The 72,089-nt window shown below is 40.0% G+C and overlaps 4 protein-coding genes across 4 annotated transcripts; 3 read left to right on the top strand and 1 right to left on the bottom strand.

Moving 5' to 3' along the window:
* Positions 1-30,965: 30,965 nt before the first annotated feature.
* Positions 30,966-31,644, top strand: mRpS18C (mitochondrial ribosomal protein S18C). The gene is made up of 2 exons (XM_067776929.1): positions 30,966-31,100; positions 31,163-31,644. Exons 1-2 carry the CDS (start codon positions 31,067-31,069, stop codon positions 31,552-31,554), a joined length of 426 nt encoding a protein of 141 aa, XP_067633030.1. The 5' UTR covers positions 30,966-31,066; the 3' UTR covers positions 31,555-31,644.
* Positions 31,645-40,078: 8,434 nt separating this feature from the next.
* On the top strand, positions 40,079-43,292 carry LOC137245755 (RING finger protein 37). Its single transcript, XM_067776916.1, has 2 exons — positions 40,079-41,109; positions 41,173-43,292. The coding sequence occupies exons 1-2, from the start codon at positions 40,405-40,407 to the stop codon at positions 41,944-41,946; spliced, it is 1,479 nt and encodes a 492-aa protein (XP_067633017.1). The 5' UTR covers positions 40,079-40,404; the 3' UTR covers positions 41,947-43,292.
* agt (O-6-alkylguanine-DNA alkyltransferase) lies at positions 42,029-49,492 on the bottom strand. Its single transcript, XM_067769042.1, is given in 3 exon segments — positions 42,029-42,162; positions 48,385-48,762; positions 49,222-49,492. Coding segments are annotated over 3 exon segments (783 nt in total).
* Positions 49,493-53,440: 3,948 nt separating this feature from the next.
* Positions 53,441-63,609, top strand: LOC137245750 (sphingomyelin phosphodiesterase-like). Its single transcript, XM_067776902.1, has 6 exons — positions 53,441-53,578; positions 61,130-61,952; positions 62,033-62,570; positions 62,696-62,878; positions 62,939-63,088; positions 63,148-63,609. Exons 1-6 carry the CDS (start codon positions 53,476-53,478, stop codon positions 63,307-63,309), a joined length of 1,959 nt encoding a protein of 652 aa, XP_067633003.1. The 5' UTR covers positions 53,441-53,475; the 3' UTR covers positions 63,310-63,609.
* The last annotated feature ends 8,480 nt before the right edge of the window (positions 63,610-72,089 follow it).

Here is a 72,089-nt window from a genome sequence, read left to right as displayed (position 1 = left end):
GCTCAACAAATGCCCAAGAAATCCATCCTTGTTAAAATCTTATTTTCAATTGATGCGTCCAGACCGCATCTTCAACGAGTTTTTGTAAAGAATTTGAATAATAAATAATAGAAATTTTCAAATAAAACAACTTCAACTGTGGCTTACAAGGGAAAAATAAAAAAAAAACAATTACTTAGCATTTTCTTGTGATAACAAAGGAAAACAAATTAGTTAAAAATTAGTATGATAGATTTTATGAAAGTTTTCTGCAATCTTCTAAAAGCTAAAATTTCCGCCTCCATGATTTTGTGCCAAAAACATAAACAAGTTCCTATGCAAGAAAAAATATCGAAAAAGATATAAAATTTGTATATACAAGTGGAGATAATGTAGTAAGCGGGGTAGGGAGGTTCCATGAAAAAGTGAACCTTGGTGCGGACAGTGTGGACACAAATATTTTAAAAATCTTAAATCAACCTAATATTAAATTTATCCTTTAAATGAAATTTCAATACCTCATTTTTACTCTTAAAGTAAGGCCCAGCGCCTTAACAATTTCAATTAAGTTGAAATAGTTTATTTTTGAAAAAGCTGTCAAACCATTTGTGATTTACCACTTAAGTGAGTAATGAAAAAATACCTACCGTAATTCATCTTTATTAAACGAATGTCAATTTATATAACCCTATATTCTTATTATTAGATGTATCGAACAGTCCCATCCGTTACAAAACAAAAGTAGGAATTTGTTATCCCAGTCGTTCTTTTATTTCATACTTGTTGTACAATGTTAGAAACTCGTTTTAAATATATCCACCAATTCAGTTCATTGTAGTTGTTAAGGAATTGTTAAACCATGTAGTATGTCCCACCCGTGACAAGCACGTAGAAACATTTGTTAGAAAAAAGTAAGCATCGCTCATACGCCTAATAATCCTCATAGAGATAGGAACAATTTAGTTCCAGAAGAAATTTTAATCAAAATACGGCATCTATGAAGTAGATTTTTTCATGGCCCTTGAATCTAAGTGATACCATAGGAAGTAATATGTTTAGAATTTCCGAAACTCAAATTTATTCAGGCCATGAAGTGATGCCATAACGTGAACAATATTTTAAACATTTGAAATGCTGTATTTACTATTAAGAAGTTCAATAAATGCTTTTAATTCGAACACGTCCCACCCGCGACATTTATATTTTAGATTATAGCTATAAATTCATTTAAAAAAATTTATTATTTCTACGAAATTTGATTTCCCAAATGTTCGTTTATCTGAAAGTATTTAAACAAAACAAGCTACTTACATATATTCGCAGAGTTTTTATAATATATAAATTCACCAATGGATTGCGTCTATTTTTTGTCTCACCTCACCCGTGACAGTTATAAAACTTATTATAATTTGCATGTGTGCTATGATATCGTGACTTTTTTAATTTAACATAAATCATTCTTGGTTAAGTGTCTCAACCTATCTATTGGAATCTGAAATCCCCAGCTGATTTTATCAAAATGCTTCAACAAAAATTAAATACTGTGTACAATTTGCCCACCCGTGACGGTGGAATATCCCTCTGCAGCTAAAATGCGTATCAGTTTTAATTTAAGATTATGGAGTTATTATCTAATTAAACAAGTAAAGACAAGACTGTATTCGGCTGTACCGAAGACTTCATACCTTTCATGAATGGAGCTGAACAATAATCTTATCCCATTCGTATTATCCAAATAATCGGCTGTATAAGATATGTGTTTACGCGGTGTAGGCTGTCACCCGTCCCATCCCCCTCCTTTTCTATATGTATATCTATGAATTTATATACATACATCCCGTATCTTGTATTGTATTCGACTATATTGAATTATATTATATTGAATTACCCCCAAAATCAATACATGGCATTTACCCTCAAATTCCCTATTGGGAATGCTCATGGCCGTGTGGCAGCCTCCACCGCGCAAAATCCACCAAGTCGAATTCGACGCACGTACAGGATGGCGATCTGGCATGATCGACATCTGTCAGAAAACCACCACCTTTTTGCCATTGCAAAATTTTCATTGGAAAAAATCAACAGCTTTTTTTCGGCAACCCAATTGTAAATTAAATTTAGTAATTGCCATTTTTCTTGCTGAATAATTTGTGTAGAAAGTTTTCTCCGAAAAAAGTTTATTTAAAATATATAGCTCATGCTACATAAAAGTGGTCAAAACAAATAACTGCCACAGAAAATAGATAATTGTTGTTTCTTTTAACTAACATATTTTGTGGCAGCAGACAAAGTGCTTCATTGGATTCATACACCAAAGGGTACTTGCAAAATCTTCAACGAGGACTGATACAAGGTTCAGACGTTGAGACTAACTAAACTCCCGGTAATTGTTGAATCCGCATCTGAACCCGCCAGAGGAACAGCGGTGAGCCACCACAACGAATTGCTAACCACGAAGTATCGAAGCACCAGCACGACTTGCGACTCGCCTCAGCATATTGGCATTCCCCATAGCGATCATCATACCAGGCCGCAACGCTCAACCTGCCCATCGGCAACAACTCCTTTGGACGCTTCGCCCAGAAACAGCAGGAACCATAATCGGCTATCCAACCCCAGCACCATAAAATCGGTGAGTACCAACCTCTAAGTTATCTAATGGTCCTTCGAGCCGGATGACGAACTCAGCCCCTTGTACAATAATATACATATATAGATTAAAATATATCCCTCCCGTAAATTTTGGTGGGTCCCGACCACATAAAATTTTCCCGCCAAAAATATATTTCTCCCGCCATAAAATATATATGTATATTCCCACCAACATATACGTAAAAGCGGTGCATTAAAACCTTCGAAGCAAATCCCACACACACTTGCACAAAGTTAGCTCATTGCCCTTTAATACTTGAGTCCCTTGCGGTATAATTTAAATACATATCCCCAGTTTTACATTGTTGGCGATACCCAGCAAAAAATTCAGCCACAGTCACATAGTTTGAAATACCCAGCAGCAAATTCTGCAGGTCATCCCAACTGATCCCAGACTACTCCCAACTGAGTCTAACTGGTCCTAGCCTACTACACTCTCGACCAATAGGAAAACTTATCCCTTTGGTTTTCCCGCATAAATAAACCCTCGGCAATCTCCAAAAGTAACCAAAATAGCCAAAATAAAATTAAGCAAGTCCCTCTTCAGAATGGCTAGCGTAGTCGAAAGTAAATTTATATCCGAAACGGATCTCTTTTCGGATTACTGCGCTCGGTTCGGTACAACCGACATCCAAGATAACACCGAGGCATCCCTAAAGATAAAAGACAAAAATATCGAGGTGTTCTGGGAAAGGGTACAAAGCGCATATGACGCCGTCGTAGAGTCGGATGACAACGACCTTCCCGACGACTTTAAGGCCTCAGCCTTCAATAAATACCGCGCCTGCCTTATAGCATACGAAGACACATAGGCGATCAGCTCCAGCTAAGGGTACTAAGCAATCCCGTCCAAGAAAATTCCGGGATGCACCTCAAAGTACCCGCCTGTGACACCGAAGTCTTTTACGGGAGTTATGATCAATGGCCGTCCTTCCGTGACATGTTCACGGCGGTCTATATCAACCACCCCAAACTCTCGAGCGCCCAAAAATTGTACCACCTCAGGTACAAAACCCAAGGAAAAGCCGGCCAGATAGTAAAGCAATTCCCACTTAGCGATGACAACTTTGCTCTGGCTTGGGAAGCTCTTAAATCCCGTTATGAAAATAAAAGAGTCCTGGTTGACAATCAAATAAAAGTCCTCATGAACCTCAAGCCCATTCCGACTGAAAACAGCGAAGACATTCAGCGACTGCAATCTTCCGTTAATAACTGTCTCCAGATATTGGCAACCCAACAAGTCTCGACAGACAGTTGGGACCCCATATTAATATATCTGGTAACCTCAAAACTGCCGGAAAATACGGTTGCGCTTTGGGAGCAATCCTTAAGCTCTAGAAGAGACCTACCGAACTGGTCCCAAATGGATCAGTTTCTGACTACTCGCTACGAGATAGTGGAAAGGGTGGATCAATGGCGACCAGCCAAATCCCGATATAATCCACCCTCCACCAATTTCTCAAAGCCTCCCTCAAGTCAAAACAATCCCCAGTTCAGGCAGGCTCAACCCCCTAACCAAAGCCGCAACCCCCCGCAGAACAACAACTATCAAACTCGTACAAATGCTCATGTGGCCGAGCATCAAAAAGTATACGCCTGCAGAAAGTGTAAGCAGAACTCCCACACGCTACAAAGCTGCTTGCATTACAAAAAGCTGGCAATCCCTGAACGGAAAAAATTCGTGAGAGAAAGCAATCTCTGCGAAAACTGCCTGTCCCAAACCCACCTCGTAAAAGATTGCACAAGCACAAGAACGTGTCTCTACTGCCAAGGTCGCCACAACTCCACCCTCCACGATACAGGAATATCACACCAAACCAATGGCCCTCGAAGAGCGGCAGCCCAAGTAGCAACTACTCAGGACAATACCAACCCAGATCCCAACGAGGAACTTCCAACCACCTCAAACGCTACCCGCATCCAATCTTTGCATGCGGAAAATGATAGCAAGATCATTCTCCCCACAGCGATAGTGTCCATAGAACACCGAGGGGACTGCTTCAGGCTCAGAGCCTTAGTGGATCAAGGGTCAGAGCGTAGCTTCATCTCGTCGAAAGCTCAAATCAAGCTAGGCCTCCCATATACCCACTCCCTATTTGAAATATCGGGAATGGGAGGCGGAGTAGTACAAACCTCCAACAAGTTATGCTCACTGACCCTATTCTCAAATGACCACAAGGTAAAAATAAAGGCCCAGGCAATCGTGCTACCGCGGCTCACTAGGCAACTCCCAACACTCACGCTAAATAACGACCAAATGCGTAAATGGTCCCATCTCAAGCTAGCAGACCAGAACACTCAGAACCCCTCCCAAATTGATCTGGTATTATGCAGTGATCTTATCCCACAAATAATGCTAAATGGCATAGAAAAGATCTCGCCCACACTGCTAGCACAAAACACGATATTTGGCTGGATAATAAGTGGCCAAACCCCCGAAAAGGTCGGAGCACACTCCTCTCAAGCGTGGGGAGTGACGAATGTCCAGCTGAATGAACAGCTAAGGCAATTCTGGGAAATCGAAGAAATACCCAGAACGCGAGTGGAAACCCCAGAAGATAAAATGTGCGAAGACTTTTATCAAAGCACAACCACTCGCATGGATGACGGTCGATATATGGTTCGGCTCCCCTTTAAACCAACATTCCCGAACGATATCGACCTAGGTCAGTCCCGTACTGCAGCCCTACGACAATTCCATGGCATGGAACGTACTATCGCAAAAAAGGGCGATCTCAAGCAGCAATACGACCAGGTACTCGAGGAATATCTGTCCCTAGGCCACATGGAAGAATGCAGTCCCAATGAAATAGAATCCCTGGGTAAATACAGCTCATTCTATCTCCCTCACCATGCAGTCGTAAGGCCAGACAAAAAGACAACAAAAGTCAGAATTGTGTTCAACGCCTCTAAAAAGTCGGGTTCCGGTCACTCCCTCAACGATGTTTTATGTACCGGACCAACCCTCCAACCCGATCTCCGACTTATGTTGCTGAAATGGCGAACATATAAATATGTGTTTAATGGCGACGTCGAGAAAATGTACCGCCAAATTCTCTTGCACCCCGATGACCGAGACTACCAACGGATAATATTCCGAACCCCCGAACATAGTCCAATAAAGGACTACAAGTTAAAAACGGTCACCTTCGGGGTTAACTGCGCGCCCTTCCTGGCTATTCGCACTCTACACGAGCTGGCGAAAGACATAGCCGACTCCCATCCACGCGCAGCCCCAATACTAAAATCCGAGTCGTATGTTGACGATATTTTATCTGGCAGTCATGATCTTCAATCAGCCGAGCAATCCCTAACAGAGACTATAGACGCTCTCAATTCAGCCGGCTTTCCCCAAAAAAAGATCACGGCAAACCATCCCAACATCCTCCAAAAAATAGCGAAAACTGATCTGCTGGAAACAAACTTTCTCGAGTTCGAAAAGACTAGCACCGCCAAGACCCTGGGCATCCAGTGGAACGCCCTAACGGATACATTCTCGTATACCGTCGACTCAAATCCGGCATCCACGGCAGCCACGAAGCGGCAAATCCTCTCCTCCATTGCGAAACTTTTCGATCCCGCAGGGTGGCTAACGCCAATTATGATCCAAGCAAAAGTCTTGATGCAAGAGCTATGGCTAGACGGGACTGACTGGGATGAGCCAGTGAAACCCCTCCGTCTCATCAAGTGGGCGCAGTTCGCCGACAATCTCCCAACGATCTCGGATATTCAAATACCACGCTGGATAAACTACCACCCCGATAAACCAGTTGAGCTCCATGGCTTCTGCGACGCCTCGGAAAAGGCTTATTGCGCGACACTTTACGTAAGAACCACCGTAGGAACTCAAGTATTCTCTCACCTTTTAGTCTCTAAAGGGAAAGTGGCCCCCTAAAAACCGTAAGTTTGCCACGACTAGAGTTATGCGGCGCGGTCTTATTAGCCAAGTTAGTCGCAGTTGTCCAATCCCATCTCGGCCTCAATCAGCGAAAGTTAACCCTGTGGTCTGACTCCGAAATCATTTTAGCCTGGCTGGAGAAACCACCTCATTCCTGGAAAACCTATGTCTCCAATCGAACTGCGCAGATCATCGACCTCATCGGCAATGCCACTTGGCGACATGTACGCAGCAAGGATAATCCCGCAGATATGGGCACCAGAGGATGCACCCCACTCGAGCTAGCTAGCTCATCGCTATGGTGGAATGGCCCAGAGTGGCTTTCCCGACCCCCCGAGGACTGGCCAACACCAACGGCCAGGAATATTGTACCCCCCGAACTTCGCCGAGTCGAATCACTACATGCAGCGGAAAAGTTAGAAGATTTCTTGGAACGGTTCTCCTCCTATCCCCGCGCCCTACGCGTAACAGCGTACATGTTGAAATTTGTAACTCGGCTGAGAAATGCTGTAGGACGCAATCGTACCCCTAACGATCCCGCCCTCTCTTACGCCGACGTCATGCGCGCGAAAAACCGTCTGCTGAACTTGACTCAGTCGAGATTCTTCGCTTCCGAAAGAGCCTCCCTCGAAAATTCAAAACCAATCGGAAAGCGAAGTCCCCTACTGGCACTTGACCCCTTCCTGGATACAAACGGGATTCTCCGTGCCAACGGAAGATTAGTAAACGCCGACATGACCTACAATGAGTGTCATCCTATCATTCTCCTCGAAAAGGCTAGATTTACTACCCTTTATATAAGGTTTCTACACGAGAGCTTCCTCCATGCGGACCTCCGCCTCCTGCAGCAAGCTATGAGGCAGGAATTCTATACCCCCCGACTCAAACCTCAGCTGAAAATATGTATATTCCAATGTAAAGTCTGCACCATTCATAAGCGACAAACGCAATCCCAAATAATGGCAGCTTTACCCCCCCAACGATGCACTTTCGCGCCCCCCTTCACTACTACTGGCGTAGACTTCGCCGGCCCGTTTCACATCAAAGCTTCGATGCTCCGATCTCCAACCCTCGTAAAAGGTTATGTGGCCGTCTTCGCTTGCTTCACTACCAAGGCGATCCACCTGGAATTGTGTTCGGATCTCACTAGTAAGGCTTTTCTCGCTGCCTTCGCCCGGTTTGTAGGGCGTCGAGGGTACCCGAAGCAAATGATGAGCGACAACGGCACAACATTCATTGGTGCTAAGCGAGCTACCGAAGTAGAGTTCGTCACCTTCCTCAACGAAGTCTCGACAGATATTGTCCAAAAGTATGCGCCACAAGGCATCGATTGGAAATTTATACCCCCCGGCGCACCCCACATGGGCGGATTATGGGAATCTGCCGTCAAAAGCTTTAAAACCCATTTTAAAAAGGTTGCCGGAACACACAGCTTCACCTTTGAAGAATTCTCGACTCTATTAATTCGTATCGAGGCCGTTCTCAATTCTCGCCCTATCTCCCCGCTTTCCCAGGACCCAGCGGATTTCACCGCCCTCACACCTGGCCATTTTCTCCGAGGCGCACCCCTCCTCGCCATCCCCGAACCGAACTATGAGCACCTCTCTATGATCAACCGTTGGGACCGGTTGAAAGTTTTACATCACCAATTCAGCAAGCGCTGGAAGAATGACTATCTCATGGAGTTACACAAGCGTTATCGATGGCAAACCGCTCAGCCTCCCCCTAAAATCGGCGATCTAGTCGTCATCAAGGAAGACAACCTACCCCCTACCGAATGGCGCCTAGGACGCGTAGAAGACACCCATCTAGGAAGAGACGGCCATATCCGAGTAGTCGACGTACGCACGCAAAACGGTGTGCTCACCAGGCCTATCACAAAATTGTGTTTCCTGCCACCAGCGGAACCTGATTCAGCCCCGCATGGTTCCCTATCATCTCCCGAACCAACTACAGTCCACTAAGCTTACCTATCGACAATATTTCAGAACCCAACTGAATCATCCCGTGTCTCTCACAGGCAGTCCCTAACTCGACGCGTCGTCTCAGGCGTAAAACTAACATACACCTATATGCTTTCTTCCGACAGATGGATCGTCAACGCCCTCTGGTTCCAACACCCCGACGCTCGCTGTCATCGCAAGTGGTGGTGCCCGCGGCCCGCTCGCAACGTAACGAGGCAGTGCCGGATTACCGAAAGTGCCGATTGTGCATGCGGCATCACGCACTCCTGAGGTGCCCTGTCTTCGCAACTATGCAGCCGCAACAACGTACGTTAATCGCTAGGGCACACCAGTACTGCCTCAATTGTTTGGCGCTGTCCCATTGCACCAACGAGTGCACCTCCACCGAACGCTGTCGGGTCTGCGGGCATCCTCACCATACACTGCTACACCGGGAAACCGGAGGTCGCCAGCCGCCGTACATCGTACCATCACAACAGGCAACTCGTTCGCAACCACGTCATCCGGAGCAGCGCCGTCCCGATCCCGCTGTTCAACATCGCACTGCTCGTCGTCGTCAACAATCTAATGGGCGCGCACCACCCACGCACCCAACCTCGCGACCTAGCGTCGGAGACGGTACCATCCGGTGCACTGCCACCGGCCTAAGCACATCCATGTATAAAAGAAAGGTTGGAAAAATCCTGATCCAGGAAGCAGTACGCGCCTTGCAGGAGCTGAAACAGACATTAGGCGCTTAGTGCGCCTAGGCGGCCCAGGATGTTTACGCGGTGTAGGCTGTCACCCGTCCCATCCCCCTCCTTTTCTATATGTATATCTATGAATTTATATACATCCCGTATCTTGTATTGTATTCGACTATATTGAATTATATTATATTGAATTACCCCCAAAATCAATACATGGCATTTACCCTCAAATTCCCTATTGGGAATGCTCATGGCCGTGTGGCAGCCTCCACCGCGCAAAATCCACCAAGTCGAATTCGCCGCACGTACAGGATGGCGATCTGGCATGATCGACATCTGTCAGAAAACCACCACCTTTTTGCCATTGCAAAATTTTCATTGGAAAAAATCAACAGCTTTTTTCGGCAACCCAATCGTTTAAATTAAATTTAGTAATTGCCATTTTTCTTGCTGAATAATTTGTGTAGAAAGTTTTCTCCGAAAAAAGTTTATTTAAAATATATAGCTCATGCTACATAAAAGTGGTCAAAACAAATAACTGCCACAGAAAATAGATAATTGTTGTTTCTTTTAACTAACATATTTTGTGGCAACAGACAAAGTGCTTCATTGGATTCATACACCAAAGGGTACTTGCAAAATCTTCAACGAGGACTGATACAAGGTTCAGACGTTGAGACTAACTAAACTCCCGGTAATTGTTGCATCCGCATCTGAACCCGCCAGAGGAAGAGCGGTGAGCCACCACAACGAATTGCTAACCACGAAGTATCGAAGCACCAGCACGACTTGCGACTCGCCTCAGCATATTGGCATTCCCCATAGCGATCATCATACCAGACCGCAACGCTCAACCTGCCCATCGGCAACAACTCCTTTGGACGCTTCGCCCAGAAGCAGCAGGAACCATAATCGGCTATCCAACCCCAGCACCATAAAATCGGCGAGTACCAACCTCTAAGTTATCTAATATGTAATACATACTGAACAGATGAACATACTTTGAGCGACACTTTGTGGGATGATGCAGATTTTCAGAAAATAATAAATGCTATACACGTAAGAACTTGGTGAAATTTGAAGCTTTTGGCTGTTAAAATGGGGAAGTAATGACGAGAAGCTCATTACCTGAACAATCGGTTTGTATGGGACCTATGCTATATATACCACCGATCTATAAATTTTTTTCAGACAACAATTTGTGCCATATACGATAGCATTTGGTGAAATTTGAAGCTTCTATCTGATAAATTGAGGAAGATATTACAAAGAAACCTCTTTTCTAAATATCTGTTGTATGTGGAATTTATGCTATAGCAGTCGGATCCGGTCGATTCAGATAAATGTTTAATCCGACACCGAAATGTACCCGTTGACAAAATTTCATCAAGATATCTCAATAATTGAGGGACTAGTTTCCGTTCAAACAGAAAGACGGGCATAGCTAAATCAACTGAAATCGTCATCCTTATTAACTCGGTGTGCTTATTGGTGGGTCTATCTCTTCTCCTTTAAGAACTTACAATTTTAATATTCGTGACAAACTTAATATACCATTTCATTTTTATGAAAGGTATAAAAAGTTAAAAATTGTATGATCACCTTTCGCCGTATCAGACCAATTAAAAGTGCGCACCTATTTTTGCGGCCGACGTGGTATGGTGATAGCGTGCTCCACCTACCACACCGAGGGTCCTTGGTTCAACTCCCGGGCAAAGTAACACCATAATTTAGAAACAAGTTTTTTGAATTAGAAAAAAGTTTTTCTAAACTCATCTGCCTTGCAGGTTCCGTTCGAAGTCGGCATAAAAGATGTAGGTCCCGTCTTGCCAATTTGTAGGGAAAAGTAAAAAAAACAGGAGCTCGACGCAAATTGGAAGAGAAGCTCGGCCTAAATCTCCTCGCAGGTAAATCGCGCCAAAGTATATTTTAGCAGCTTACATATGAGAGATCTTAACAGATATGAATTTTTTTCAAATAAGCCATCTCATATTAAAAATTGAAAACTGATTGTTGAAATTTCAGATAAATTCAAGTTTTAAGTTTTGTGCTATCTAACAATCATTTAAATTGAAAATTGTTTGCTTATTCGGAACAATAAAAAAGTTTAATACGAATTCAAGGATTTGAGTAAATCTGTAGCTAGTAGAAGGAGTATTCATTCTGATGTATATTGGAACGATTTTCGTCATCCCTTGTCAAATTTGATTTTGAGGCAAACCGGTTTCGGCGTTGTGCCATCGTCAGTGTCGATTTTCGTTCTGATCTGTTGTTGTCGTTTGCCTGTATTTATAGTTCGTAGGTACATGAACAGGTATTGTCAAAATTGATGCTTGTATATATTTAGTTATGTGTATGTGCTGTGTGTTCATTCAGAACCGAGGGTGGTTTACTAATCGATTTCGTGGCTGACTGGGGTAGGTAAAAATCCGTGGTTTTAGTCGTTTGACCTTCTTTGTGGGTTTGTTGTTTTGGTGTGTTAATTGTTTTGTGTTTATTTGTTGTTGTGTGTTTGTCTGTTGTACGTGTGTGATTACTTTGTTTCTTGTAAACAAGTTTTAAAGGCTCGAATATTGTGTCAGAAATTGTGTTTATCTGTTCGTTTATTATTCTACTGTCTAATGTTTTCTGTTTGTAAGTTTCCATGTTTTCGACTACGTTGAGACGTCGGCCTTTTGCTTGCATGTGAAGAACCCTAACTGTTTTATTGATGTTTGCTGGGAACATTCATTCTCGACCATGTGATTCGCGAAGAGGACTAAAATCACGGATTTTTACCTACCCCAGTCAGCTACACAAATCGATTAGTAAACCACCCTCGGTTCTGAGGTTTATCCACCCTGTCGGAAAATCAACAAAACAAGATGAAACGAGTATTCATTCCCTAATGTTCATTTTTGATATTAATAGCCATTTCATTTATTCTCCATGTCTTCTTGGGTTCCTAGACTGAAACGCACTTAATAAGATGTTAAGATTAAATTTAGCTTTCCATATAAAACTTACCTAATATAATTATTATAATTTTGCGCCCATAATGAGGACTTTAATTGGTTACAATAAAATATTTAATTATCTTGATCTCGGCTTTACGGTGTAAGCTTGATGTAACTTGATGTAGACTCAAATAAATGAAATTAAATATATTCCTAGGATTCTGAGATGAGCAAATGTGTTCCTATATTTGGCATTGGGAGCCCCAGCACTTCTATATTTACTTACATTTGAAACTAGATGTTGCTGTAATGTCTAAAACTGTCATACTAACGAAATTAATTTGCAACAACAATGTACATGAGAAGATTTATTACATTGCAAACAAAAATGTGTCCCAGTTAGGGGATTCGCAATTGTTCGCCACAGCCAACACATACATCCATACATACATTCCTTTATATTATAGATGCTAAATAGTAAGCCGCAGAAACGTGATACAATATAGTACGATTGACAGGTTACTCCGCATTGAACCATTGCAAGATATCAACAACATATAATACATATAAACAACAAGTTTTGTAACACTTCCGCCTGAAAAGCGGAAACGGAAGTTAAAGAAAGGGAACTACGCCTACACTTCGTCGCATCAAACTTTATTGTTCCTACCAAAATGATATGGGAAGTCAAACGAAAGGATAAAATACTTGTTCTGTTATACTTACACTACACACTCGCATATACTCGTATTTACATATGTACAATCGAAGAGTAAATAAGATGTACACATGTGGGTATTTAAATGGCCCCTCCAAAAAATGGCATAAGTAAGCTCTGGTGATAGATACACCTTACAACAGCAAACTTAGTTCATAATACGTCATATAATGACGCCTTATATAACATTACTAATGTTATGAAGTGTTGAAATATTGTGCCAAGACACAGGACAACTAACATCAAAATACGTATGAACATTTTTTTAAGTCAAAAGTGAAATGTGTTTTATAAGGAATATGTTAAATAACTAATACTCCTTACAGTTTAGAGGCCTAATGTAATAAGCCGTTTGGACGATTGAAATAAGCTTTATATAACGCTAAAATGTTTTGGGGTTGTATCCATCATATAAGCGAGTGTAAGTACACACCTACAGAAAGTAATAGCACATAAATTTCATTGTAAACAAATTGTGTCACTTTCGATTGTGTCACGGTAGCGGCTGATGGGCCCATTGATAGTCGAAGTCAAAGTCAAAGGTTTAAGCCTCCGCAATTGATGCGGCTCTTTAGAAGGTATGGAATTAATAAACATGATTTTTTATGAGGTGTATAGGGTAAACGTAAAATTTGCATATCGCAACCATGAGCTGGGAAAAAATAAGATAAACAACAAAAAATTTTAAACATTGGTATGAATATGTACCTCAGTACATACGGGGAAGGATAAAGAGCAACATCGAGGCAGACTTGAGGGGTTTAAGTCATTTGGAAAGCGCACAAATATATTGCCGGTTGCATTAAATTTAATTTAAGGAGGAAGTGTTGATATGGGAGGCGTGTGCGTGCATCCTTACATATCTACTTACATAAGCGCATTACGTATGTAAGTACAGTTGTACATGCGGATAAGCGACAATGGAAATCATATTGTCCCCTGCTTATCGATAATTTCTTCAAAATCCAAAGCAATGACACGTTTATACTTATCAGGGAAAAATTGCAAGGTGCAGATTCATTTTGTCCTGGGCTACGTATCTACGTCCTGACAACTTGAATCGGCGTTCGGAATAACATATTGTGGCTGCTAGATAAGTTATCCCTAATTCGTTGAGTTCTCCCAGTTCTTCTGCTGACAAACTCGGGTGTGAATATGAATACGTTACAAAAAATCTGCTAAGTTTTTTGAGCAGACAAATGCTGCCCTGAAGTCTACAAAAAGATGGTGCGATTCGATTTCCTTATGATGAGTCTTCTCCGGGATTTGGCGTATCGTGAAGATGTAGATTTACTAGATCTGAATCCGCACTGATAAGGTCCTTTCAGCTCAAGGATTTTGGACTTCAGTCTTTCGCATACCGTAGTAATTAGTGTTGATTGCGATAGATTGATTGGAGCACATTTAAATTTCTATGTAGAGGCATGCGCTCATCTGACAAATTTTGCATGGGAGCTGATACTTACTTTGTACATGCTACTTAGGCGGCGCCTTATTATCCTTTTGCCGAAATATTCTCAACTTATGCAACCTATGTACGTCGGTTAACAACTCGTAATTATCATTCTGCACGAGTCTTTTCCGATTTTTAAAAATTCCGTCATCCGCAGGAGTTTCTGACATATGTAGTGTCATGTCGATAAAAACACTCCGTGAAGCGTTTGGGGAGTTTTATCGGGGTTGACAGTCTCTTTCCGGATATAGATACAGTATGTTTCGGTAACGAATACCAATAAGGTACTATCCCGGCCATTTCGGTAATGACTAGAGCCTTCTAGGCCATCCCACCACCGACAACCTGATTCCGTGAACCAATTTGCCTCGCCAATGCCTCAACTGCTAAAAATAGGTTTCATTTGTATCAGGATTCCTAAAGCGGCCGCCGGCAACATCAAAAATTTAGAAACAAGTTTTTGAAGTTATACTTCTTTAAGCGCTTTATGAAAAAATGACGAGAGTGAAATTTTGAGAAATGTAACACAAAAGTCACAGGTTCGTTTGCCTGTTCGCTGTAAATTGTACGAGCAAACTTCCTTTGAGTGGGGTGTAGCCAGCAAAAACTGGGTAAGCAATAATTAATACAGGTTTTGCTCCTGAAAAAAAGGTGAATAAAGTACATCATACACCTTATAATAACGCCTTTTTAGGCTTACTTACGCTACAAATGAGCCTTTTCACTAAGGTAAAGAAAAACAAGAAATAAAAATTGCCTGAACATAAACACGACTGTGTTTCCTTTTTATTTTAAAAATCATTACACTGATAAAACTAGTTCCAGTAAGTAAATCTACTTTATGTCTTTTCAAGGATCCCATAAAAGATGTAAATTCCGTATCTCTCGCTGCCTGAGTAGTTCTATTTCAAGTTTTCGGAATACTGACTTTTTAATCTTTCCTACACGTTGGCGGGAAGTGCGTGTTTCAGAAATACTCTGCTGATACACGCTCTCCGGGCTGGCGAAGCTACTGCCGCCCGAATACTTCAGTACTTACTTTATTGGCGCTTAACAGTTTAAACGGTTCTTCTTCTTCTCTCTGTCAACCGGCGCCAATTGGTCTCACCAAAGGAGTTTAAAAAAACTTTCAAAAAGTAGCAACTGAAAATGAATTTTCTATGACAGATAACCAATCTTTTCTTGTTTAAAAAGAGTTTTTAAATGGGTGATTATTAAAATGAATAAAGGAATTTCAAGTCATTTGGTGTCTTATAATAAGTCCTGTGCAAATCTGATTTTATAAGAGCAGGTAGACTTATAATTAGGTTAAAATATGGTTCAAAAGCAACGAATATTGATTATGATTTTTTGCCTGGGCCTGAGGAGACAATAAAAACATGAAACAAAAATGTGTTCCTCAGGGGGCCCGCGATTTAGAGGTACTAAGACATTTTTTTTAATTCAGGAGAGTCTTTAGTTGTCCCATGTGCAATTTTAAGCCGAATTTCAAAAGCAACGAATATTGATTATAATTTTTTGCCTGGGCCTGAGGAGACAATAAAAAAAGCAAACAAAAATGTATGTTTACGTGAATCCAAAATCGTAAAGTTTTCGTGGTGACACTGATGAAGGTTCATCTTCAAAAAGTCTTCCAACAATATCACCAACTCTGTATCAAAGACCAGATTATTTAAACGAGTTAGATATTGGTACCGTGAATAATGAGTTTTTGCGATCTGAAGAAGTCAACTAAATAATTTGTCGAGGTCATCAAAAGTGTCATTTAAGTGGGAATTTAAGATCTCATAAGCCAATATGATCCGATTGAAGATTGTCGTGCACAAGGGTACGATAACGGCGCCAATATGAAAAGAGTTTGCAACAGAGCACTACGTCGCATTCTCGACAAAAACTCGAATGCTTGTTACTCGCCTTATGCAACCCACAGTCTCAATTTATATGGTGTTGATGGTGCAGAATGTTGTACGGCTGCAATTACTTTCTTCGGAGTTGTACAAAAATGTTTTACTGTTTTCAGCAGCAGTCCGCAACGATGGGACATCCTCAAAAAAAATGTACCGAGCTCTCTTCATCGTTTTTCCGACAAAAGCCAAATTTGACTGCGCAAGCATACGGAAATGTTACCGGCATTCTCTAGTACATCAACAAGTTCGAATGTATCTTGCTGTCCTCAATTTGGTTCAAAATACTGACTACCACTAATGAAAGAAACGTGGTACTCCAAGCTAGAGACGCCACCATAGATGTTGAGGTCCGACATCTAAATGCCTTATTAGCTGATTTGAAGTTGATCAGGAACCAATGCGAGACAGTTTTAAACGTATGCAAAACAGTTGCTATTCAATTGAACATCTCGCCAAAGTTTCCGGACATTCGAAAGAGAAAGCCCAAAAGACGTTCTGAAGATAATTTAAATGAGATGATTACGGATGATTCAGAGTGATTTAAAAAACAATACATTCCTGGTGATCGTTGATTCGGTAATCACTGGCATTACTGAACGATTTGCAGCTATGAGAGCGAGACGTTTTCCTTTTTGTGGCAATTTGAAGACATGGATGAAACTACGGTTCGGGCGAGCGCAGCAAAATTTGTCGAAAAATACAAGTCGAACATAACTAGAAAAGAGTATTTGATACAATATGTGGCTGTTAAAGAGAATTTTGTTTCTACGTTACAATAAAAGAGTATAAAAAGTAAATATTCTGTGTTAATTTTATTTTCAGCTCTTAGTCCAAAAATCATTTAGTTGATGTGGCAAAAAATTTTTTTTATGTAATCCATCAAATTAATCAAATGTGTTAGTGGATTTTTATAGGGGGCCCGTAAATTATTTAGTCCCGGGCCCGGATTTTCTCTCTACGGCCCTGCCCGCTGGCTCGCAAATCGCATCGTGGTAATTATGATTTCGTCATTCGTGAATATGAGCCGCTCAAGTAAGTTGTAATACTATTTTCACACACACGGCTTATTGAATAATAAAGGCAGTTTTCTACATTAAGACGTTTATTGAGCTCAATCTTCCATACAAGTTTCGAATCTATAATTATTTCATTAGTAACTAATCGAATGCCTAATGAAGTCAAAAGCACAATGCAACTCTGTTGGCAGCGTTCAGCTTCTTAGTTTTCGGTGTGTTCAGTGCTCAAAAATGTCATTTGTCAAAGTAAATGTCATTGTCTGTCATATAGCATTGTCATTTTATTCGCTTGGCATTTCATCCTAATCGAGCAGTTACTTCTGTGTGAAAGCAAAAAATTTACGATTTCCTTAGAAGGTGAAATGAGATCATTAAGTTTCTGTGTGAAAACAGTATAATATTAATTAAAAATCAATTAGCGGTGTTTTAAATTGAATTATGCATTAATTAGATAAACATATACTAAATTTTAGTATTATAGTGAAGTTTTCGATCATACGTTTTGAAGCGCATCAATTGTGCTCATTGGGCCTCATGTCATTTAAAGTATGTAAATTTTTTTTAGAAATATTGACAGAAGATATTCTTGGAGCTTTATTTGATTCCGATTTGGAATATTTCAGCAGTGATGACGAGCTGCTGGACAAAAATTACTTGCCGTGTGAAAGCACTGACAGAAAATTCCGACCCGTATTCCTAGGAACGAGAATAGTCGGTATTCAATTGACGAACAAATGATTCCTTTTACCGGTCGTTGCCCGATTAAACAAGGCCTCCCAAACAAACCAAAAGGTATCGGACTGAAAAATGAAGAGCTTCCAACATCAGAAGTATGGTGCTGGATTTTAAAATATATCAAGGCAAAACCACGTCAATTGCAGAAGAAGATCTAGTAGTTGGACCAACATTTGTTTTGTGATTTATAAAACTCTTCCTAAAGGTTTCAAAGTATTTTCTGATAGGTATTTTACAACGCTGCCTCCTTTAGATCGACTTTTGGCGAAGTGAATATTCGCTACTGGAACGATTATGAAAAATAGAGTTAAGTGTATCACTATGACTGAAGAAAGAAAAATGAAAAGAGGATACATGGAGGAATTCTGTAGTCCTGATTATAAACATGCTATCGTGCAATGGAAGGATTCTAAATCTGTATTATTAGTGTCTTCTGCATTTGGATGTAGTCCAATTGCGATGTTAAGCGAAACTCCTTCGAAAGATATATTAGACCTCTAAGCTTTTCGGCTTTCTGTAGCCGAAGCACTCGTTTGCATCGAAAAAAACAAGAACATGGAATGGTTTTCTGAATCAGATACCGAAAATGAGGAAGAAATTTTGCCTCCAAAGGGGAGTCGTCTTGAAGAGCATCGATGTAACGAAAAACGTCAAGATGGATTTCATCATTGGGCATCCGAGGAGGACTTAAATTCCGCAAAAATGTGTAGTCGTAAAGGGTATTCATCACGTACACGCACTAGATGTGAAAAATGTAATGATTTTTTGTGCTTCTCCAAGCCTAAAAATTGTTTCAAAAAATATCACTTTGACAAATAAATATATTTCCGAAATCAGCAATGTTGAATAATCACGTTTTTTAATGAAAGATGGGCCCACATGCATCAATTGTGCGAGTCCTTAAAGTGTAGGAAGGACATAGGATTAACTTCTAAAATGAGTTATTTCCATTTCTGGAGCACACAAACAGGAATATAACCAAAAATTTTAAAAACTGCGCAAGCGCTCATGGGTCTGAAAGGGTTATATAAACTTTACTTTATATGGGAATGGGCCTTATATATAACGTTATCTTTCAGACAAACCTTATGCCCGATGATAGGAGTATTGTAAGGAATATGCTATACAATTGATATTCCGTATTGAATTAAGGCCTGATGTGTCATAAGCCTTTTGGTCATATGAAATAAGCCTTATAAAAGGCTCAAATCTTTGCAAATGCATGTATGTATTTATTCGAAAAAGGTATGTATGGATGTTCATTTCACATCAGCCTGACATACATATTCAGCAGAACTTATTTTCTGCGCAACAATTTCATAATCGTAAATAAATTTATATTGCATATGTATGGATATACATATACGAAGACAGTAGTATGAACCCATTCGCCAGGAGGTCAAGACTTGCGCAGTCGCCTCCACGTTCCGCTCCACCCATTAGTGCTTCTTCGCAGAGACTGAGCGAATCAGAGCCAGGGGCGGAGGGCGGATCAGACGACGAAAATGCTTTCCAGTGCCTCGGAAAGCTCATTAAGGAGATGAAGGAGTTTGTAGGAAGTGGAAAACGCACCATTAACCAAAACCTTCGGGATTTGGTCAAGGCTATTGCGATCTCCTACGAGCAAGCCACGGATGCGCTCAAGAAGACGAGTAATTCTTGCTGGGAAGTGAAGCAGTCACAGACTACCCCATCTCTGGCACAAAGCGTGCAACAGAAATCTACAAAACGTGGCCGTGAGTGCGCATCCGGGGGTACGCCATCGCCGCAGGTGCGACCAAAGAAGAAGAAGAACGCGCAAAAGACCTCAGAAGTCGTGAACGCACCAACGAAGGAAGTAACAGAAGTAGTGAAAGAACCAGAAAAAGGAGGAGGTTGGGCGACGATTAAAAAGCAAAAGCGCCCGAAGCAGAGACCAGCCCGCCCCGACGCAATCCTGATCAAAAGCTCAGGCGATTGCTCATACGCAGATATCCTTAAAGCTGTTAAAAATGAAGAGTCACTGAGAGAAATGAACACAATGGTTCGTAAGATCAGCAAGACTGCTAAAGGAGAACTCCTCTTCCAACTCAGTAGGCAGTCGGACAATGACACTGCAAAACTTGAAGCAGCTGTAGGACAAGCTCTCTCAGGGAAAGCCGATGTCAAGTCCCTCAAGGAGGAGTCTCTGTGCGAAATACGCGATATAGACGAAGTAACGACGGTTGAAGAGGTCTGCCAGGCGCTGAACACACAGCTTACAGGCTTCAATGCTAAGCCGTCTTGTGTGCGATCCTTGCGCAAAGCGTACGGCGGTACGCAGACTGCGACTATGTCTTTACCCACCGAGTTAGTTCGGGAACTTACGAGAAGTGGTAAAGTACGAATGGGATGGGTCATATGCCGAGTCCGAGCAAAAGTTCAGCCGAAACGATGCTTTAACTGTCTCGAGTTCGGACACATAGCAAGAAACTGCGGCACCGAATCCAATCTCAAAGGCGTTTGCTTTAAGTGCGTGGGCCAAGAGCACGCGGCGAAATCATGCACTAACGCGCTTAAGTGCTTATTGTGCGCTAGAAGAGGGCTCAGCGGCACAGACCATCACACTGGTGGCTATAAGTGCCCAGTATATAAAGAAGCGGTCCAGAAACAAAGACCTTTATGAGATTATTGCAACTTAATCTTAACCATTGTGAAGCAGCCCAGGACCTTATGGCACAAACAGTTTTGGAGTTGAAGATTGACTTAGCACTTCTTAGTGAGCCCTACAGAGCGAAGACTGCGAATTGGATACAAGACGAATTGAGCAAGACTGCTATTTGGTCCTGCAGACATAATCCCTTATATGCGGAATTAATACTTAAGGAACGAGGATTCGTATGCGGTAAGATTGATGGCATTTACGTTTACAGTTGCTATATACCACCTAGTACGTCGCTGGACGCGTTCGAAGAAATCGTCGGGAAAATAGCCATGGATGCGACGTTGCGGGAGCGTTTTGTCATCGCGAGAGACTTTAATGCATGGGCTATAGTGTGGGGCTCACAGAGAACACATCCCAAAGGGAGGGCTCTGCTCGAAGCATTTGCATGCCTTGATGTAGCGCTCCTTAACGTGGGTGGGCAAAACACCTTCTTCTTTTTTTTTGTCAGTGCCAATCTCTACAGGTTGGGTGAGTGGAAAATCAGTGATTGCTATACCCAAAGCGATCACTCAGCGATTGTGGTGGACAACAACCTCGAGGGGGGAGGGCGGCCCACTATACAGCCACCCCTAAAAAACAGAGGTTGGAATATCAATACTTTCGACGCCGACATTTTCAAGCTAATGTTGACAACAGTCGAACATAGAGGAAGTGCTAACGACATGGCGAATAAATTAATGGCGGATATTAGAGCAGCATGCGATGCGTCAATTACTAGAAAGCCCAAGCGCAAACAACATTGTTCCACATTTTGGTGGAACGAGCGCATACACTCCCTAAGGAGAGAGTGTATTCAGGCTAGGAGGCGCTATCAACGAGCCAGAGGGAGACCGGAATTTCTAGAGTGCAGAGCTACCTACAAAAGCGCGCGACTCGCACTTAAGAGAGCAATAAAAGATAGTAAGCGCGAATGCTTTCTCAAGCTTTGCGATGACGTCGAGAATGACCCTTGGGGCACAGCTTATAAATTGGTTTTTAAGAAATTGAAACATAAAGGAGAGGCGATGCCAACATGCCCCTCTTTTATCAGAAACGTGGTAGATACTTTATTTCCCACGCAAAGGAAGCTAGTGTCTCCCACATCAGGCGCCGTACTATACTCATTTGACGTGGTTACCGTCGTCGAGGTCTTTCAAGCGGTGAATAGACTGCAAGACCGCAAGTCTCCTGGCCCAGACGGGGTACCAAACAGAGCACTCAAACTAGCTCTCACTTATAACACGCCAACATTTGCGGAACTATTTAATGCATGCTTGGCTGAGGGGACATTTCCTACAATATGAAAACGACAAAAGCTGGTCCTGCTGCCAAAGTTTGGTAAAAATACGGCGGAACCATCTAGCTACAGGCCCATTTGCCTGCTCGACTCCGCCGGTAAGGTTCTTGAGCGAGTCCTCTATAATCGACTCGAAAAAGAAATTGAAGATGTGGGTGGTATTTCCGATAACCAGTTTGGGTTTAGGAAAGGAAGATCCACCATCCAAGCTGTGAACATGGCGAAGGAAGTGGCCCAAGAAGCCATAAGCGGCACCCGATGGCTCGAAGGCTCTAAGGAATATTGCCTTATCGTTACTTTAGATGTAAAAAATGCCTTCAACACTGCCAATTGGGCAAAAATTCTAGACACGCTGGAGCAGATAGGCATATCCCTTTACCTGCGTAGGATCATACGCAGCTACTTCGAAGGTAGAGTGCTGGAATATGAAACGGCTGCTGGAGTAGAAAAGCTTCACGTCACAGGCGGTGTTCCTCAAGGCTCCGTGCTCGGTCCACTGCTTTGGAATATTATGTACGACGGAGTATTTCGACTCAAGGTACCCAATGGGGTGAAAATTATCGGCTTCGCGGACGATATCGCATTGGTAATCACCGCCAAGCACCTAGGCGAAATATGCGCCAAATCTAATACAAGCATAGCGATGGTTCAATCGTGGCTTACGAAAATGGACTGCAGCTGGCGGAACAAAAAACAGAGGCTGTACTCATATCAAGTAGGAAAAGGGTGGAGCAGGTCACTATAAGAATCGGCCGCCATGACATCGACACGCTGCCTGCAATAAAATACTTGGGGGTTGTGATAGACAGGAGGTTGTCATTCAAATCCCACTTAGAGTATGCCAATGGAAAGGTAGCAAAACCCGTAGCAGCATTATCTAGGATAATGATAAATGCAAGAGGACCAAAGCAACGACGGCGTCAACTTCTAGCTGGCGTTATAAAAAGCCAAATACTTTACGGGGCTCCTGTTTGGCATCAGCCCACGGGTATAAATCATACTTCCGCGGGGTAAAGTAGCCTTACCGCCTGTGTGCACTACGCGTCTGTAGCGCCTTTAAAACTGTCTCTGACGACGCAGCACTAATCATCGCAGGAATGTGTCCTATAGACATATTAGCAAAAGAAGCAGCGACGATTTATCGGGATCAAAGCTCACGTAACGGAGCACGAGAGCGAAGCATGCAGAACTGGCAGCTCAGGTGGAATGCCTCAACAAATGGTCGCTGGACACACCGATGTATCCCAGATATTAATATATGGATATGTAGAAAGCACGGCGAGGTGGATTTCTCCCTCACACAGTTTCTGAGTGGTCACGGATGCTTTAAGGAATATTTGCACCGATTAAATCACGAGCCTAACAACATATGCGATCACTGCGGCGGCGATACAGTAGAAGATGTTTACCATGTATTTTTCGAGTATCCTAGGTTCTATAGCTAGAGATGCAAACTGTGCAGAATATTTGGAGAGGATTACACTCCTGAAACAATTGTTGGATGCATGCTACAAAGCAAGGTAAAATGGTCAGCGGCGTGCGATGTAATAGCGGAAATAATGAAGTGTCTACGAAGTCTTGAAAGGCTACGGCGCAGCAGCGAACATTGAACAGTCGAGTTGTGTGGGTGGATAACAAATTGCTAAGGTGGATGGGAACGAGCTGAGCACGTATTGGATGCAAGGCCTCCGTACAATTAGCGGCGTGAGAATGATAAAATAAGAAAATACCGTAATATATGTAGGTAATGTAATAGCAAAACAGGCGACGGATTGGAGACAAGGCCTCTTCAACCGTTCGAATATTGCCCCAGGTGAAGGAATAAAGCACGGATTGGAGACACGGCCTCTTCAACCGTGCGACCAAAAGCAGTCAACATACACGCAACGACAAACCTACGGATTGGAGACAAGGCCTCTGCAACCGTAGAAACGTCGAGTATGAGGGTAAACGTCTCACATGTAATCAGAGTTTATGCTCGGATTGGAGAGAAGACCTATCCAACCGGTGGAAGTACGAGGAAAGCCCCGTTACGTATTGTGGAAAAAAAAATATGAAATGGAAAACGGAAAACCCGAAAAAAATAATAAAAAAAAAAAAATGTATAATTTATTTACACATATATACATATATAAAAAACAAAACCCTACAATACAAGTAGTCGAACGCACAAGCATGCCACAAGCACTATATGCACAGTGCTTAAGGTAGGCTTGCTAATATTCGTAGAAGAGGTATGCGTCAAGCCCATTCAGGTAGTAAGCAGGGCGTGTCAGTCCCAGCGTTAACCATACCGCGGCACTATCTAAGTACAGCAACGTGACCCCGACAGACGTAGAGCTTAGTGCTCAACCTACCTCCCGACGGAATACTTGACGGTAGTACCGGGGGGTAAATGGTACTCAGACGGTAGGAGGTTTAGTGCGGTTAAAGTCCCACACTGACTATGAGGCTTTCGATGCTCCCTCCTCGTAAAAAAAAAAACAAAAAAAAAAAAACATATACATGTAAAAAAACCAGCTATAGACAATGTTGTCACTCTACCACTATAGTGGTAGATCTACCACTATTTAGGCTAAAATCCGGATCTACCACTCCTACCACTTTTTTTAAAAATCTACCACTTCTTTATTTGCCTGCAGTTGACTATGTTCTCATGTTCTATGTTGCTCACAATGACCTAAAATTAAGGTTTTTAAGTATGTTGAAAATTAAACGTAAAGCACACTCTGTATAAGTTTTTCAAATTTTCACCAAAGAAATGTGTGTTTTTTATAATACGTTCCTTCGAAAGAACTTATACAATTTTATGTAAAATTTAACTTTATTGATGGGAAATTCGTGTAAAAACTTTGTAATAATCTGATTTTTCCACTGCTGAGTGGAATATCGCCGTATCTCTGCCGCCGTTTCGAAAACGCCCTATCCCAGAAAATTTTGGAATAACGCCCTATTTCAGAACTTGTTTCAAAAACGCTCTATCTCAGCTTAAATTTAATAAATTTGTGACATAAGCTAGGACGTTTATGAGAAACATTTTGGGCGTTCTTCAATCGAGTTCTGAGATAGGTCGTTTTCAAAAGAAAAACTGAAATATGGTTTTTTTGAAAAACATTCTCAGATAGGGCGTTCTCGAACTGACAGCCGAGATACGAGCGATATTCCACTCAGCCGTCGATTGCAGTATCCGATGGATGCCATCAATGTCACGGATGTAAGTTGTAAGATTTAAAAATAAATTGTTTTAATGCACAAGTCTATTTCATTAGATTCGGGCTATTGGTATTCGTTGGATACCATTGAACTAATTTGTTATTTTTAGGTTTCTTAGTAGTATTATTATATGTTTGAACTATGTGTTATGAAAAATGGAATATTTGGAGAATGTAAATTAACTTTAGTCGTATCCACGCATGGTTTGTTAAAGTTCTTGGTCGGTAGTTCGCATTTGATTATCAATTTCAGCTGTTAAGGTTTTTGTAGTTAAAAAAATGTCAAACTTTTAAGACTAGTTCTTTGATACTTATTCAAATAGTTTAATAAAAAAAACGCTTAAAAACTACCGACTGCTAACTTCAGAAATAGAAGTAATTAATATGAGGGTTTTAAAAGGGAGTGGTGGTAGTTGTATAGGTGGTCGCCTTTTCGAGATATCGCCATAAAGGTGGACCAGGGGTGACTCTAGAATAAGTTTGTACAATATGGGTATCAAATTAAAGGTGTTAATGAGTATTTTAAAAGGGCGTGGGGCTTAGTTCTATAGGTGGACGGTTTTTCGAGATATCGCCATAAAGGTGGACCAGGGGTGACTCTAGAATGTGTTTGTACGATATTGGTATCAAATTAAAGGTATTAATGAGAGTTTTAAAAGGGAGTGGTGGTAGTTGTATATGTGAAGACGTTTTCCAGATATCGACCAAAATGTGGACCAGGGTGACCCGTTCTGAGTTGGATACCGCTAATTTATTTATATATGTAATACCTGCCAAGATTTCAAGGGTTTTTATTTCGCTCTGCAGAACTTTCTCATAGTCGGATTTCGTTCATTTTTATACCAAGATAAAGTGAGTTCGGATAAGTACGTTAACAAAGTTCAGTAAAGATATATCGATTTTTGCTCAAGTTATCGTGTTAACGGCCGAGCGGAAGGACAGGCGGTCGACTGTGTATAAAAACTGGGCGTGGCTTCAACCGATTTCGCCCTTTTTGACAGAAAACAGTTATCGTCCTAGAATCTAAGCCTCTACCAAATTTCAGAAGGATTGGTAAATTTTTGTTCGACATATGGCATTAAAAGTATCCTAGACAAATTAAATGAAAAAATGCGGAGCCCCTCCCATTTTGAAATTTTCTTTTATTTTTGTATTTTGTTGCAACATATCATTACTGGAGTTGAATGTTGACATAATTTACTTATATACTGTAAAGATATTAACTTTTCTTTTAAAATTTGAATTAAAAAAAAAAATTTTTTTTAAAAAGTGGGCGTGGTCGTTCTCTGATTTTGCTAATTTTTATTAAGCAGACATATAGTAATAAGAGTAACGTTCCTGCCAAATTTCATCATGATATCTTCAACGACTGCCAAATTACAGCTTGCAAAACTTCTAAATTACCTTCTTTTAAAGTGGGCGGTGCCACGCCCATTGTCCAAAATTTTACTAGTTTTCTATTCTGCGTCATAATTTCAACTCACCTACCTAGTTTCATCTCTTAATCCGTATTTGGTAATGAATTATCGCACTTTTTAAATTTTTCGAAATTTTCGATATCGAAAAAGTGGGCGTGGTTATTGTCCGATATCGTTCATTTTAAATAGCGATCTGATATGAGTTGCCAGGAACCTACATACCAAATTTCATCAAGATACCTCAAAATTTACTCAAGTTATCCTGTTAACGGACAGACGGACGGACATGGCTCATTCGAATTTTTTTTCGATACTGATGATTTTGATATATGGAAGTCTATATCTATCTCGATTCCTTGATACCTGTACAACCAACCGTTATCCAATCAAAGTTAATATACTTTGTGAGCTCTGCTCAACTGAGTATAATAAAAAGTGCATTGATAGATTTTTAGATTTGACACCTTTGACCGATAGTAGAACGAAGGGTATTTTTAATGCCATTATTAAATCTTTGAAAGACCATTCAATACCAATTGCAATAAAATAATTTAAAAAAAATTTTAAGTTAAACGGTTTTATTGAAAACATTACTTACATGAAGTAATAATAATACTGAAAGCTAGAAAACAATTAGGTAGGTACTAGTCATGACACTCCTCATCAATATAGGGCGTTGATCAGACAATTAAATAAAAGCGTTGAGCACGTAAAATTTCTATAAGTGTGAGGCGTAGCATAACCTGATTAAGGTTCAGTTGGTCTTATATATGACTATCAATAGAAGTTTGACGCGTCCAACGCTTTTATTTAATTGTCTGATCAACGCCCTATATTGATGAGGAGTGTCATGACTAGTACCTACCTAATTGTTTTCTAGCTTTCAGTATTATTATTACTTCATGTAAGTAATGTTTTCAATAAAACCGTTTAACTTAAAAAAACTTATTTTAATTAATTTATTTTCAAGTTTTTATTCTTTATTTAATGCCTATTATTTCTCACTCTATTTAGTTCATTTAGTGACTCTTGTAATAGGACTCTTTCCTGACAATTTGTTAAAATCTAAGTCCTGAATACACAATCCTAAAGACTTTACTCGACCCTGCGCCACGTATGCTTGTCCCTCCTTCAACTCCAAAATATTTTGATGTCACTTCTACCGGACTGTATGTAATATGAGCCAAATCGGACATCATAGGTCGCTTTCTATTCATGTATGTATTATGTTCCAAATATGGGCCAAATCGCACCACAAATACGATTTTTTTTAATATCTCGAACTTTGCGCCACCTAGCGGCGATTTTTTGTCATTGGTCGCTTTTTATTCTTTTATGTATTATGTGTTCCAAATATGGGCCAAATCGCACCACAAATACGATTTTTGTGAATATCTCGATCCTTGAGCCACCTAGTGGCGATTTTTTTTTATTATTGCATTGTCATCGGGTTCTGAACTATACTCCAAGTTGCAAGCCTGTAGCTTATCGGGAAGTTATTTAAATTTCAATTACAAAATTCGTGCCCGTCAACTTAAAAATGATTGGTCTCACTGCCGACAATTGCTCGGTTATGATGGGAGAAGCAAAAAACGGAGTGCAAGGAAGTTTGAAGCAAGTTGTTCGAAATCTGTATGTTAATTTTAGGCCCTTGTGATGTATTTCCCAACAAAAATGATAAATTTTTAAAACACGTAAACTATCATTTTTGTAAGATCCCCCTTAGGAGGGCAAACTTTCAGAGTTTTCAAGAACATTTCAGTACAGAAATGCATATTATACTAAAGTACGCCAACACATGGTGTCCTTCTAAACATGTTGTTGTTGTTGTAGCGATAAGGTTGCTCCCCGAAGGCTTTGGGGAGTGTTATCGATGTGATGGTCCTTTGCCGGATACAGATCCGGTACGCTCCGGTACCACAGCACCATTAAGGTGCTAGCCCGACCATCTCGGGAGCGATTTATGTGGCCATATTAAACATTCAGGCCATCCCCTCCCTCCCCACCCCCAAGTTCCATGAGGAGCTTGGGGTCGCCAGAGCCTCGTCTGTTAGTGAAACAGGATTCGCCGCGGATAGGTGAGGTTGACAGGAGAAGCTATATATTGCGCTGGCAACCTGAAGGGTTGCGCTACACACCCCTTGAATCTGGTATTTTATTCGCCTCTTACGACAGGCATACCTACCGCGGGTATATTCTTACCCCCTTACCCGCTGGGGGTTCCTTCTAAACATGAGGTATTAGTATAGACGTAGGCGACAATTTGGCAACTTTTACACCTTAGTCTAAATCTTTTGTACCTTAAATGTTTTTATGAAATGTTTTTGCATTGAATGCAACTGTTATTTTTTTTAATTATTAATTTTATGTTCCTTACTAGTACTCAATAAAGAAATTTTTTATATACATATGTACATAATCGTACGCTCCAATCGATAAACTTCCTTTATTATTTTTACTGGAAACGCATTTCCCTGTTATACTACCTTTAATTTGTGTTAGAAAGCTTCCTGACTAAAAACAGTTTTTGGATAAAGAAGCAGAATATAGCTATAGTTTAGTTCAATTTCGCATCCAAAGACTTTTGGTACATTTTTGGATGATTTGGTACATTTATTCCCTCGTTTGGTACAAAATGAAAAAATCCATTTATCATCCCTGATGTGAACACGTCTTGCACTTCACCCCCCCTCCCCCCCCCCCCCCCCCCCCCCCCCCCCCCCCCAAAACAATTTCATTGTTAAGAAAATTCTCTGTCAACAGTTTCAGCTAATATTATTTGATTTTCTCTTAAGATGATTTCTTTGTGGGAATAAAGGTTTTTAGTAGGATTAATTATATTAAAATTTTATTATTTGTAGCAATATATTTGCATATTTTAATATGAATTTGAATTTAATTAAAATTTAGAAATTTTAAAAAAGGTAAAAAAAAGCTTAATTTCAATGGTAAATGGAGGTTTCAAAATGGCCTTGTGGCATTGCAAATACGCATACGCGGTCTAAGTAGCAGATAAGAAGGGAAGAAATTTATAGTATGTTTGACGCAACTGTTAGGCGCTTGTTTAAAGCTACAAGTGTTTCAGGTTCAAGTCTCAATAAATAGTTTTTTTTTTGTTTTTTTTTTTTTGATGGAAAATCCCATTAAAATATCGAATTATGAATTTTCGATAAGCTAAAAAGAAAAGAGCTTTTGTTCAAAAATTTGAAACGTTTAAAATTTTTAACGTAAGAATTTTTACCTGTGGCCCCTATTATGAGACAAATTCGATGTTCGACTGTGGTCGAAAGAGCTGATCGAACGAATTTTCATTCGGTATTACGACGCGTGTTCGATGAAGGCAAGCGTTATTGTGAATTTCGATAAATTCAAAAGTTCACAATAGCACATTTCCAATACTCTGTCAAAAAAAATAAATAAATAAACAAAAGCAGAACTAGTTATTAAATGCAAATATTAAAAATAAAAGTATGACTACAACGGAATTGTAGTTTGATGATTCGTCAGATGAAGAGGAAAGCTTACTGGAGCTAGCCAGAAGTAGGAGACGGGTGAGATGCTTCAAATCCTTTGGAAGTGAATTCCACCACGGAAGTGTAGCTTTCTAAATAAGTTGTTAAATTGTTGAAATTATAAGTTTTGTTTATAGATTTATTCAAAATTTCAGACTGTCCAAAGAAGCGTTCATGGACTTGTTGTCCAGTACAGATGAACTGCTGCAGCAATGCACAAGAGCCGAGTCTAATCCTAATATTTTTTAATTTTGGCAACAGTTCTCCGATTTTGTGCTCAGGGATCCAACCAACTGAGCGTTAGAAAGGAAAATGTACTCGGACTTGCCCAGCCGACTGTGTCCGTGGTGCTATCAGAGGTGTTGAATGTCTTGGAAAATTGTATTTGTGAAAGATGAATAAAATTGAATTACGAGGAGGCTGAGCTGCATCAAGCAAAGTTGCATTTCTATAATGTGCAAGTTCATTTGCTATATGGGGATTTTGTTCCATAATTGAAACCGGTCTTTCAAGCTGTTGTTTTGTATTCACGACCTTGGACCTATATAAAATTAATTCAAATAGTTTAAAATTACTAGTAGGTAGTAAAAAAGTAGAACATAAATACAAAAAACTTACATTTTAAACAATTCTTTTTCTATTCGATACAGCATCGACAACAAATTTCTATTCGCTTGAAAATTAGATACACAACGAAAATTTCGACAGAGATGAGTTGTCATAATACCAATTTCAAATTCGATTTTCGATGTTCGATAGCCAGCGAAGATCGAAGATCGAAAAATGCTCATAATAGGGGCCTGTATTTTTACGACTCCTTCAACGGCGACATCTGTCAATGAATAGATTCAGTTGTCCTCTCAAGTATTCGTTCATCGCGCCCTCTGCATCTCAAATATTTGAAACATCAGTTTATTTTCTGCAACAGCTGTTCTCCTCATCAAAACATCATTTTGTTCGGCATTTAAGCAAAAGAAAGTTATATTAAAATAGTTATAATTAATAGAAGCTAAAGTAAATGTTTCAAATTGCTAGAATTGTTTCAGGTGGCGGTAAGTTCTGAATTAATATTCTCTTTATGGAATATCAAGTCAATAAGAAATTATCGTTCTAGTTTGTGCCACCGGTTGGACAAGCGTAAACCCACTTTTAGTCTGCACACCAACAGCACGAAAGTTTACTGCACCGGTCAAAAACAAGGATGAACCCATTGATATACCTAATCCCTTCGAGAAAGAACGTCAAGTGTGTATCCTTTGCAAACACAACATTGTGCCCGGTTACAAAAATGTAAAATTATTGTCACAGTTCCAGTCTCCTTACACTGGCCGTATTTATGGGCGGCATATTACAGGCTTATGTAAACAAAAACAAGAGCAAGTGGAGAAGGCTATTATACGTGCACAAAATTGTGCTCTAATGCCAACCTATCATAAAGATATAGACTTTTTACGCGATCCTCGTTTATTTAATCCCGAAAAGCCCATACGTCCACACAAGTACTAAATCTTTTTATTACTGAACTTTGGGAAAAACATTTTTCTTTTATAACACCCGCCAAATATAAACGTTTTGTGCTAATTTCATATCTACAAATTTGTTTTTTTAAGTTTACTTGACGAGTGCAAATGTGTCCTGTATCTTTTCTAAGGCTCTGGCAAAATCTGCTTTCCATTCCTCTATTGCTCGATTAAGTTCCTCGCCCCTTCTTGAATTTTGTTTCCGTCCTTCGAGTTTTTCTTGTGCGATTTTAATTTGCTCCAGTAAAACATCTCTTGATATCTCCAAGTCACTGTCTTTTTCGGCGTTTTCCTCTTCGTTCTCGCTATTTTCAGGTGGAATATTCATTTTTATAACCAACTTCTTGTCGTCTTTGTCCATGCCCTTTGTGATCTTTACTGATTTTACGGGAATATTCAATTTCTTTTCTTCCATTCTTGAAATAGAGAACTATGATAGGACGTCTTAAGTTTTTGTTTGCAAAATTAATACAGAAAATTTTCTGTTCAGCAAAAGAATTTTAATCCGACGCTAATAAATTTAATTTAAAAAATACAAACATACATCTAATTTATTAGAGACAAGTGTCAGGATCGTTGATTTAAAAGTCCTTCTATTTCAAGGAGTTGAATTAACTTATGACTGTTTTTTAGAAATTAAGGATTTAAAAAATTTTTTATATGGTTCCCATTCAGGAAGCTTTTATAAACTTATTGTAAAATATTTTGACAAATTCGATCTGATGAATAAATGTCTTAAATATGTCCCGAGTAAAATATGTTCCCTACAAGTTGTAAGTATCGCCCGTATTGTGCATGAACCAATAAACAGATCATGATTAAAAAAAGAGAGAGCAAATAAATTTTTCCGGTGTGAAGTCGCTCTTATTACGATATTTTTCATTCCAAGTGAATAACAACATGTAAGGACGAGACTGTCTTCGGCTGTGCCGAAGACTTCATACCTTTCATGAATGGGGGCTCCCATTCGTAATATCCAAATAATAAGCTGTATAAGATATGAAATATATAGTGAACAGATGTACATGCCTAAACGATTTTTAAGATAAATATAATATAAAAAATAGGTAGGTACTTTGTGTGAGAATGCAAAGTTTCACGGTTTTGTGGTCTGCATGAAATAGCTTTGTCCATGAATCACTTAGCTCAACAATATATGCAGTAAACGTAAGCATTTGGTGTAGTTTGAAGCTTCTAGCTGCTAAAATGGTGTGGGAAATTGTGAAAAATTTCTTATCTGCACAATCGGTTGTGGGGGATATATCCTATATATACGCCCGATCTCTTCGATTTTTTCAGACAACAATAAGTGCAATATACGAAAGCATGTGGTGAAGTTTGAAACCATTGAATCTTTTGAATGAGTTAAAATTTTTCTTTTCCGCCTTCGGATTATTAATACTGATGCCAAGTCGCGTCGTTTGACACCTCTCTCGATATTTTTGGTTGTTGTTGTTGTTGTTGTTGTAGCAACGCTCGCCCCACCTAATAGCCGCGACCGATCACAAATTGTCATCAATATCCTCTAACGGGAGTCCAAGGACACTTGCCGTTTCAACAGGGGTGGACCATAAGGAAAGGGGTGTTAGAGGCGTTGGTTCCACATTACAATTAAAGAGATGGTTGGTGTCATGTGGGGACACATTGCAAGCGGGGCATACATTTTGTATGTCGGGGTTGATTCTGGATAGGTAAGAGTTTAACCTGTTACAGTATCCAGAACGAAGTTGAGCAAGAGTGACACGCGTTTCCCTGGGGAGTATGCGTTCCTCTTCTGCGAGTTCTGGATATTTTTCTTCAAGTACTGGATTCACCGGGCAATTCCCGACATAAAGGTCCGACGCCTGTCTATGGAGTTCACCAAGGACCTGCTTGTGTTTTTCCGCTTCATACGGCTGGGTTCTCAGGTGCCGTATTTCCTCAAAATGCTTACGGAGATGACTCCTTAGGCCCCTAGGCGGTGCTGGTTCGTCAATCAGATGTCTGTTGGGATGCCCAGGTTTCTGGGTATTCAACAGAAACTGTTTGGTCAGCATCTCATTTCTCTCCCTGATGGGGAGTATTCTCGCCTCATTATGCAGATGGTGTTCTGGGGACATAAGAAGACAGCCCGTGGCGATTCTGAGAGCAGTATTTTGGCAGGCCTGTAGTTTCTTCCAGTGGGTGGTTTTTAGGCTTGGCGACCATATGGGTGACGCGTAGCACGTAATCGGCTGGCTAATTGCTTTGTATGTGGTCAAGAGCGTTTCTTTATCTTTTCCCCAGGTACTGCCAGCAAGGGATTTGAGGATTTTATTACGGCTCTGAATTCTTGGAACAATTGCGGTTGCGTGCGCACCAAAATGTAGATCCTGATCAAACGTCACACCCAAGATTTTGGGGTGTAGGACAGTCGGTAGCGTAGTGCCATCGACGTGGATGTTCAATATGGTTGACATTTGGGGCGTCCATGTTGTAAATAAGGTCGCGGAAGATTTAGTCGGTGACAATGCCAGGTTTCGCGAGGCGAAAAAATTGGAGAGATCAGGGAGATAGCCGTTTATTTTATTGCATAGCTCATCGATCTTTGGGCCTGGGCCTGTGGCCATTATTGTGCAGTCATCGGCGTAGGAAACGATCGTGACTCCTTCCGGTGGTGAAGGTAGCTTAGATATGTAGAAATTAAACAAAAGCGGGGATAGGACACCACCCTGTGGCACCCCTTGTTTAATTCTCCTTTGTTTTGATGTTTCGTTTCTGAATTGCACCGATGCCTGCCGACCACCCAGATAATTTGCGGTCCACCTTTTAAGACATGCGGGAAGGGTGGACCCTTCCAGGTCTTGCAGTAACGGGCCATGGTTGACCGTATCAAAAGCTTTTGATAGGTCTAACGCTACGAGTACTGTTCTATGGTGGGGATATTGATTTAAACCGCAATTTATCTGGGTGCTAATGACATTTAGCGCGGAGGTAGTGCTATGGAGTTTTCTGAAGCCATGCTGATGAGGGGCTAGCTGCAAATGTGCTTGGAAATAAGGGAGCAAAATGGCTTCAAGCGTCTTTGCCACTGGCGATAGGAGAGATATCGGACGATATGACTCACCTACGTTAGCTGGTTTCCCAGGCTTTAGTAGCGGGACCACCTTGGCCATTTTCCATTTCTCGGGTATGACAAAGGTGGAAAGAGACAGGTTGAAGACATGCGCTAAATATTTGAAACCCTCTTTCCCTAGGTTTTTAAGCATCGGCATGGCTATGCCGTCTGGGCCCACTGCTTTGGATGGTTTAGCGCGACCAATGGCGTCCTCAACCTCTCTAGCGGTGATGGTAATTGGTGACGCGCTGAGTTTGTGTTTATGTGCGTGTCTATTGGCTCTCCGTCTATCTTTGTCGACCGTAGGATGCATTATATATTGTCGGCAGAAAGCGCTCGCGCATTTTTTCGCATCCGACAGCACCTTATCGCCAAAGGCGATGGAAACTTTGTCTTTGTGCTTAGTCGGATTCGATAGGGACTTTACGGTGGACCAAAGTTTACCTACACCGGTAGAGAGGTTACAACCTCTTAGGTGCTCTCCCCATTTCGCCCGCTTGTGTTCGTCCACAAGCAATCTGATGCGTTGGTTTATATCCCTTATTTGGGGGTCGCCTGGATCAAGCTGTCTTATAAGGTCGCGTTCCCTCGCTAAGCTCGCGGCCTCCGCCGGGAAGTGGGGCCGGATTTCGGGAATTTACCCGGCGGGAATGAAATGTGCCGAGGCGGATTCAATGACCTTACGGAAGGCACGCTCCCCTTGGCGGGCATCAGTCGGGATAGGGAGGGCAGCAAAGCTGCTGTCTGTTGCAGATTTATATTCTTCCCACTTTCCTTTTTTGAAGTTTATGAAAGTGCGTTTTTCGGTGACGATGAAGTCGGCGGTACGCTCGAACGAAATAAGTATGGGCAGGTGGTCGGATGCCAATGTTACCATCGGCTGCCAGTTGACGCAGTTTACGAGTTCTGCGCTCACGATTGAGATATCTGGCGAGCTATGACAGCTTCCTACCATACGTGTGGGGGCGTCTCCGTTTATTGTGCAGAACGTCGTTTCGTCTATTTGATCCGCCAACATCTCACCCCTACTGTCCGCCCGCAAGTTTGAATGCCATAGGTCGTGATGGGCATTGAAATCGCCTAAGATAATGCGATTGTTGCCAGTGAGTAAGGCCTCGATATTAGGGCGGTATCCACTGGGGCAACAGGTGACAGGAGGGATGTAGATGTTGATGATTTCTAGATTTGCATCGCCTGACCGGACAGATAGGCCTTGACGTTCTAAGACATTGTCACTGCGGTCGATGCCAGGATCAAATATATGATATTGCACAGAGTGGTGTATAATAAACGCGAGGCCGCCTCCATTTCCGCTCTCGCGGTCTTTCCTGTGGACATTATAACCAGAGCAGGTCTGCAATGCAGATCTTGCTGTGAGTTTAGTCTCTTGAATCGCAGCAATGCGGATGTTGTGCCGCTTCATGAAATCGACTATCTCCGTAATCTTCCCAGTTAGTCCATTACAGTTGAACTGCAGAATTCTGAAGTGCATGAGGGGTGACGCCGCCACTCTAGGGGTAAGTGAGGGGTGACTACGCCTAGGTTGTGGAAGGCCAGGACGCAATTGCTGTTGTGGCCTTGGGACTGGGCGCCCTTGGACAAGCATTGGGGTACCCGGATGATTTGGGTTTGCGACCTGGCAACATGGCGCGATGAAACCCGTCGGGGGGTTGCCGTCGCGGAGACCAGAACATCTAGGAAAGTGGCACCACCCAAGGCAGGAGCTGCATTGAGCGGATGTCGCAAACCTATATATTCTGTGCTGGCATACGGTGCAAACGGAGGCAGGGACTAAGAGTCTGTTTCCCTGACCTGCACGATTGCTGCCAGAAAAGAGGGGGGGGGGGGGGGAGAAGAAGACGGGGGCAGGGGCTGATGCTCAGCATTGCAACCAGCTCTACTACGAAGGTAGTAGTTATGAGTGGTATCAGCTGTTTGAGTTGTTGGCGCCGTGGGGCGCGAGCAGCAGCGGGTACTTGTTGTGGCTTGCTGAGCAGCGAAGCTGCTGGAAGGTAGTGGGGATACGCTTAGGCGTAGACTACAGGACGCCCTTGGGCGTGAGCAGCAAGGAGCCACAAAAGATTTATAAAAGTTACGTGGACGTCGGGTTTTGGGATCAAGCCCAGAACAACCTGTCTGATGCAACCATCCCTTGCACGAGACACACTGAACAGAGTATGACCGTCCTAAAAAGATTCTTTTCTGGCAAATGCAGCAAAACCATTTCTTATGATCGGGGTCAGGAGACGGACCCGGATTGGGTTCGATACCTTCCCGGAGTAAGAGAATATGTAGCAGTCCTGCTGCAAGGAGCTGCTGGGAGGATGACAATTTGTGGGAGGGACGAAACAAACTAAATAGGGTCACACTGAAATGACAGTCCTTGGTCGGGAAAAATCCCGAGTCGCTCCGGTACATAGAACCGACTGCCTTGGGAAGCGATAGCAGTTTGGTAGCGTATTAGCAGTCGACCCTCAACTAGACTATTACCTCCAGCTCTACATTCCTCTTGCAAGAACATGGAACCGCAAGCAACCAAGTAGGCTGTTAAGTATGATCCGGTATATCAATATGGGGTCGCCATTTTGAACATCCACGTCAATGGCACTACGCTAGCGACTATCTTACACCCCTAAATCTTGGGTATTTGATCAGGATCTACATTTTAGCTTGCATGCAGCCGCAATTGTACCGAAAATCCATAGCTGTAATAAAATCCTTAAATCTCTTCCTGGCAGTATTTGGGGAAAAGATAAAGAAACGCTCATTACCACTTACAAAGCAATTGGCCAGCCGATATGGTCGCCAAGCCTAAAGACTACCTACTGGAAGAAGCTACAGGCCTTCCAAAATACTACCATCAGAACCGCCACGGGTTGTCTTCTTATGTCCCTAGAACACCATCTACATAATGGGGCGAGAATACTCCCCAATTAGGGAGAGAAATGAAATGCTGACCAAACAGTTCCTGAAGAGGAACGCACACTCCCTAGGGAAACTCGAGTCACTCTAGCTCAACTTCGATCTAGACACTGTAACAGGTTAAACTCTTACCTGTCCAGAATCAACCCCGACATAAAAAACATATGTCCTGCTTGTAATGTGTCCGCGCATGACACCAACTATCTCTTTAACTGTAGTCTGGAACCAACGTCTGTTGTTGTAGCGATAAGGTTACTCCCCGAATGCTTTGGGTAGTGTTTGCCGGATACAGATCCGATACGCTCCGGTAACACAGCTCCATTAATGTGCTAGCCCGACCATCCAGGGAACGCGTTATATAGCCACATTAAACCTTCAGGCCATCCCCCCTTCCCACCCCCAAGTTCCATGAGGAGCTTGGGGTCGCCAGAGCCTCGTCTGTTAGTGAAACGGGATTCGCCGCTCGAAGGTGAGGTTGACAATTGGGTTTGGATAAGCTATATATTGCGTTGCCAACCTGAAAAGGTTGCGCTACACACCCCCTTGAATCTGGTTTTTTAGCGCCTCTTACGACAGGCATACCTATCGCGGGTATATTCTATCCCCTAAACCCAATGCCTCTAACACCCCTCTCGTTATGGTCCACCCCTGTTGAAACAGCAAGTTTCCTTGGACTCCCGATAATGACCATATAAGCGTTCATGGACTTACTATCCAGTAAAGATGAATGGTTGCAACAATGCACAAGAGCCAAGTCTATTCCAACCCGTTTGAAATTGGCAACAATTCTCAGATTTTGCGTTGGGGATTGTCTCAACTGAGCATTGGGTACAAGAATGCACTCGGAATTTTTTCCACCTGATCCTTTCTGCAAGTTCCTTTTGTTTTAAGCGGATTTTGTCCACTTTTTGAAACCAGGCTTCCAAGCAGTTGTTTTGTATTCACGACCTTGGACCTATGTATATGTAGGGTTCTTAAATTATATGGACTCAATTATTTTTTTAACTTTGTTATTTTACTTTAAACTTTGTAATTTTAACATGTTTTACAATATTTTAATTATCAATATTGATTTTTATATATTCAAAAATTTTCATTATTATTCAATTTTGTATCATGAAAATATTATCTTTTTTTTTAAATAATTTTTGTGTGGATATTATTTTTAATAAAAGTAAAGCATCATACACTATATACGATTAATACAAATAGTTTGAAATTTTTACTAGGTAGCAAAAAAGTAGAAGATAAACACAAGAAACTTACGTATCAAACAATTTTCTTCTAATTCGATACAGCGTCGACAACAAATTTCTATTCGCTTCAAAATTAGATACACAACGAAAATTTGGAGAGAGATTAGACGTCATAATAGCTGTGTTTTTTTTTACATCTATAGACGTTTACGCTTAAACTTTATATGGACTGCTAAGCGTCAAATTTTAAATACACCTCTGAAATTGCTGCGGATAAAATTTGTACTACTAAATTTCAATACGCATTATACTCAGATGTAACTGAAATATGTGACTATGTTTCAACCTCTACACTTATTCTCCTTGTGTTCTAATGAAACGTGAACCAGATACGGATAGAGATTTAAGGCTAAATTAAACTTCCATAATGCCATAGTCGCAACCATACCCATATCCACATCCATCTCCAATGTGATCGATTAATGGTGCCTTAACCTAAAAATCGTGAAAATTTCATAAAAATTAAGAAAAAGCAAAAAATTGCAAACATATTCCACAAAAAATAAGTCTCTTAGTCAAAATGTATCCAAATCAATAAATAAAATATACAAAAAGTTAATAATTTCACCAACTCAAATATTTTTAGGTTATGGATATGGCGAAAAACCAAAACCAATTGGTTAGCTATGATTTGGTTATGTCGTTAGCGTTATGCTATGGCACCATTAATCGATTACATTGATTTCCTTAAGGTAGGTTCTATCAGCTGTTTTATCTGGTTATGGTTTTATGGTTATAAGTCACCATTAATTATCCATTTAACATGCAAATGCAACAACAATGTTTGTTGTACGTAAACGTATATGTATCAAGAGTGGTATCAAAAGATGCATTTTTGATCCAGGATCATGAAACCGAAAACGGAAGTAATAAATTTTGGTTCTGTCAAGAGATCTTGAAAAAGAAATTGTAATTGGCATGTGGTGGTTGTAATTTTGATGATTTTTTGTACACACAAAGAAAAGTGAACACAAGTTTATTTTTAAATTATATATTCCAAACCGCAAGATTTAATTTAATTTAAATATCACAACAGCTTTGTTAGCGCTGCAAAAATCGAATTATATTGGGTAAAAAACGAATAATATCCCGTTCGGCGCATCCATTACTAACAAAAGCCATCTCTATTCATCATAACCATCTTGAAATCTACCATGTCAATCTCTGTCCAATAATAGTTGACGATTTTCCGGGTAATGGCATCCCTAAAAAAATCAAAAACGCAATTATTTCAGATCAAGCAATCATATGTCAAAAATAGCACCTGACAAGCTGACAAGCCAAGATAAGAAGCAACAACACTTTTTACAAATTCTATCCCGGAAGAATTGAGTGCATTGTTTCTTTTATTAATACAAATTTTGTTCTTTGTTTTTTTATTAATTTTAAAAAATAAAGAGGGTGCTGAAAATTGCCAAAAACGCTGTTGAAAACGAGGTGAGGTCGTAATAGCAAATTTCGTTGAAAGCAGACAATAGAGACGGAAGTCGACGACGCCATCTTTAACATACTAACACGGCTACGTGAAAAAGTAGCATTTCTGAACAAAATTTTCCTTGGTGCGTTACTCACATTGTGCTAAATGAGTTTGATTAATTTTCTAAGCTCCAAGTTAAAACCGTCGGTGGAGTGCGAAGCACTTTGCGAAGATGGCTACTCTGCGAATAATTTAATCGCAGATGACACAGAACAATTAGCACGAGGGTTCATGGCGTATGCCGTCACCAAACCACCCGTAGAAATTGTGTTTGACTTTCCAAAAGCTATAGAAGTGAAGGTGATTAAGTTATGGAATACCAATGGTGCTTTACGTTCGACCGCCTTTGAGTTGCATGGTAAATTCGAAGGCATTTGGGAGCGTGTTGCTTATGTGCGTGACCTCGCTGAGGGTGTGGAGTCAGTCACCTTTTGTTATCAAAGCGATTATAATTCACGCAGTAATGCCGAAAGTGCTGCCACACAAGCCCAAAACAAAAAAACATTTTTCTTTAAAACAGCACACCGTTTGCTTTCCAACGCTAGCAGTCTGAAGGTCATCATTTGTGCTTCCAAGCGAAGTCCGCCATTGCTACGAAAAATTGAAGTATGGGGGTTGCCAGCACGATCGTTAGAAAAGGCGGATCGTGAGCTTATGAAAACAATATGGAGTGAAATTATTAATCCACATGGTTTTCAAAATTCTCAAGATCACGGTCAGCGCTCACCTTCACGTGTACCAGAGTTAAACGAATATTCAACTTTAAAAATTCCAGAAGAGTTTCTCGATCAAATTACATGGGAGTTAATGGTAAATATTTTTAGCTTATTCTGTTTAAATCGTTTGCTAATCGTTTCTACATAATAATTTCAGATATTTCCAACTGTGCTTCCATCAGGCAAAATAGTCGATCAATCAACTATTGACAAACATTCCGAAGTGGAGGCCAAATGGGGCCGTTTGCCATCGGATCCGTTTACAGGCCTTGAATTTACCTCATATCGTAAAGCCATTCTTAACCTCGCCCTTAAGGCACGCATAGAAAAGTTCCTTATGGAAAATTCCGAACACTTCAAAACTGTACCACGTTCTCTTGGCAGTTCCTTTGTTCGTCGTAGCAAAAATCGACACGCGTCGCAATTTGCAAGTCTATGTCAAAGACACTCTTCAACAGCAGGAACTTATTCATCTCTCTCAACGACATATTATAAATCCTCATCTCAGGCTTCTGCCACCGCAACATTGTCATCGCCAATACTACCACCAAAGCGAGCTAGACTCAGCAACACCTCATCATATCGATTGGAAACACAAGCGCTTACCTCAACGCAGACATCATCATGTACTTCGTCATCATTTTCAACCAACCCGATGCCGTTTACAGTGGCATCTTCCACAACCACGGCATCAGGTATCCATAATGCTATACAGGAAGCATTACAAAATGCGACACGATATACATGCCCACCTGTAGACATTAAAATAGCTTCTTGTATACGATGCAATACAGAGGATTTTTCATATGAAATACTAACATGCCGACATCTTGTATGCCGTGCATGCCTTGTAAACTTGACCAAGGAAGAAATGTGCATATGTAAGACCAGATTTCGTACAACTGATGTTGAACGTTATCATAAATTGTAAGCATTGTAGATTTAGGAATCTGGAAGATACGTTAATCGATAATTTGCACGATAGAACTGATTAAAATGTTATTTTCTATTTTTTAACATTTCGTTGAAATTTTTGTACTGCTATGAATCGTTGGTAGCATTAAATCCATGGCAATAATATATTTAGTGCATATTGAAAGCAAAAGACGTGCAGATTTGTTAACGAATTCTAAAAAATCGAAAAATTCTATAAAAACATAAAAAATGTGGTTAAATGTTAAAGTGACTTTTATATAAGAAGTGATCTTGTAGCCCATACGTTTACGTTCATAATCTTATCATTTTAATATTACCTTACCCCAACGATTTATAACAGGAATAAATAAATATAAATGCTGCGGTCAAAACAAGAGTCCATAATTATCGATTCTTATTATCAAAATAAATTACCATACAAATGAACAAACAAGGCATTCACTTTTGATCGCCACTGTATGTGTCAGCATAAATAGTTATTTTAGTCTCAGGCTAGTTTTTAATATTATTTAATCACTATAAAAAGGTTTAATCATATTTTGTGTTATGTAACTATTTGTATTGGTAAGATTCCAAATATGCAACCCCACATTCAACATGGCTGGAAATGAAAACGTCATTTATTTGAATAAATAGTCATACACATAACCTTGTCTAACTGATGGCTGTCACGGGTCGAAACGATTCCGGGAAAATAGCTGCATAATTGGTTTTAAAATAAAAGAATATTTTAAATATAATTATACAGTTTTTGAGTTTCTGATCATATTTAATTTAATAAGGGAATACTACACTCGTCAGACATTCTGTCGAATTGAGTCATAATTGTAAACAGGTATGTCAGATGTGCATACTAGAAAACAATTGACATTTGTATGAAGCTCATGTTAAAAAAAAATAGTTTGTAAACTGCGTGCACTGAAAATTCGTCTGCTAAAATATCTCCATATTTACATAGATTATACTCCCGAAAATCATGTACGTATTTTAGATTCAAAGTTTATTTATTTTGAAGCTGAATTGATGATGTAAGCAGATAAACAATCGGAAGATATGTGTTTATATTTCTATAATATGGAACCAGAATCATGAGTTATGAGGTTAAGAGATGAATGTTTGATTAACTTTTAATAAAAATGATGTCACGATATCTAGAAACATACATACATATAATGGATACAAATATTCTCTTGAGATAGTCACTAATCATATAGTCATATTACAAGTAAAATACATTGCATTCATATGCTTATACATACGTACATTTATAGTATATAACTACATACATATATAAACTAACATATACTTAATACATTTACATGAAATAAAATATGATTATACGACAAAGAATTAGTTTTGTTTTACAGCGATGAACCCCATCAACTGTTCGTATTCATAAAATAATCAGAGAGGTTTCCTAAATTTGAACATCTACGACCTTCATGAGCTCATCTATGTCCAGTATTTTCTCGCTGATTGATAGTGGTATTGGTAAATCGAGGGTACTCATAACTGAATATACAGTTCGTTGGGTATTGAATTCGGAAGTCCGGGGATACTCATAACCTCTTGAAGTTGATTGCCCTTTGCCAGATTGTATTGTTGTATTAATGGCCTGTTTTTCAGTGCAGTTTAAACTACGGTAAAGTTGACTAGATTTTAACCCTGCTACTTCGGCCGCTTAAGCTGACTTGGGTGGCAAAATTTTATGTCATCGAACGAAGTGGCAAGGTTAAAATTATTCAAATTTAACTGTGGTTTAAACTCGCACTGAAAAAATCAATAGGTGCGACCACTCACAAATTGTCGTCAAAGTCATCTTGTTGTAGCGATAAGGACACTCCCCGAAGGCTGTTGTTGTTGTTGTTGTAGCAATGCTTCGCCCACCTAATAGCTGCGACCGATCACAAATTGTCATCAATATCCTCTAACGGGAGTCCAAGGAAACTTGCTGTTTCAACAGGGGTGGACCATAATGAAAGGGGTGTTAGGGCGTTGGTTCCACATTACAATTAAAGAGATGGTTGGTGTCATGTGGGGACACATTGCAAGCGGGGCATACATTTTGTATGTCGGGGTTGATTCTAGATATGTAAGAGTTTAACCTGTTACAGTATCAGAACGAAGTTGAGCCAGAGTGACTCGCGTTTCCTTGGGGAGTATGCGTTCCTCTTTCGCAAGTTTTGGGTACTATTTTTTGAGTACTGGATTCACCGGGCAATTCCTGGCATAAAGGTCCGACGCCTGTTTGTGGAGGTCACCAAGGACCTTCTTGTGTTTTTTTTGCTTCATACAGCTGAGTTCTCAGGTGCCGTATTTCCTCAAAATGCTTACGGAGATGACTCCTTAAGTCCCTAGGCGGTGTTGGCTCATCAATCAGATGTCTTTTCGGATGCCCAGGTTTCTGGGTATTCAACAGGAACTGCTTGGTTAGTATCTCATTTCTCTCCCTAATGGGGAGTATTCTCACCTCATTATGTAGATGGTGTTCTGGGGACATAAGAAGACAGCCCGTGGCGGTTATGAGCGCAGTATAATATATAACTTTAGCCATTTTTTGCACTGTTCACTGCACTCACCTCGAACAATCGTAGCGAAAATAAAATCAAAAGAAAAACGATTTCCAACTTTAATGAAGGTATAGAAATTATTTATTCAACAAATTGTAGCTGCGATGGCGCGAATCGACCGAGCCGTATGAAAGTTATACTGTATGTTGTATTTTTTGTTGTTTATGAATTTTAAAATGTTTTTCTTCTCTTGTGCTTTTTATTTCTTTAATATTCTTTGTTTTGAAATATTTTTTGCTTGTTTATTATTATTATTTTTTTTTTTTTTTGTGTGGACTGTATTGCCTCGTTTTGATAAATCTCTTTTTTATCTTTTGTTTTCACTGTCCATAGGTACCTTTCTTTACGGCTTGATGGACCATATGATAAGCCGTATACGCTAAATAGGTAAGGACAATTGTAGATCCTTTGAATATTATATCTTTGCGCAGTTGCAAACGTGGACAACATACTGTGCTTAGCTTCATGTTAATATTTTTCCGATAGCTATGCTGATGCATAAAAATAATTGTGCTTCAACTGCAACCAGCAGACTCGCCTATACAACCGCTTACAATTTACCTGCAAGCTTTTAAAATGTTTTAGTTATTTATTTCATGATCGATTTATGTCAGATATATGAAAAATAAAATAAGTTACAACTTCATAAAGTTGTGCAGCAGGTAGCGGTGACAACAAAGACCTGTAGCTTATACCAGTGGGTAATTTTTAGGCTTGGCGACCATATGCAAAATTTTGGGGTGTCGGCCAGTCGGTAGCGTAGTGCCATCGACGTAGATGTTCAAATTGGTCGACATTTGGGACGTCCATGTTGTAAATAAGGTCGCGGAGGATTTAATCGGTGATAATGTCAGGTTTCGCGAGGCGAAAAAACTGGAGAGATTAGGGAGGTAGCCGTTTATTCTGTTGCAAAACTCATCGATCTTTGGGCTTGGGCCTGTGGCCATTATTGTGCAGTCATCGGCGTAGGAAACGATAGTAACTCCTTCTGGTGGCGAAGGTAGCTTAGATATGTAGAAATTAAACAAAAGTGGGTATAGGACACCACCCTGTGGCACCCCCTATTCAATTCTTCTTGGTTTTGATGTTTCGTTTCTAAATTGCACCGATACCTGCCGACCACCCAGATAATTTGCGGTCCACCTTTTAAGACATGGGGAAGGGTAGACCCTTCCAGGTCTTGCAGTAACGTGCCATGGTTGACCGTATCAAAAGCTTTTGATAGGTCAAGCGCTACGAGTACTGTTCTATGGTGGGGGTTTTGATTTAAACCGCAATTTATCTGGGTGCTGATGGCATTTAGCGCGGTGGTAGTGCTATGGAGTTTTCTGAAGCCATGTTGATGGCAGGCTAGCTGCAAATTTGCTTTGAAGTAGGGGAGCAAAATGGTTTTAAGCGTCTTGGCTACTGGCGATAGGAGAGATATCGGGCGATATGACTCTCCTATGTTAGCTGGTTTCCCAGGCTTTAGTAGCGGGACCACCTTGGCCATTTTCCATTTTTCGGGTATGACAAAGGTGGAAAGAGACAGGTTGAATACATGTGTTAATATTTGAAACCCTCTTTCCCTAGGCTTTTAAGCATCGGCATGGATATGCCGTCTGGGCCCACTGCTTTGGATGGTTTAGCATGACCGATGGCATCCTCAACCTCTTTGGCGGTGATGGTAATTGGTGACGCGCTGAATTTATGTTTATGTGCGTGTCTGTTGGCCCTCCATCTATCTTTGTCGACCGTAGAATGCATTATATATTGTCGGCAGAAAGCCCTCGCGCATTTTTTCGCATCCGACAGCAGTTTATCGCCAAAGGCGATGGAAACTTTGTCATTGTGCCTAGACGGATTCGTTTACGGTGGACCAAAGTTTACCTACACCGGCAGAGAGGTTACAACCGCTTAAGTGCTCCTCCCATTTCATCCGCTTGTGTTCATCCACAAGCAATCTGATGCGTTGGTTTATATCCCTTATTTGGGGGTCGCCGGGATCGAGCTGTCTTATAAGGCCACGTTCTTTCGCTAAACTTGCGGCCTCCGCCGGGAAGTGGGGCCGAATTTTGGGAATTCTACCGGCGGGAATGAAACGAGCCGAGGCGGGTTCAATGACCTTACGGAAAGCACGCTCCCCTTGGCGGGCATCAGTTGGGATAGTGTGGGCAGCAAAGCGGTTGTCTGTAAAGGATTTGTATTCGTCCCACTTTCCTTTTTTAAAGTTAATAAAGTGCGTTTTTCTGCGACGATGAAGTCGGCGGAACGCTCGAGCGAAATAAGTATAGGCAGGTGGTCGGATGCCAATGTTACCATCGGCTGCCAGTTGACGCAGTTTACGAGTTCTGCGCTCACGATTGAAATATCCGCCGAACTGTGATAGCTTCCTACCAAACGTGTGGGGGCGTCTCCGTTTATTGTGCAGAACGTCGTTTCTTCTATTTGATCCGCCAACATCTCACCCCTACTGTCCATCCACCCGCAAGTTTGAATGCCATAGATCGTGATGGGCATTGAAATCGCATAAGATAATGCGATTGTTGCCAGTGAGTACGGCGCTGATATTAGGGCGGTATCCACTGGGGCAACAGGTGCCAGGAGAAATGTAGATGTTGATGATTTCTAGGTTTGCATCGCCCGACCGGACAGATAATCCTTGGCGTTCTAATATACTGTCCCTGCGGTCGATCTCGGGATCAAATATATGATATTGCACAGAGTGGTGTATGATAAACGCGAGGCCGCCTCCATTTCTGCTCTCGCGAAGGCCTTGGGGAGTGTTATCGATGTAGATGGTCCTTTGCCGGATGCAGATCCGGTACCATAGCACCATTAAGGTGCTAGCCCGACCATCTCGGGAACGATTTGTTATAACCACATGCGACCTTCTACGCCATCCGCCCTCCCAGCCCCTAGATACATGAGGAGTTCGGGGTTGCCAGAGCCTCGGCTGTTAATGAAACAGGATTCGCCACCGATAGGTGAGGTTGACAATTGGTTTTGGAGAAGCTATATATACGGCGGGTATATTCTAACCACCTAACCCGCTTACGGATCGTCAGAGTTATCTAACGGATGTCCCAGGAAACTAAATTTCGAGCTTGGACAATAGGGATTTTTCTGTTAGCGGCGTAAGTTTCACAGTACAGTTGAAAAGATGGTTGATGTCATGCGGAGATGCATCGCATACAGGGTATGCATTACGTATGCCGGAGTTGATTCTGGACAAGCAATACCTTAACCTGTTGTTGTATCTAAAACAGATAAAAGCTATACACTTTTAATTCCGACCTAATAAACTATAGATGTGCTATGTATTACACTTGAAGACGCCAGACTTCTGTTTTTGTTGTTAACTTGCACATTTTAGCAGTGGATATGGAAGCGGTGCCTATACCGAGAGGTGGTTTGTGCGTTCACACTAAATTAATAACAATCTCAGAATGTCTCCTATATGATCAAATTTTTCTATCATATTTGGAACTCTTAAATTACAAGCACCCGGTGAATGATGATTTTAAATTGGCGCAAATAAATTCGGAGCGATTACCAAACTAGTCCCGAGATCTGTTTATAAAAATTGTTTAAAGTGGTAAGCCAGAATATTATCTCTATACCACCAGCTACCACTATTGCAAAGGGAAGTGCTGCAGCCGTTTCTTTGTTATCAAGCGGGACTTTTATTTCGGTCTTAAAAAATAAAAGTCTTGATTTAACTTTTATTTCGGCACTTTTATTTTTAAAAGTCCGAGTTTAATTAGTTCTATCGGACTCAAAAAATAAAAATACAGATTTTACTTTTATATGTGGACTTTTATGGAAAAAGTTCGAAAAATAAAAACGATGCATGATTCGACATGATATTGCTATAGGGATACCTGGGAACTCCAACATTTTCACCCAGGACAATTTTTTGACCTGGACTTTTTCGACTCCGAAAAAAAAATAATTATTTTCCGTCCCTGCATATTTCAGCAAATTTATTTTGCGATCTTTGCCTCCTGCATACTTAATTTCTCTATTCTTGGATACAACGCGATGGCAAGGAATAACTATAGCGACTTTATTACTACCTACTGCAGTTCCTACCGCACGAACGGCATTCGGGTTTCCAATTCGTTTAGCTATATCGCCATATGTACGTTTCTAACCAGACGGAATTTTTAAAAGCTCCTTCCAAACTAACTCATGAAATGGTGTTCCCGCCACTATAACATTGATTGTGGCTTCTTCATCATCAAATATATGGTAAAAGTCTAGTAGAGGGGTCGACTGCTAAGTAATACGTGTCAAAAAATATCCAGAGAGGTGTCAAAAGACGCGCATTGACCTCGACAACAATTATCCGATGGCGAAAAAAAAACATTTATCTCTGTCCGGAGATATTTGCAGTTGAAGTTGTTGATTTTCATGTGGTTATTGTAATGTTGTTGTACCCACAAAAAAAATTGTGAACATAAGTGTTTTGTGCGGATATAGTTTTGGTCGCCAAACCGGTGTTGGACCACCCAGTGTTCTGGGCAAAAATACCATGGATCCCACCTCCGGTTTCGGAGGGACCCGCGGGTCATTTTTCGGTTTTTCGTTAATATCTTTTGAACTAGTTAAAATTTTCATTTTCCGCCTTCGGATACTGATGTCAAGACGCGTCGTTTCACACCTCTCTCGAATTTTTGGTAGCGTATTAGCAGTCGACCCCTCAACTAGACTTTTACCAAATATATCTATCTTTTGGGCCTGTTTAGTGTTTTCTAAAAGTAATGCACCAGGCCAGTGTCTGCGCACTGGTGTCTCATTGTACCCTGGGTCGTTTTCTTTGCCTTTAGCGCTGCTTTCAGCAAAGTGTAAATGGCAGATCGCTTGTTTCGAGTCGTTAACAAGTCCAAGTACCATTTTACTGAAAGGCGTTTGTACAAGACCATATGAGATTTTGCTTGGTCTTTTGCTTCCAAGTGTATCAAGTACAACTCGTTTTTAATTAAGCATCCTAGCAAATCATCAGAAAAATATTGAATGTGATTCGTCAAGTTTCCTGAAGCTGGCCGTTGGTCGAAATTTTACAGAGACAGTGAATATAGAAAACATTTTTTTATTTATCTATGTATGGTGAGTGGTGAAAGGCGAGATGAATATTGCCGTCATCCAGTGAGTTTTACAGCTCCGGCTCACACTCAATTCTCACGGGAATGCTCTGGATCATTGAGAGACTTGAAGAGCATATGTCGTGATATTTTCGCACACGTGAAATGTGATAGGCAGATGTCGCCGCTCTTTTTCATTTAACTCATACGGCGAAAGGCTAAGCAGCGACTACTATTTTTGAAAAAGTAGGTTTATTAAAGGCAGCGTTGCCAAATTAAAGATAAGTAATTAACAAATTATCTGGCTCACAAATTGAACCAGCCTTCTATCTGGATTTATCTGCCTCAAATCATTGTTAAATGCAACATGCAAAATTATTTATCTGGCTCAGGCTCTTTGCCACCGGATGATAGCTTATGGCAAATTAAATGGGGTGCCACATCAATCGCACCACACTACCGACTGTCCTGCACCCCAAAATCTTGGGTGTGACGTTTGATCAGGATCTACATTTTGGTGAGATCCAGACTACCCGTGATTTTTTGAAATGCAATCCCGGGATTTCAAGATGCAAAGTTGCTCCGGAGGCCGGGAATTCGGAATCGGGACTAGTGTCACGTTAGATGTGACAATTAGACAGTTGTGATATTTGAAATATTTAAATAACACAAAATCTAATTTTAGCGTATTGGAATATATTATGTAAAATAAACATACATATACATATGTATAGTAATTTTAAATTTTTCACGTCAATATTCACCACACCCCTTCAGGCACTTAGCTCCTACGTATTGAAACTATTTCCACTCATACCACTTATAAAGCATTTGCCCGGTCTCTCATGGTATGCATTTCCAACAACACCGCGGTCAGAACTGCTACGGGATATCTTCTTTTGTCTCCTGAACATCATCTACACAAGTGAGGAGAGAATACTCCCCATAAAGGAAAGAAATGAAAAGCTGAACAAACAATTTCTGTTGAATACCCAGAAACCTGGGTTTCCCAACTGACATCTGATTGTAGAACCCCGCCTTCCAGGAGTTTAAAAGGTCATTCCGTAAGCACTATGAAGAAATTCGGTATTCAAGAAGTTAGCGGCATGAAGAAGAGGAGCACAAAAGGATCTCAGAGTCGGCAAAGTAATATTCTCAATGAAAAATATCAAAAACTCGCAGTTGAGGAAAGCAGCTTTCCCAGGGAGGCACGCGTCACTGTGGTACAACTTCGATAAGGATGGATGGATGAGTCGTGAGCCGTTTGTCAGGAGTTTCTGTTCTATTCATATGTATATGAAAGTGAACTTTATTTAATGTTTGCTGGTCAAATAATTTTATCTACAATTTAAAAGTTTGATTTGTGACTACCGACTGCTGAGTAGAGGGACATTCCATATTAATCTATTCCCAGAAATTTATATTCTGCGTTTTTTCAGCTACTGAATATTGTCACGTATATTACCACCCCTAAGTTATCCCATCACTAAGGCGATGCTAAGGCCATGCCAAGCAGTATTTACGTTAATAATCAAATCAAGTATACACATATATAAGGCAGCCCAGAGAGATGTCACACACAGATGCATTTACTTATACGGCTATGTGCGCGCGAGAGACTGTAAACTACAAACATTCACATCAATAATTCAATCTTTATGTGTTTACATAAACGAATAAATAATTGCGTCTACACATATGTACGTATACGAGCAGCGGAGCGGCAATGCACAAACACATGCATATATCTTATCTCAGTGGTCACAAGAAAGGGCAATAATTTGTGCACGTAGTTGTGGCTGGCGATTTTGTAGCCGAAACAACTAGTAACTTCTGGAAATCGAAGAGCCTAGAAGTATGCAGCGTAAACTATAAAAGCGGTGCAGGCGAGTAAGAAGTAATTCAGTTTGATTTGAATTGTCAAGCAGTTACGAGTAAGACGATATCTAGCGAGCAATAGCACTATTATTTTGAAAGTCAGTTTCTTTAAGCTATCAGTTTGGTTATTAAGCTATTCGTTGCACAGTTTGAGTGCTATTGTGGAGTATTTTAATAAAGGCCATTTTTCCATTATTCAATATTGGAGTTATTTATTCGACAGTTTAGCGATACGATCCTAGCAAAAGGGCAAATAAGAGGATTTGCAGGAAATTCGTTACAATATTCAGGATTAAAAAAAAACGTTTGTTATATACATACGGGTCGATTTAAAAATCGCTCATTGCTCTGTGAAAATCGAATTCTAGGGTTCAAAATAAGAAACTTTGCCGAAGGAACCATGCCTCTAAAATGAATTCTGATGTCCCCCCCTCTGGGTCGAACTTTTGAGTAGGGGCAATTTCAATTCTACCTGCTGTGTCTCGTGGTGGCTTAAAAAAAACAACACAAGCAATTTTACGATCTGCAATTGTGTCACAGTGATACCTTCATTTTTTAAAACGGTTGAATAAAAAACCCACACAACTATGTTTACGACATGCAAATGCCTTGGTTTTAAAAGGGGGTTGTAAAAACGCTAATTTCTAATAATTTTTTTAAATTTCTTTTCTATTACTAAGTTAAATTCATTTTTTTAATTAACATATGTTCTGACTAAATAAATTTCTAAAGAGAAAAATAAACTCCAAAAAGAAAAAACATAGGCATTTCCAAGTGGGATTTTTCAAAATTTGCCCCTACGACCCAAAGGGGGGGGGGCATCAGAATTCGTTTTAGAGGTATGGTTCCTTCGGCAAAGTTTCTTATTTTGATCCCTAGAATATGTTTTTCACAGAGAAATGGGCGATTTTTTGCCTCCTCACAAATCGACCCGGCCTAATGTATATGTATATTGTTACGAATATTAGCAAAACTAAGGGGTGCTGCCATCTCTAAGCCGATGCTAAGCAGCGCCTTGCATGCACATCCATAGATCAATCATTATGTATCTACATAAACGAATCAATCATTATGTCTACACATATGTAGGTACACGCAGCTGAGAGCAACGCACAAGCACATGCAGATATCTTATCTGAAATGCTCCTAAAGGTATGCAATTGTGATTGCGGAAGTGTCGCTCACACATACAAGCGCATGGGGTATGAGAGAAGCTATAAGAATTATACATCTGTAGTTGTAGCTAAGAAATTTAAAACTAACTAAGTAAAATTCTGATGCCACGAGGAAATCACAGAGTATAAAAGCATCACCGGTAGAGGCGCTATGGGAAGTTTCGATTCAGACGCTATCTAGCGAGCAATAGCAGTATTATTTTGATAGTAGAGTTTCATTTGAGCTATCAATCAGTTTGGTTATTAAGCCAGCTAGTTGCAAATTATAAGTGTTATTGTGAAGTACTTTAATAAAGGCCATTTTTCCATTATTCAATATTGGAGTTATTTATTCAGCAGTTTAGTGATTCGAACTTCGCAGAAGGGCAAATAAGAGGATTTGCAAGTAAATTCGTTACAATATATTTCTTTAATTTCGGATATCGCAATACATATATTTAAAATATATTGTCATTGAAAATTAATAAAGAGAGGAAATAGAAAATCGGCCAAAGTTAACGTTAAGCATTTAAGTTCCAAAAAAAAGGTAAAATGCATTAAATTTACATGTAAAAAAAGAATGTGTTATGAAAAACTCTGAGATTCGAATTATAGTTCCGGCATTAGCACTAGAATTTAAAACGAGTGCAATAAAATTTGATAAATTTCCATTGATAACCAAAGTTCTCTATTTATGGACAATTAATAAACTAAAACCCGTTAAAAAATATATGCAAAAATGTATTCCCGTATAATCTCACAACTTTAAGTGGCTATAAATTGGATTACTAAACTATTCGACGATTAGTCTTTGTTCGATATTTGAATTGAGTATTTATTTTAACACTGGAATATAATGTGGGGGCTCCTATTTTTAATAACTGTGTCAGGTTTGGTGTCTATAGAGATGCACAGCGTAACACAAGAGTTTTCCTCAGACGAACTCTCAGTCATATCTGGTGGGTGAAAATGTTGACATCATTCAATAAAAATATAATCGTGCTTTAAAATTGTTGGAATTTTATATGCTATGGACTTTCAATAACGACTTGTAGCCGGAAAATAAATTTAATATAGTCAATAGGCTCCGTGGTGAAGCTTACATCATTATGCGCCTAAACCAACATGCAATCAAAATTTAATTGGACTGTTTGTAGAAACCTTTTTTAGTCAATATCGAAGGAAACAAAAATATTATATTATAGAATCTTTTTTTGTATAACACTATGTTTATTCTACTCGCCAAGACTTCACCGCCTAGAACAAAGATTTTTTTGAAAAAGTTGCCAAACAAAATTTTGCTGACCAGCAAATGACGGTATGAAAAATGCCTAATGATCAATTACCTTTTATGGGAAGATTTTGTACATAAAACCAGAAAAATTTTCGCAACCAATACACATGCACTACAAATGCATTGGAGTAAATTGGTGAGCACCCTTGCTGTTTGAGGAGGAACCCGTCAAACTGACGGCGTACGCAGATGTCCTTGCAGTTGTCAACGCGAAGAAGATGGATCTGGTCTCGTTTGCAAAGAGGTGAAAAGTCCCGAGTAGGACTAGGCATATGCTATGGAGGTTTGACCCTGTACAAAAAATCTAAGAATTATTCTTGACAGTTATATATTGAAAGCTGAACGTGGAGGTGATAGTGAATCAGGCCTCGACTGCACTTTATACATGTAAAAGAATACTGGAGTGTACGTGGGGTCTATCTCCCTATCTCTCTCATTGCACATTTACAGCGACTGCAACGCCCATCCTATACTATGGAGTCCTTGTATAGTAGACGGCCACTTAAAAAAGAACGTACCTCAAAAAATTAGAAGGGGTAATCAATGCTTTGCAAAACGGGTGCGTTGGAATCAACGCCAACAAATCTATTGTATGCCATTCTGCACATCCCACCTATAAACCTAATGGCAAAGGACATAGCGTTAACAAATGCAAGGAGACTCAATGTCTCGGGGCAACTTGAGCACAGACTACACGGAAAAAGCATAAATATTCTGCGAACGACTATTGATTTTCAGGCGGAAGTAATAGAAGTGACCAAGGTGGTAGGAACATTGCAGGTAAACAAGTTAAACTGCAACTGCTTAAACTTTTATATTGACAGCCAAGCAGCAGTTAGAGTGTAAGCTATCCCTAGAATGAATTGGTATGGTGAGAAACGTAGGGGGGGGGGGGGCACTTTTACGACTTTATTTTTCGAAAGAGGGTCGACTCAGTGCAATGTAGCACATATTTATGACTGGCACGCTTTTTTGTGCAACCTTGAGAAAAATGATGATTAGTATACCAATTTCTCTATCACAGTTTTTGAGGAGCAATTATTACTAACCTTATTACATATATGGGCGAATTCCAAACAAAGTCCACCACGAACCGAAAATCAAAAGCATTGAGAAAAAAGTAAAAAAATCGTTGGAAAGTGAAGGTTTTATAAATTGATCCTACCCTTATCCTTGTGTCGCGTCCGTTACCAAAAAACTTCTAAATTTTTTCTAATAAGCAAACGTGGACTTGACATTAAAAAAAACTTTCAGTTGTTAAATAGTTGTGTGTTATGAGAGCCATTAACAAAGTTAATTTAAGGGCTCTTCGTAAATTGCTTTTTTTGGAAAAATGGGAAGCTGTTTTTGAAGAAAAGGAGCATACTTACAGCACACATTGCCAAATCAAGCTTCGTTACCTATCCAAAATGCTCAGAAGTTATCCTCAAGCCCTGGATCAATCGAAGTTTACGAAAAAAAAATTAAGCTTAAGAATAAATTACGAATTAAGTATCGCAAGCACCCAACAAATCTGCGTTTACGGAAGCATGTGAAACGTTTTACATACCGGTTGCAAAAAGAAACTCGTTCAAGTCATGGTAGTTTTTATAAAAATAAATTAGTGGCTGCCAATGGTGACTTGAAAAAAAGAATGGAATGTTGTTAACGATATTCTACACCGAAATTCGGAAAGGGAAACTAGTTCTATTGTTTTGAATATCAACGAGGTACACGTCTCTAGCCCATTAGTTGTTGCTAATCAACTCAATGATTTTTTTTGTTACAATTGGAAAAGCGTCCGCACCTAACAGCGATATGCAATGTATGTGTACCAAATACCGAACTAACTCTGAACCTACCCCTCCTGGGAGCAGTTTTTTCTTTGAACCAATCTCCGGCTCAGAAATTCTAAGTTTAATAAAGTTTTTAAATAACTTTAATTCATCAGGGCATGATAATATTTCAAACCGCATTTTAAGGAATATTGCCCTCTATGTTGTCGACATTTTGAAGTATTTGATTAACTGTAGTATAGTCGCAAGAGTATTTCCGTCGGAACTGAAATGTGCTTTAGTTATACCACTTTATAAGAAAGGTAGTAGAAAGGATAAAAACAACTACAGACCTATTTCTTTCTTGCCAGCAATCTACTAAATTTTTGAGAAAGCTGTGAAGTGCAGAGTATTGGCATATTTAGAAAAAATTAAGTACTTCAGTCCAATGCAATTTGGTTTCCGCTCAGGAGCTTCTACTGAAGACGCTCTTCTAGAATTTTGCTCTTTTATATATAAAGCTACTGATGATAAAAAAAGTTGTGCGAGTCTCTTTGTTGATATAACAAAAGCATTTGATATGGTTGACCATAGTATTCTTTTAAGTAAATTAAACGCAGCTGGTTTTCGTGGAAACGTTCTAGAATGGTTTAGATCATATTTGACTACGAGAAGGCAAAGGGTGAAAGTAAACAATAATCTCAGCGCAACAAGGCTATTGGATTTGGGAGTCCCGCAAGATTCAGTCCTTGGGCCTATTCTTTTTTTGGTTTATATCAACTCATTGTTTTCTTTACCTTTCGTGGGAAAAGTGACAGTATTTGTCGATGACTTGGCGATTGCTTATGGATTAAGTAATGCTTTCAATCTTTTTATAGATATTAACCATGATGTGCACTTGCTAAGGGAGTGGTTCGCTAGGCATAAGCTCATTGTAAGCAGTAAGACAAAATTATTGTATTTTAACCCGACTGGTAAAGAGGCACCATGTGGTGATACTTTTTTTCACTCTGCAAACTATAAGCGGCACATACTATGTAGTCATGCGTGCATTGAACAAGGGGTTCGAGCTAACTATGAATCTGAAATTGATTGTGACAGTAGATGTTCCCGTATCGAAGTAGAATCTAATTTTAAGTACCTAGGAGTTATAGTCGATCAAAACTTGAGTTGGTCATCGCATATGTCTGCTATGAAAAAATATCTGCTATCAACTGTGAGATCATTTTATAGTCTAAAAAAAATATGTTCAAGGAGTGTACGGCAAATGGTCTAAATTGCAGTATGGTATAACTTGCTGGGGAATTGCAAATGCTACTAAAATTCGTCCTCTTTTAACGTTGCAGGAGTGTCTCATAAAAAGAATATGTAACGCTAGCCATCTAGCTCACACTATGAATCTTTTTAAAAGTCTAAACACTCTTCCTGTGAGGCACTTGTACTACTATAAAGTTTTAAAAATTTCTTTTATGAGGAGTGGATATTTGCGTAATCCAAGCAAGTCACACTCAAATGTTCCAGTTCCTGCAGCTCGAACCCCCCTTTTCCGCAATTTTTATACCATAGTATCTTGTATGAATTTTAATAAGCTTCCTAATGATATAAAAATTATCAGAAGGTTACCGGTTTTTCTAAAGAAGGTGAAATTGTGGCTTCTTGATTTAACGCATAATGATATAGAGGTTCTGTTAAGGCCTATCACATAATCTGTTTTATTTCTTAAATGTCGAAAGTTGTTTTCTTACTACCTTTATTAAGTTCTTAATGCTTTTTTATAGTTTATATAAATTTAGTTTTTGATATTATTAAAATTTCTAAATACTTATGTACCAATATTTAATTCACTTTCTAGCGTAATTTTGCATACCTATTGTTTTATATGATTTAAGTATTGCACCCCACAATACTCAACATCCTATTGTATTTATTAAATGAAATGACGCTATCACTGTTCTTATATTTGGACACTAAACGTCATTAACTATTATTTTTTTAAATTATTTATATATGTATACTTATCTATTATTGCCAATGATATATGAATCCATAAGATATTAAAGAATAATCCACAAAAAAAAATAAAAAATTTGTGGTGTCCGTTACCCCTCTCTCATTCGTTGATCCACATATTGGCCTATACCTTATTTCTGTTTAGTCTACTAACAAAACTTATAAATTGTCAGAAAGAGGCCAATTTTGCACTTTCAGCAGTATAGAAAGTGTTAATTGATTTGTGAATTATTTATGGCCTCTTGGTTAAAAGTCTTTTGTACATAGTGACAAGCAAAATAATAAAGAAAACGGTTACTCAAAATGCAAAAATTCAAGTTTTTTGTTTATTTTGTACTACCTACTTCTTTATTTCAGAGAATTCATACACAATGTATAAATTCTCTGTTTGTTTTGTACTCTTTGTGTCAATAAAACTAACATTTGTACATAGTAGAAGCACAAAAACAATAAAAAGGTGATGTCGACAACATAACGTAACTTTTTAGACTTCTGTTATAAAAGTAATAAATTTTGATTGCCTAATTTTCCGTACAAATTACCTAAAAAAAATAAATTTTCTGCAAAATTTTTTCAAAGTTATTTTGAGGAATAAAAAAGTTACGTTAATCTTTTGGTTTAAAAAATTCTGGTAGTGGCTTATATAGTTATTATATTTCTAAACGTATAGTGAACTCTACTCCGATCGTAGTTGAACTTAAAGCAGTTATGCATGATAGCCAACCCTCTATAATATGCTAACCGAACTTGTCAGAATAAACGTCAACGGGATGAGAACACCTGAATATTCATTTCATCATGCACAAATACATACAATGACCTAAAAATTTATCGAAGAATAAAAGTTATATACCAGTATATGTCTTCTCTTATGAAAAGGGGTTTTTGGCTCCTAATACGGGTTTCGAGGCATATTCGAAATTCCAGGCATGCAGATTTTGGTTACTCGACTAGACCGCAACCGCAGGATATAACTGCGTTCTAAAAAGATATTTCAGATTTCGTAAAATTACGGGCATAGGACCCTCTTTCACCTTTAGTCTCTCGTTTAAGGAATGTAAAATTTCCCCTTAGCTTCGCAAAGTTTTGCATACTTTCACAAGCATTAAACAATTACTTCTATTTCTTATCTCGTCCGATCCGCCACACTTGTGTAAATGAACACATCAAAGTAAGCCATTTACACACTTATGTACAATGCAACGAAAAATATTCCATACACATAACCAGCATATGGAAGAAGCAGAGAGATTATTTCACATACACATATGTAGCCGGCAGCTAAGAGCAGAGGTTGTTACTCACACATACACACGCATATGGCTAGAAGAAAATCATAAACTACAGATATACATATATATAGCTAAATAACCAAGCATGAATACAACTGTTTTAGAAGGCATGTGCGTGAAACGTCTAGACCTTAGGAGAAATAGGTGAATGAGTTTAACTGAGAGTATAAAAGCAGCGCGATGTAAGCGATAGTCAATCAGTTTGATTTTAAACACGCTAGTAGTGAAGTATAGTTGTGAAGTACTACTCCCAAGTAGTCTAAATAAAGACAATTTTGCAATACTGAGTATTGGAGTTATTTATTCGAAAGTTCAGCGATTCGAACGTTAGCAGAAGTTGCATAGTAATCAGAAATCGCCAAAATTCGTTACAATATGTATATTGTCACATATAGGAACTTAAATGTTTGAGGTAACCAAAACTTTTACGGAATAAGCATTCTGGTAGTTCTATTCAAACTCAGTCCGCTGTACAGGCTCCCTTTTATGCAGGTTTAAATACGTGGAATGTCGCGCCCGTTACCCAGAACTTGCCCATATACGAAAATATCTCGAACTAAGTATTCTATGAATTGAATACGGGCCTCTAGCAATTATAGGTATAGCGCTCTTGAAAAAGTGACTCACCGAGCGAAACCACCCGAAATTTTCGGAATTGAAATTTTTTTCCCGATGTAACTTTTAGTGATGCTGGTAATTCTTGAGATTGACTTTCTTCTGGATCAGTAGCGTAACAACAGGGTGGCAGGGCTGACAAAATACCACGGCCCCCTACTCAAGAGGGCCTCGGGCCAAGAGGCCGTGAGCTAAAATATAGCTTGTTCAAAGTGAACATATTTTATCGAGTATTGGACATCATTATAAACCAACTGAAATAGCGTTTCATTACAATGAATGAAATTGTTTCAAACTTCAGTGTTTTAAAGCCTTCCACTTTAAAAGTTTTAAATGACACTGATCTATTAAAAAAGCTCTGGAATTTGTTGAGATATATAAAGAAGACATATCTGAATCAATTGCCAGAGAAATTTTCAGTTTCTATCCACTTTCAGAGACGAAATAGAAAAATCGTTGTGAGAGAGGTCTTGCTGATTTATAAATAATAAAAAACAATTTATGCCTTGCAGCTTTCCTGAAGTATGCACTGCATTAATGTTATTTCTTACAATTTCTGTGAATACAGCTAGTGTTGAACGATCATTTTCAAAACTAAAATTGATAAAAACCTCTTTAAGAAACTCTATGCGACAATACATGTTATGTAATTTGTCTATACTGTCTATTAAAAATTCTATGGCTCGATCTTTAAACTTTGATGATGTTATAGACACTTTTACGGAACAGAAATCTCGAAAAAAAGATTTTTCTTAAAAAATATCTTATCAAAATTAACTTGTTATTTTCATTTCATTGTAAATGCATGTAGGTTTCCTCATGGTGTTGCTTCTCCACTGAAAATCTAGTGAATAGATGTTTAATGCATTGAGATATTATGTTCTATGGATGAATGTGAAGTCTCCAATACGCATTGGGCTAGCATGGACTACATACCATTATCTCTTGCCTCAGAGAGAAGGCATGTGGCCATTAGTGGGATATATACAACATATAATTGAGTATGCGAAAATCTCGACGTTTATTAAAATTAAAATGAGTATAACGCGACAATTTTTATTGATAGGGTCCCATCAGAAGAATTTGCCACGAGCCCCAAATGGTATAGTTACGCCACTGTTCTGGATTCCTTCTCCCGACCATTATCTGAGCTGATATAAATAAATAACAGTGTAATGCACCTCACTAGAAAAGAGACCTCACATACTGCAGTCCATAGCAAAAAGGCAATAAAGTTCACTTATTGCCTTTAGGAATTTTAATGAAAATGAATTTCTGTTATTGGAATTTACTCACCAACTTAACAAATGCTCATTTAGATTCGCATTGAAGGGTTAAACAAGGTTTTATGTGTGATGTTTGATGCAATAAGCACATAAATATTACCAGAATTTTAATCCCGAAGTGTTTCCTAAACATATGATTACTTTCGAAAATTGACCAAATATAAAAGTTAAAACCCCATATAATATGGGACCATCAAAATAAAATTTATTCGCTATTACGAAATGAAAACTTAATCCTATTTATTCAATTTCTTTTTAGGGTCTGTTCTACTGTTACAAATTATATCCGAATTAGCCGAGGCTCATAATGATAAAGATATCTTCACCAAAGAGCTAGACAAATGGTCTTCAGCTAATAAATTCATCGCTTGCACTACTTGCCGTGCCGTAGTTGATGTCTTAGCACGTACATTTCGGGGAAATGATGAAATTTTTAAAAGTATTGCTATGGATGTATGTGACCGATATCAATTGCAGACGACAGAAGTTTGTACAGGTCTGATTGATTTTTATATTCCAAGTATGATGCATATTATAAACAACTCTAAAGCCGACTCCCGTACATTCTGCGCACTCGTAATGGGTTTCAATATATGCAATATACAGGATATTAGCTACAATTGGACTCTAAACATAGACAGCACAGGTGTTGAGGTAACTGCACCCAAATCCGAATTAGGAGTTAAAAATGGAAAAGAGTTGCGAATATTACATTTGACAGACATTCACTATGATCCTTTATATGCACCAGGTTCATTAGCTGAGTGCGACGAACCCTTGTGCTGTCAGCGTGGCGTGGGTTCCACTGAGATTGAAAAAGCAGCGGGTTATTGGGGTGACTATCGAAATTGCGATGCATCTTGGCATATGATTGTCGCTGCCTTGAAGCACATTAAAACTACGCATCCTAAAATCGATTTTATTTATCAAACTGGTGACTTGGTGCATCATATGATATGGGGTACATCCGAGGAAAAGAACATCGATATGTCGACAAAAGTAAATATACTTTTGGCAGAGATCTTCCAAGGAGTGCCAGTATATTCATGTATTGGAAACCATGAGACGCATCCTGTAAACCTGTAAGTAAATTAACAAGGTTAACAGATTATACAACGAATTTGATGCAGTAATATTGTTTATTTGAATGATTCGCGATTAGTTTTAGTCCAGTTGATGCTCCCGAAGGACTTAACATACATTGGCTGTATGAAAATTTGTTTCAACAATGGTCCAATTGGTTACCAGCTGATACCAACTCTACCTTCATCAAGGGCGGTTATTATACAGTATCGCCAAAATCTGGATTCCGAGTGATAGCTTTGAATAACAATGATTGCTACACTTCTAACTGGTGGCTTTTTTACGATGGCACAAATAAGATTCCACAATTGCAGTGGTTGCATGACACTCTCTTGGTCGCCGAGAGGGATGAAGAATATGTGCACATTTTAGCGCATATACCCACAGGTGATAGAAGCTGCTGGTCAGTGTGGGCGCGCGAGTTCAATCGATTGGTAGAACGTTTTCGAAATACAATCAGTGGTATTTTCAATGGGCATTCACATAGAGACGAAATGCATTTGCATTATTCGGAAAATGGATATGCGATTGGTATTGCTTGGAATGGCGGATCTTTAACTACATTCTCTAAAAAGAATCCAAACTATAAATTATATCATGTTGAGAATGAAAGCATGGTAAACAAGTTAACTCCAATTTTATAAAACGATTAAATAGCTTTATCGAAATTTCAAGTTTTAAATTTTAAGAGCTAATGATTTATGTTTTTAAGAAAAAATTCAACACGCACTTTTATTTCTAGCAAGTTGTAGATCACGAAACGTGGATTTTCAATTTGACTGAAGCCAATGTTAATGGTGAAAGTCAAGAACCAAACTGGTTCAAAGAGTATGAATTCTCCACTGAATTTACAGCAGATTTGAGCCCAGCTGGGATCGACAAGTTGTTAGATGAAATGGCTGACAAGCCAGATATTCTCAGAAAGGTACATAGACATATTTCCATTAAAATATTACCTCCTAAATTTTCTTTGCATAAAATATAGTATTGGCGATATAAAATGACCACATCCGACCCAATGATAACTAAAGGTTGTTATAGACCTTGCTTGCTTCGTACAATCTGTCGTTTGGCCACGACCATCAGCAACCAAAAAACACGATGTAAAGAGCTAAGGACAAGACTAAATTTTGCAGTAGGTTAATCAATAAAAGAGCCCAGCTAAGTACTTTTTTATTTTCAAAAAATTTACAGTTGGATAATGAGAACATAACTAGTGGAACAACGGCTTTGCCAACGACTTTACAGCCGCCGGAAGAAACTACTGAGGGTAACAAAAATGATGGAGCAGCACCCTTAAGTCTCGACGTAACTACTATGTTAATATTTATTTTGTTCTGTTTCGAAATTTTTTAAGATAAAGATTTAGAATAATATGAAGACATAACGGCCAAAGAGACTTTAGCGACGTACATAAAATTTTACAGTCGACCTTTTTTTTATTTTGGATACATTTTTTAAAACTAGCTTAAATACTAAATACTTAAGGCAAAACTTCTCAATGGTTTCTCATAAAGCTTTTTGAGTGTTAAGGCTTGATATATGGCATGTTACTAGTTCTTAAATAATAATTATTCGTATTTTAAGATTTGCATTTTATGTAACTTTTTTCAAACCTTTTTTAAGTTATACTTAAATACATATTACCACCGTAATAAAAATCTCTAAAAAAAAAATTCTAATTAATTTGGAAATTTCAAAAAAGTAACAGATTAATAATAATTAACCTATACGAGAATAGGCCTAAAACAGGTCTTTCAAGGAGTAGTATTTTTAAAAACTAATATGATTATTCCTCAGCTTGCTCTGCTTTTATGCTCTCAACTACCTCGTTCGCTTATTTCTCCTAAGGTCTATACTTTTTACGAACAGCACTCTCGACTAATTATATCTCATAGTTGGTTATTCAGCTATATACATGTACATGGGTGAGTAATGCAGCGATCCTCATTTAGTGAAATATTATTGGCTCCTCTTCACACGTATTATTATTCTCTTTCTTTAGTTGTCGCTGAATAAGCCATTGTTTACTATATAGTTTGCAGCTTAAGTTGAGGTTATGTTGCGAATAGAGTGGAAGGCACTCGAATTTAGTGAAAGAGGACACTCGAATGGAGTGGAATGAAGAACAGTAGGAAGGGCAGAGTTGCATTGGATCAATATACCTTCAATCATTGTATCAATATTAACGATAAATTTAGAAAAAATAATTAAATACTTGAGTATAAGCACAAATTTTCTTTCAATTACTGCAATTAAGGTGTCCTAGATGCTATATATTCCAAAATTATAACATTTTATGTCTGTTTAAAAATTTAACTTGAATTGCCCTAAAGATTTCCGAAATATGGCCATTAGTGATGTTTGTGTGTGTGTGCTAATTTTGAGCGATCAGCTGTTAGTTGCGCTACTTGGTAAAGTTTGCAATGGAATAAGCAGAGTAGCAACATCGGATGAGGCTATTGTTTATTTGCGCATTTGCGAAAAGATATTTTGTAAACAAACGCTCATGAGCAGAGTGTTTTCATGGTTTAATGCAGGCATGCTTAACCAACGAACCGATATCATTTCGTTACGATAATTAACGTTAAGAACGTCAAATTATCGTTTTCTGCCATATCAAAACGAAATAAAATCGTTTATGTTGATTATTAATTTCAAACTATGCTGGCAAAGCTGATTGATGGCGGAGTCATTAAAGATGAAAGCATTAGCCAAGCTGATTGCAACTTTTCTCATGAATTTTGACAGTACGAACATTTCTTAGAGTATTTTTGACATTACGACCAACGAATTACACAAACAAATTACATGGAGTTTGTGTGTGTATGTCCGCACGCTGTTACCACCTTACGGCTTCAACATGGCTATAGCATTTCCAGCACATTTCAAACATAAATTATCACGTTTTTGTTAATGTTTTTAACGTTAACGAAGGCTTTTCGTTTCGGTTAAAAACGAGATACAATTTATCTTGATAATTTCTTAATCGATAATATTTCGAAGTGTTTCAACGGAAACGGTGAAACTTTTTTGATAAACGATTAGCTTAACGTTAAGGTGCATCCCTGGTTTAATGTTTGCATTTTATTTTGTTTAAATTTTTCATAAAACTCAAGCAATAAATGAGTATTTGTATGGCATATTTACGAATTATTTTTTGTGTGTTAACAGGCATGCGTGCATACGTCATACCTCACTGATTTTTTGTCAACGACTAAAGCGGGAGTCATTGGTACCGCATGTCGTATTGCTGTAGTCGTATCCCTAACGTAATCAGCTGTTTATCGTTACGACGGAAACCAAAAAAACAATTGGTTGGCTACGATACGGTTACGACCTTAGCGGCACCAATAATCGATTGCATTGATTCCCATAAGGTTGGTCGAATCAGCTGTTATAAGGTTATCGATACGGTTACCTATAAAGCACCAATGTCTGCAGCTTAAACCACTACCAATATGATGATTTTAGTTTTACTCACACAGCCACAGTTTTGATTTTGGGGACCACTGGAGTAATGTCATTTTCGCTCTTAGCTGATGATTACCCATATGTGAGACTGTTTTTCTTCCTTCTTCTTCTTCTTTTAGCTGCTGATTACATGTATGTGATATATTCTCCCTGCTCTTAGCTTTGCTGTTTACATGTAATATGGCCACCGCTTGCTTTGCTGTGGTTGTGCATTTGTATCGAAACTGCAAACATTCGCCACAGTATGTAAAAATAAAACTTGTGCCGCACTGCGATAAAAAATCGGAAAAGTTTTTTCCAAAATAAGGGCCAGTCTAATGTATATAGGTAATAAGGGCCAGTCTAATGTATGTACAGTAAAACACATTTTATCCAGTTCGGTTTTGTTATAGATTTTTTGATATGCAACCATCATGTGTCTTTTAATTTTCTTTGAATGTGAAAACATCGAATAGAAAATTGAGCAGAAATGTTTGATTGTTTAATATGTGGTGCGAATGTTTAGAAAAAGGAAATACCTAATAAAGTCACATTACTAGCGTAGCCTGTAACAGTGCAAGGAATAGCGGTAACAGTGATGTATATCAGAGACTCCATGAGCGGAAGTTAACTTTCTTCGAAGACAGGAGCGATGATCTCATGTCGCGTAGATTATATAATTCGTGGCTGAAACATATTGAGAAACCGACATTAATATGCTGAGATGAATAATGCTCTGCAAGGCGAATCTATACTAGTGGTGGCAAAGCGAATTCAAACAATTCGCCGTGCGCAAGGCGAATCCATACTAGGTGGTGGAAAAGCGAATTCAACCAATTCGCCGTACAGAAGAATGTCAAGTCAAAAGAAAATTTTCATTGATTTCGATTAACTGACATGTTGCAGTACAAGGCGTTGTATGGAAAATTATCAAGAAGAAGCAATCAGCTGATGGGATAACACCACCTGTAATGAATTCGCCTTGGCCGTGCGGAAGAATGTCAAGTCAAAAGAAAATTTTCATTGATTTCGATTAACTGACATGTTGTAGTACAAGGCGCTGTATGGAAAATTATCAAGAAGAAGCAATCAGCTGATGGGATAACACCACCTGTAATGAATTCGCCTTGATGCTCTGTTTGGGTATTCAGCACATGATTAGTGATAAAACTTCTAGAAAAAGTATCGATACAGGTACTTATATAAAATACTCGGATCAAAGTATCGATGCTAGTTGTTGTTGTTGTTGTTGTAGCAATGCTCGCCCCACCTAATAGCCGCGACCGATCACAAATTGTCATCAATATCCTCTAACGGGAGTCCAAGGAAACTTGCCGTTTCAACAGGGGTGGACCATAAGGAAAGGGGTGTTAGAGGCGTTGGTTCCACATTACAATTAAAGAGATGGTTGGTGTCATGTGGGGACACATTGCAAGCAGGGCATACATTTTGTATGTCGGGGTTGATTCTGGATAGGTAAGAGTTTAACCTGTTACAGTATCCAGAACGAAGTTGAGCAAGAGTGACACGCGTTTCCCTGGGGAGTATGCGTTCCTCTTCTGCGAGTTCTGGATATTTTTCTTCAAGTACTGGATTCACCGGGCAATTCCCGACATAAAGGTCCGACGCCTGTCTATGGAGTTCACCAAGGACCTGCTTGTGTTTTTCCGCTTCATACGGCTGGGTTCTCAGGTGCCGTATTTCCTCAAAATGCTTACGGAGATGACCCCTTAGGCCCCTAGGCGGTGCTGGTTTATCAATCAGATGTCTGTTGGGATGCCCAGGTTTCTGGGTATTCAACAGAAACTGTTTGGTCAGCATCTCATTTCTCTCCCTGATGGGGAGTATTCTCGCCTCATTATGCAGATGGTGTTCTGGGGACATAAGAAGACAGCCCGTGGCGATTCTGAGAGCAGTATTTTGGCAAGCCTGTAGTTTCTTCCAGTGGGTGGTTTTTAGGCTTGGCGACCATATGGGTGACGCGTAGCACGTAATCAGCTGGCTAATTGCTTTGTATGTGGTCAAGAGCGTTTCTTTATCTTTTCCCCAGGTACTGCCAGCAAGGGATTTGAGGATTTTATTACGGCTCTGAATTCTTGGAACAATTGCGGTTGCGTGCGCACCAAAATGTAGATCCTGATCAAACGTCACACCCAAGATTTTGGGGTGTAGGACAGTCGGTAGCGTAGTGCCATCGACGTGGATGTTCAATATGGTCGACATTTGGGGCGTCCATGTTGTAAATAAGGTCGCGGAAGATTTAGTCGGTGACAATGACAGGTTTCGCGAGGCGAAAAAACTGGAGAGATCAGGGAGATAGCCGTTTATTTTATTGCATAGCTCATCGATCTTTGGGCCTGGGCCTGTGGCCATTATTGTGCAGTCATCGGCGTAGGAAACGATTGTGACTCCTTCCGGTGGTGAAGGTAGCTTAGATATGTAGAAATTAAACAAAAGCGGGGATAGGACACCACCCTGTGGCACCCCTTGTTTAATTCTCCTTTGTTTTGATGTTTCGTTTCTGAATTGCACCGATGCCTGCCGACCACCCAGATAATTTGCGGTCCACCTTTTAAGACATGGGGGAAGGGTAGACCCTTCCAGGTCTTCCAGTAACGAGCCATGGTTGACCGTATCAAAAGCTTTTGATAGGCCTGACGCTACGAGTACTGTTCTATGGTGGGGATATTGATTCAAACCGCAATTTATCTGGGTGCTAATGACATTTAGCGCGGAGGTAGTGCTATGGAGTTTTCTGAAGCCATGCTGATGAGGGGCTAGCTGCAAATGTGCTTGGAAATGAGGGAGCAAAATGGCTTCAAGCGTCTTTGCCACTGGCGATAGGAGAGATATCGGACGATATGACTCACCTACGTTAGCTGGTTTCCCAGGCTTTAGTAGCGGGACCACCTTGGCCATTTTCCATTTCTCGGGTATGACAAAGGTGGAAAGAGACAGGTTGAAGACATGCGCTAAATATTTGAAACCCTCTTTCCCTAGGTTTTTAAGCATCGGCATGGCTATGCCGTCTGGGCCCACTGCTTTGGATGGTTTAGCGCGACCAATGGCGTCCTCAACCTCTCTAGCGGTGATGGCAATTGGTGACGCGCTGAGTTTGTGTTTATGTGCACGTCTATTGGCTCTCTGTCTATCTTTGTCGACCGTAGGATGCATTATATATTGTCGGCAGAAAGCGCTCGCGCATTTTTTCGCATCCGACAGCACCTTATCGCCAAAGGCGATGGAAACTTTGTCTTTGTGCTTAGTCGGATTCGATAGGGACTTTACGGTAGACCAAAGTTTACCTACACCGGTAGAGAGGTTACAACCTCTTAGGTGCTCTTCCCATTTCGCCCGCTTGTGTTCGTCCACAAGCAATCTGATGCGTTGGTTTATATCCCTTATTTGGGGGTCGCCTGGATCAAGCTGTCTTATAAGGTCGCGTTCCCTCGCTAAGCTCGCGGCCTCCGCCGGGAAGTGGGGCCGGATTTCGGGAATTCTCCCGGCGGGAATGAAATGTGCCGAGGCGGATTCAATGACCTTACGGAAGGCACGCTCCCCTTGGCGGGCATCAGTCGGGATAGGGAGGGCAGCAAAGCTGCTGTCTGTTGCAGATTTATATTCTTCCCACTTTCCTTTTTTGAAGTTTATGAAAGTGCGTTTTTCGGTAACGATGAAGTCGGCGGTACGCTCGAACGAAATAAGTATGGGCAGGTGGTCGGATGCCAATGTTACCATCGGCTGCCAGTTGACGCAGTTTACGAGTTCTGCACTCACGATTGAGATATCTGGCGAGCTATGACAGCTTCCTACCATACGTGTGGGGGCGTCTCCGTTAATTGTGCAGAACGTCGTTTCGTCTATTTGATCCGCCAACATCTCACCCCTACTGTCCGCCCGCAAGTTTGAATGCCATAAGTCGTGATGGGCATTGAAATCGCCTAAGATAATGCGATTGTTGCCAGTGAGTAAGGCCTCGATATTAGGGCGGTATCCACTGGTGCAACAGGTGACAGGAGGGATGTAGATGTTGATGATTTCTAGATTTGCATCGCCTGACCGGACAGATAGGCCTTGACGTTCTAAGACATTGTCACTGCGGTCGATGCCAGGATCAAATATATGATATTGCACAGAGTGGTGTATAATAAACGCGAGGCCGCCTCCATTTCCGCTCTCGCGGTCTTTCCTGTGGACATTATAACCAGAGCAGGTCTGCAATGCAGATCTTGCTGTGAGTTTAGTCTCTTGAATCGCAGCAATGCGGATGTTGTGCCGCTTCATGAAATCGACTATCTCCGTAATCTTCCCAGTTAGTCCATTACAGTTGAACTGCAGAATTCTGAAGTGCATGAGGGGTGACGCCGCCACTCTAGGGGTAAGTGAGGGGTGACTACGCCTAGGTTGTGGAAGGCCAGGACGCAATTGCTGTTGTGGCCTTGGGACTGGGCGCCCTTGGGCAAGCATTGGGGTACCCGGATGATTTGGGTTTGCGACCTGGCAACATGGCGCGATGAAACCCGTCGAGGGGTTGCCGTCGCGGAGACCAGAACATCTAGGAAAGTGGCACCACCCAAGGCAGGAGCTGCATTGAGCGGATGTCGCAAACCTATATATTCTGTGCTGGCAGACGGTGCAAACGGAGGCAGGGACTAAGAGCCTGTTTCCCTGACCTGCACGATTGCTGCCAGAAAAGAGGGGAGGAGAAGAAGACGGGGGCAGGGGCTGATGCTCAGCATTGCTACCAGCTCTACTACGAAGGTAGTAGTTATGAGTGGTATCAGCTGTTTGAGTTGTTGGCGCCGTTGGGCGCGAGCAGCAGCGGGTACTTGTTGTGGCTTGCTGAGCAGCGAAGCTGCTGGAAGGTAGCGGGGATACGCTTAGGCGTAGACTACGGGACGCCCTTGGGCGTGAGCAGCAAGGAGCCACAAAAGATTTATAAAAGTTACGTGGACGTCGGGTTTTGGGATCAAGCCCAAAACAACCTGTCCGATGCAACCATCCCTTGCACGAGACACACTGAACAGAGTATGACCGTCCTAAAAAGATTCTTTTCTGGCAAATGCAGCAAAACCATTTCTCAGGACCGGGGTGAGGAGACGGACCCGGATTGGGTTCGATACCTTCCCGGAGTAAGAGAATATGTAGCAGTCCTGCTGCAAGGAGCTGCTGGGAGGATGACAATTTGTGGGAGGGACGAAACAAATTAAATGGGGTCACACTGAAATGACAGTCCTTGGTCGGGAAAAATCCCGAGTCGCTCCGGTACATAGAACCGACTGCCTTGGGAAGCGTATCGATGCTAGTACTCATACTCAATAAAATATATCGAGTATACTTGATCAAGTGAGTGCTCCCGAATTTTTACCAAAAGAGAAGAAACTTTTCTTACATATATTTTAAGGATACATTTTAAGAGAAACGTCACGAACATTAAAAAATGATTGAAAAGCGCTTTTAACTACGGTGTAACAGAATTGCGCCGCACAGCGCAGTGTTACACAGGTTTAGAAGATATCGCCTTGGGAGCAACATTAATTTTGACACACGTAAGTTTGAAGCAGTGAAGAGCTTCGTCCATTGAACCAGTGTTAACTTACGAAGTCCGTATTGGCAAACAACGTGGGATGACACTACAAGTATTCGTGAGATGAAATTGTTAGTGAGCTGTATAGACGTAAAGCAGTAACGAACATATTGCAGCGAATTCAAGGCCAACTGTTGAGGGAGTCATATGGATAATGACTTGCTTATTTTGGGGCTACCAATATAACTAGAAAAAAGATAAAAAAGAAAGAAAAGAAGAAGATTGCTGCATAATAAATCTGTATGCACCAAATTGTCGGCCTATTTACTCTGAGGTTATTTAAAGACTATCCATTTCGAGACGTTTCACCGTATATACTCTAAAGTGCATTTTTTTGGACTTAATAATCTAATTATTTACGTACGATAGATATTTGATGATTATCTTGGCATTGAATTATGACATGTAAAATTGAGTTATAACAAGTAAGGAAGGCTAAGTTCGGGTGTAACCGAACATTACATACTCAGTTGAGAGCTATGGAGACAAAATAAGGAAAATGAACCTGGGGTAACCCTGGAATGTGGTTGTATGACATGTGTATCAAATGAAAGGTATTAAAGAGTATTTTAAGAGAGAGTAGGTCATAGTTCTATGTATGGACGCCATTTAGGGATATCGCCATAAAGGTGGACCAGGGCTGACTCTATAATTTGTTTGTACGATATGGGTATCAAATGAAAGGTGCTACTGAGCATTTTAAGAGGGAGTGGGCCTTAGGTCTATCGGTGGACGCCTTTTCGAGATGTCCCCATTAAGGTGGACCAGGGGTGACTCTATAATGTGTTTGTACGATATGGGTATCAAATGAAAGGTGGTAATGAGTATTTTAAAAGGGAATGGGCTTTAGTTCTATAGGTGAACGCCTTTTCGAGAAATCACCATAAAGGTGGACCAGGGGTGACTCTAGAATATGTTTGTAAGATATGGGTATCAAATGAAAGCTGTTAATGAGTATTTTGAAAAGGAGTGATCCTTAGCTCCATAGGTGGACGCCGTTTCGAGATATCGCCATAAAGGTGGACCAGGGGTGTTTCTAGAATGTGTTTGTACGATATGGGAATCAAATGAAAGGTGTTGCTGAGCATTTTAGAGT

This window comes from Eurosta solidaginis, chromosome 1, assembly GCF_040869045.1.
Source record: "Eurosta solidaginis isolate ZX-2024a chromosome 1, ASM4086904v1, whole genome shotgun sequence".
NCBI classification, from domain to species: Eukaryota; Metazoa; Arthropoda; class Insecta; order Diptera; family Tephritidae; genus Eurosta; species Eurosta solidaginis.
This window is presented reverse-complemented; position numbering and strand designations above follow the sequence as displayed.

Excerpts from the sequence above, each read along its gene's own strand:
- LOC137245750 (XM_067776902.1), top strand. The coding sequence starts at position 53,476 with ATGTGGGGGCTCCTATTTTTAATAACTGTGTCAGGTTTGGTGTCTATA. Across the intron at positions 62,571-62,695 it reads ATGTTGAGAATGAAAGCATG|CAAGTTGTAGATCACGAAAC; the intron begins GTAAACAAGTTA and ends TTTTATTTCTAG. Across the intron at positions 63,089-63,147 it reads GGACAAGACTAAATTTTGCA|TTGGATAATGAGAACATAAC; the intron begins GTAGGTTAATCA and ends AAAAATTTACAG.
- mRpS18C (XM_067776929.1), top strand. The coding sequence starts at position 31,067 with ATGTTTCAAATTGCTAGAATTGTTTCAGGTGGCG. Across the intron at positions 31,101-31,162 it reads TAGAATTGTTTCAGGTGGCG|TTTGTGCCACCGGTTGGACA; the intron begins GTAAGTTCTGAA and ends TTATCGTTCTAG.
- LOC137245755 (XM_067776916.1), top strand. The coding sequence starts at position 40,405 with ATGAGTTTGATTAATTTTCTAAGCTCCAAGTTAAAACCGTCGGTGGAG. Across the intron at positions 41,110-41,172 it reads AAATTACATGGGAGTTAATG|ATATTTCCAACTGTGCTTCC; the intron begins GTAAATATTTTT and ends TAATAATTTCAG.